We start from the raw sequence: 72,089 nt of genomic DNA, 5'->3' as shown, positions 1-72,089 counted from the left end.
TCTCTTGACCAGCCTTACGGAGATATGAGGTTGGAGTGCCCTTTTATCACTTTGAAATTTACAAGCAAATAAAAGTCTAAAGAAAAACTTACGCAAATTCTTTAGTATATTTTATTATTTGCAATTCAACTTTTGTAAGTTTGAGGTGATCTGATTGCCAAAATGTTTCAAAATTAAAATCAATAAAATTTGATCGCAAAGCATTCACATCAACCAAAAGTGCAATAAATTTTCTACAATTAAAGAGAGTTCAACAGAATAGGCAAGTTACACTGCAACTTGAGCGTAATAGTTAATACCAACTATTGCAACGATAACAGCTAGTGATGGTTTTGCACATTTTTTTTCCAAGTGTTTTAATTGCTATCAAGTTTTACCGATTTTAACCTCGAAACATCCTGTCAAGCAGACCACCTCAAACATCAACAACAATTGAAACTGATAAAATGTACCGATAGCTTCTGAAAAAATCTACATATTTTGTATAAGCTCATCTTTAAAGGATGTGGTCTCACATAGTATAACTAGTGTACCACCTCGCCTGGCGTGACTTGATATGCAACTAAGTGTGTGATTCTCTCGATCATGAAGTATGATGTTTGCTTAGCTTAATGGAGGCAGAGGCTGTGTGTTTTTGAAAAGTCTCTGTTGCACAAACGGTGCCTTGGTGATATAAATAATGGGTCCAGTTACCGAGAGCAATTTGAGATTTTGACTGTTCGGCGTTTTTGAAAATTGGACCCCAACCAGGCGTTCGCATGTCAGGCATTATTGTCCATTAGCACTACTCTCAAGCGTGTCAGTAGCCATAATAACCAATAGCCGTATGGAAATTGATTCTCAGAAAGTGTGTATAGGGTGCTGCATCCATCCAACTAAATTAGCTAAAAGGTAGTAAACTACCAAAAAGGAGGATTATCTGATAATCACTTTTTGATTAGTTTAAAGATGAAATAACTATATCAAGGGGTCTGCAATCTAAAATACACCAGAACTTACCGAGTACAGACAAAGGTAAAATAGATGCCTGTCTTAATTTAATCAAACAAGCTACAAGTACACATAAATTTGGCAAACGATGAGCCTATTTCAATACTGCACTAGCAAGGAAATATGGCAAGTAGTAGAAACAGAAAAGACTGTTATCGATTTCACATTCTGCCTCTTTTAGAAAGTTTACCATTAGATTGTTGCTTTTATGAAACATTTTTTTAACTCACACAATAATTACAGATTTCTGTCTTTTCATTTGGTTTTTACTCTTAATTTTTTCATACTTTTTTAGTTTTTCTGTTAGCACGTAATAAAAACCATCATTTCGTTGATGAATACATATTTATTATTGATTACTATATTATTATATTATATATTATAGAATATGTACTATATATTATATAATATATATTACATATATATTATATCATTATTATTTATTATTATATTGATTATTTTATTTATTGATTATAAAGGATGAATAAACTATTAATAAATTTATAACATAGTCTATACAAATATTTAATAGTACAAAGAAACTGCTAATTCTTGAGCAACCGTTGGTCTTTCTATTTCAGCTCGGCTATTCCCCTGGTCATCATAATCTGCACTTTTATACCATTTCCATTTATGGCTGCGGCAAGACTTATTTATGACAAACTGAGGAAAAAAGAAAAAGAAGACAAAATAGAGACTGAGGATGATATTGAAGGAATATCTAAGGTTTGTTGTTGAGCTCTGATCTTCCAACCGAACTATACTTAATGAATTAGCACCAACTGAATGCTGATCATATAGTAAAGACAGTGCTTGATAGGTATATATTGTACATTTGTAGTGTACATATATGTGTATAATTATAGTACCGCTGTAGCACATATAGATTACATAGTCAATGTAAGTGAATTGTCTATATAATGAACATCTAAGGCCTAGTTACATGGTTGTAAATTAAGTACTGTACATCCCTGCATATAAGACACTCTAGAAAAACAGCCCTAAGCAGTGAATTGTTATGTTGTATTTTTAGAAGTAAACGTAATTTTTTTAACTGTGTCAGCGGTAATATTAGCACAAATTAACTGCACGTAAAGTTAAATATGATGAACATAAGCACGCAAGCGTATGACCAACCATAAACTGTTGTTGCTGTCAAAGCGTAACATTATCAACAAAGCACTGCTTTGTGTTTGTGTGTGCTGTAGCGTAATGTAGCGTAATGTCATTTCGTCAGAGTATAAGACGACCTCGTAGTTTGGTACTTTTTTATTAGTTTTAAATTCGCCTTATACACAAAGATATGCTGTCACCCAAAACAAAGCAAATGCCAGCTACTAATGGTGCCAACATATTTTTTGTTCTTAGCTGGGAAACCGGACGGCGAAAAAACTGGAAAAACTGATGGTCTTTCTTTGGGTGGTTGTTGGTGAAATTTGAGTATGACTTTTGATCTGCTATTGCTTTTTGTAGGAAAAGAAAGGCATTGACAACCCTGTTCCAGTACAAGAAGAGAAGTTCTGAAAGTGCGAGGCAAAGAAGACAAAATATACAGCTACATGTAGAGTGTGAACTCTTTTGCCACAGGAAAGGCATCTCAAGTGCTCAGGCAGATTACATTTTGATATTGCATGGTATTTTAAACTGAATATGGCTAAGCCAGACATGATATTTAAGTTAATTTTATTATCACTCAATCCCAAAAAGATTTTTTTTGGGGCAAAAGTAAAATTAGAAGATTTAGAGGGATAAATAACTTGCCTTACACAAAAAAATTTGGTTTTACCCAGAAGTAACGCATAGGCAACTTTATTACTAGTAATGAGAGCACAACCCCGAACAACTTTTTTCAGTTTCATTTTCGTTAAGTGATAATTTATTGTTGTTTTTGTTTTAACCTTTTTCAATGCATTTGTTGTTCTATACTTAAATAATTTTTAGAACTTGATCATCATAGAGAGTTAAAAAACACAGAAAATCCACTCAATTGCATATGATGCAGCATTAATAGTAAAGGTTTTACGTTTATGTTTATTTTTATCTTTTTGTAGCAAGTGCGAACCGTGTCAGTTTGATACACAACAAATGGCCCTATAGAAATAATGCGGGTTATTAAATTTAATGTAATAAATTATTCATTTTGTCAACCACCTTTGTACAAAAACTGTTTACATGTGGTTTTCATATGCGTCAGTTTGCATTCAAATAAATATTGTTTTAATATTTTAAGTTGAATTTCTGTGCAAATTAAATCTACAAAAAGTGTTGTTGCACAAAAAAGTCTAACGCCAAAATAGATTTGTCAAATTTAACTTACAGTTTGACTCAAACCGCTGCATGATTGTCATTGTAACAAAGATGGTAATGCATGTATGTTTATGGCTGTGTCCAAGTGACAACGATTGTTTGCTAAAGAACTACAACATAAATTACTATCTTGAAAACAATCAATTATGTGAGCAACAAAACTCTCTCTAAAACCATTACACAACAAAGACAAGACAACGAAAAAAGTTACAACTGCAGACAAAAAACAATTGCCCTTTGGAAGGAAAATACAGAGCCAAAATGTGATATACCAAGCAACAGTGAACAACCATACAAACAACCACATAGCGACCTACATATGACTTTGCTCAACAGAATTTAAAACTAGGTACAGCAATCATAAAGCCTCGTTTAACCACAAAAACAAACAACACCACACAGAACTGAGCAAGCACATTTGGAAGTTAAAAGACAGCAACTCAACATACAACATAACATGGAAAATATTAGCTCAAGCACAACCATATAAAAACAAAACGATACAAACTATGTTTACTAGAAAAAATACTTCATAATAATTATGCAAACCACATTTAGGCACATTGAATAAAAGAAATGAATTGACTTCTAATTGCAGACATGTTAGGAGTCATCTTCTCGGTTACACTTAGCACTAAATCACATTATTAACATAGCGAGCCCATTTCTGGCATTTCGGCACATTCAGTAAAGCTTTTCATTTTAGTACAACCGCGTCTGATGAGTGCATCACCCGAAACAAATTTGTAGCGCAATAACTAAAAGTTTACTTTTTTCTTAATATTTTTTTCAAATATTTCATACTCCCCTAATTATCTTTTAGGTTTTTAGTGTATAGTTTTCTTTTTATATGCTTTTGCATCTGCTTTTAGTTATTATATATATTATATATATATATATATATACTATATATATATATATCAAGCAGCTGGGCCAATAATTTTTTCAACTAACAGTAACTAACTAAGAAGCGTTTTTCTGGTCACTATGTAAAGAAACCAGCTGTGCCTTTTGGCGTTGATCCGGTATTAAAAATCAGCTTATAAACAATGAGAAGTGATTGGAGTTGCCTACCACTTGCTTACTTGCTCACGTACCACTATTAGCCTGGCACATTGACAATGAAAAATTCCAGTAAGCTGGTTAATGTGCGCTAGGCTTCTAATGACGGTACGCCCCTCATGACGTAGTGCAAGCATTGTCCAGGTACGCTATTATAATAACAACTATAATAGCTGAAGGAACACACATACATCACACATACTTAGAGAAATTATATATATATATGTATATATGTATATGCATCCTAAGCAGTTGACAAACATTTCAGAATGGTAAATTAAAAAGTCATAAATTATAAACATTTGGTTGTGTTCATAAATAAAAATGATTTAGGGGTTGCAGTTCCCAGTCACCAAAATCGTTCATCAATCATATGACACAAGCAGCCAATATCTAGGTTGTGTATGAAAATATGAAGCTAAGTTGTAACACAAAACCAAATTTAATTTTATTTAGACTGCTAAAACAAGTTTCTTTAATGATATTAAAATATAGCATGGAGTCTATAGCCTATTCCAGCTGGGTTCAGAGGCACACAGTTTTTCTTGATTTACTGGATCTGCTTGTTACTTCAGTTTACCTTTTTTTGTTATTGTTGATGGCTGATTTTCGATTAGTAAATATCCAGAATAAAGTAAAAATGCCCACAAAATTAGTCCTGATTATAAGCTAAATCGAACACTTTGAGAAATCAGCTCATAATAATTATTTCAAAATCAATCTGGTAAAACAATTATCAAAAATAAAAACAACCGATATTATAAACATTGTTATAAAGCATGGAGCCCAAAAATGCCGTAGGAAAAAAGATTGAATGAGTGTTTGACTTCACTAGTGTTTTTTGCAAAACACCTTCAATTGGTATCATGTGCCAACTTTTTTATTTGGTTCTAGGACTGTGTTAGCCTTGAGATAGTTTATCTAGGCAATCACTAGATTAGTATAATCTAAATTGGAAAGATTTTTCTTGAAACTTACTTGTTGTATCAAACTGAAATAAGTTTTGACAGCTGATACCATAGCCTAATCAATTATTGATTGTACCACTATGTTCTGCTTCATTTTCCATATATTTTACCACATTGTCTGCTCAAAGTTGTCGTAAGAGCTGAAGCAATCCTATCTAATAATAGGGTATCAGTTTACGTAAAATCCAAATTTGACCAGCAGTGCATATCTCTTTATTTTGCTGATACTTTAGCCAAGTCTAGATTGCAAAAGCGTATATCACAGTTTCATATATACAAAGGCATTTAAGTATTTCCAGCAACTGCTTCAATTTCCAAACATTTCAAGAAAGTGACCCGCTGAACTTCAAAGTCGGTACTCATTGGGTTGCTCTTTGTACGTTTTAGTTATCTTCTACAGAAGGTAACAGTTCCTACTCTTCATTGATCTCTTTATTCTTCCTTTCTATCTTTAATCCTTTTCTCTTCAACCTTCTATTCATCTAAAATCATGCGTGCAAGTCAAAAAGGTAGCAGGCTCCGTTAAAGTCTACAAAATGCATATAGCCTAAAATAGCATTGTTTTTGTGTGACAACCTTTCTCTCCACATATTTTAAATAAGGAAGTGTTCCAATGCTGACATGGACACCACCTTTAAGTAATATGTGCAAAGTTATTCATTTTTTCTAGCATGACTAAATCTGAACCTGCCAGGGTATGTGAACTTTATACAACCTGGTCTCTTTATAAAAAGATTAACTGCACTTGCATAGATGTGGGTCAAACAGCCAAGATTTTTAATAAGTTTTTTAATGACTAAATAAATTGTTTATTTAATTGTATAACCAAAAGTTGAATTTACATAAATTTTAAAATTTATTAAAACATTTGGATATCTCCAAAATAGAGTAATAATTTCACCCAAAAAGAATCAAAAATAGATAAAAATTTGAAAGCCAAAGCTATTGCTGAATCTGATTTTATTCAAATTTTTACAAATAAAAATTTGTATCGTCGGTTTTTAGAGAAGTTTGCCAGCACATTCGAGATCTTCAAAACGCTATCACAACTATTTTTTATATTTTATTAGTCTCAGTCATTGCCTTATTATAGTTATCTTAGGCAAATAATGAGCAAAAAATGTATTTTTCGGGCTTGAATCGTTGTATTTTGGTTTTTCAGTCTAGCTCAAATTTGACACCCTCTGCAATCAGCACTAATGTACTGATGTAGCATTTCTATTGTTTCAGCCAATACTGGTTTAGGTAGAGACATAGATAGAGGGAGACATCTTCTAGCTAACGGGCCACTATTATCACTATGTTGCTGTAAGATTATATGTTGCTCAACTAATTGCTGTATATGAAGACAGGGAAGGCTCCGTTTCATTTATATTTTTAGACTAATATGTAGTTTGCTGAATTACATTTAAACCTAATGACTTCCTACTGATGGCATTGCTTCAGAATTTTATATAGCCTGTGTCCCAATGACTCCAATTATGCTGTGAATGCAATAAGTCTACAAATACAAGTCAATAGAATTGAAGTTGATAAAAAATAAGTTTTCGAAATTAGCTAAAGCTCATTAGTACACAAATTGAGTTTCTATTTTTAAATCATGCTCTTAAGAATGCTTGATTCATGGACAGCTGGGACAAGCAACTTTATACATAAATTAGTCCTACAAATAACAGTAGAAACACTTTTATTTGTTGATTTGTGACAAAGCAACTTTTAGAGTTGCCTTTATCTATCAGCCTAATTACTGTGAATTACATAATGTTACAGCATAAAGATACTTCAGATGAAATACAGCACAAAACTGACAACTTCACTTTTTATGGTCATAAAATAATTGAACATAATTATGATAATTTGCGTGAGCTGTCCTTAAAATATTGAGCAAGATTTTGCTAATAGTATTGCAATTTTTTAACATTCAGCTTTGTTATTTTTAATATAATTTGATATTACTATGTATTTAAGCAATGACTAGTACTCGACCTGCATTTTCCAGAAAGTTTGCTTAGAAATTAGTTTTGACGATAGTGCAACTGTAATAATTTCGCTACAAAATTATTTTTTTGTTTCAATGAAGCTTTTATACAAATGTCAAATTAAAAATAGGGTTTTGTTAATGTAGCACAAGAAGCACAAAGCTTTTCACAGAGTAAAAATGAGGGGCGGCTCTTAGCTATAGCAATAATGTGTCAGGCTGACAAATGACAGTTGTGATAACGCATTTGCGCCACACAATTGTCCATAAAATGTGTAGACTTTGATGCTATCGAATATACACAGTATAATTTGTTATAGTTTTTATGTAGTCCTGCACTCCTATTTCATGTAATTAGTGTATTTGTTATATCATAGCCAAATCTGTTGTGATAATGTTTACAGTTTTGATTAGTATGACAGTTCTGTTTGACCAGTTCATAAGTTATATAATACAATGGACAGATTTTCGCCAATTTCAGAAGTTCATTCCATGAAGTTTAGATACCTGAGAAACTTGTAGTATTAAATTTGTGTAAATCTTTCTAAGAATAAACCCCGACTTGAACCGTCAGTATAAAAGTAATGGCTATTTCGAGGCAATAACAGACAAAATAGAAAATTTAAAACTATAAAAACTCTTAATTAAACGTATTTAGTTTCTAAAAAGTACCAAGTATCTCACCATAATCAGCTTGAGATGACTTTCTATGCAATCATGAGAGCGTTTAGTACTACTGAGCCATGTTTATGAAAAGGCTACTTTGCTCACTCATAATGAGATTGTTATCACACTTCCTCAGTAGGTTAGCTTATGATATTATCTAGGAGTTGGATAGTTTTGGTTGTTTCCCGTATCCTTTTGAAGAACGCTTACAGAATGGCCATTCACAGATTCCACAAATAAATAAATCACTTGAAAACACAAAGAATAACAAATAGCTTATTAGTTGGTGGTCAGTATCAATAATTTATGACTGTTTAATACTTTAGCGCTGCAAACACTTATTGCATTTTAACCATTATCCTTGGGAATAGATGGAAAATCACATGATATATACCATTAATCATTCAAAAGACTACGGAAAATTCGGTAAGCCAACAATCTATATACATTAATAACTCTCAGTGTATGTCTGTCATCAGTCATTTACGTGTCCAGTTAAAGCTATAAAGTTTTTGGGAGTGAACAATACACTTTGTACTGGATTTAAACTTGGAGTCTTCAGGTCTGCAAACCAGTGAGCTAATCCACTACACTATTCTTCTACAATAATCCAGCTAATCCACTACACTATTGTATGGAATAAAAGCAAACATATTTATGCGTGTTTTTGTTGCAAAAGTACTTGCATGCTTAAATTGTATGATTGCGCGAGAGATCATTATGCGTAACGTAATGAAAACTTACACAAAGATTTTTGTGTATCAATACCTCTGCCAGGAAGTATTGATACACAAATAATTAAAAGAAGGGCACAGCTTTTATGATAATGAGTGAGTAGCTTTACAAGCTTTATTTACTCAACTTTATTGGGTAATTACTTTATTATCCACCCAACGCTGAGCATTCCTCTAGTCTATGCTAAAATAAGAACTTTGTCTGCCTGAGAAGACACAGTTCTGAGATAAAGAGGCTGAGATAATGGATTGCCGTAAGCATGACTTGACAAGGGACATCCAGCTTAATGGACCAACACTTGAATACCTCCATTATTCAACCAGCTTTTGACACCACAGAATCATTACATAGACAGTTATTATCCATGCATTATCGGCACACAAGTGTTGGATCTCTCACTGGACACCAGACTGTCAGGGTACTAGTAAAACTGACAACACTATTCAAGGTGAATAAATGTTGTCATTAACATTTATAATTTAGTTTAAGGTCTGTCTGATGAGTCTACCTCAGTTACACGAAACAAAATTTCTAAACATTTCCTAAAATCTAATCTTACTTGCTATCTTTATAAAACTAAATATGGCAAAACTAACCAAAATATAAAGACCAAAGTGAAACCAAAGATATAATTACATTTTTTTAAAGGGTTTGCATTTTTTATATCAAAATTCAAGTTGTTTTTGTATTGGTTTTTAGCAATCATAGAGCAACAAGTTCAAAAAAAATATTCGTGTCTCTAAAGGAAGACTTGTTTCAACATGAAAATAAACACTGCTCCAAAAAAGGCTAATACATCCTGATTGAGCAAAACATAATCATGTAAAATATTTTTTGGTGAAGGCAATAGGCAGGAAAGTTCTGTTGTAGCTAGTGGAAAGCATGTTTTATACAATAGAAAAGAGCACTAAACCTCACCCTTACCTCAGTACAGAACATTTATATGAATATTTTTACATTAATGTAAAAATCATAGGCATTGACAGAGACAAAACAGCCTCACAATATAAGCCTACATGTATGATACTAAACAGGCAGACACAAAACTCTTGGTCTTTACAGTAGGTTACTATAAATAAGAAGTGACACATTCTTAGACAAATACTTCAGTACAAGGGAGAGTACTTGTACTTGTCACTGGAGTACTAGGTTAAGGCAGCTGTAATAAGAAAGCTACAAAAGCTAATTATATTTATGAAATAACTTTCACAAAGCGCTCTCACATATTTGAGTGTATATTTGGGTATGAAGGAATCTTAAACACCTGCATGTTGAAAAGATCATGGACTAGCCAGACAGCTTTGATAGAATAAAATTTCAAGGTTAAATCCTTGTGATTATATACTCAATATATAAGCTATTTGTTGTCTGGTTAACATATAAAGGTATTAGCGTATGTAGCTGCATCTGTGCGTTGAAATATTTTAAATTCAGCAAGTATCAGGCTTTTAGTAGGACTGTAGTCACTATTTATTTTGTCTAATACAAGGCCACGTTTGGCTACAGTAGGAACACTTTAGTTCTGAAAATTTTAAGCTATAATTAAATAGTTGATGCAAAAGACTTGACATGTAAGTGTATGATGATGCTGAACTAAACAGTTTTCGGTTTGTACAAGCTGCATGACAGTTGCATGCTAGTTTTTTTGTTTTGTCAAATGCAATGCTAGTGAGAATAAACATAAGAAAGGTTAACAAGTCGAGCAAGTATGTGAGTAGGACAGTAGCAGTTCTACATCAATGATAATAACACTGAATACAAACCAAAATCTATGGAGCTGTGGTTGATGAGTGTTAAAAGGTTTTAAAATGAGAAAATCTGATAGTTTTAAACTGAAAATTATCAAACAAAATGACTAAAAAATAAAAATAATAATAACATAAAATAAAATTATTAACAAACAATTTTAACAATTATCATGCAAAACCTTCATTGTAAAGCATGGAACTTAGTGATGAAATCTATCATAGGAGATTTGTTGTTGTTTGCTGCTGCTGTTGTTTATTGTCATTCCAGACAAAACAGAAAATTGGTATACAATACATGCTAGATTGTGTCTTGCTTCCTTCTAAATATACTTGTTGAAGCATAAGGGCCAAGCAATGCATGGTCAGTATCTAGTGCATCACGATAGCCAGCCAGGCACACATCCATAATTACTGTAGAAGAGTTTACCTGATAAAGAAACTCTGCCAAAACGATGATATTAAAGGTATACTAAAGTGTATTTTCATTACTGTAAATGCTTAACTTTGTAGTGGAAAACTGGTTTTTGAAATTTTGATGACCAGTATAATTGTAATGTTAAGTGGCGTCATGTATTGTTTTTTATGTTGATATTATGCTATGGTATTTACCTTGCTATTATTCTACACTTTCAAAGTAATCTTTTCTGATCTTGTACTTCTTGAGTAATGTTGTTTGCAGTTCAAACTGAGGATTTGAACCGCTACAGCAGTGAGTTTTTAAAGATCTCCTGCGCACAAAACTTATACCTACAAATATTTCCGCAGTGCTTCTGTGCAGAGCTAACACATGGTGATTTTTTCTTGTTCATTTAGCCAAACGCATATTTGTTGTATGAACTAAGTTTAAAGATACTTGGTTTTTGTTCCTAAGCACTTCGATTTACTGGTTGTTTTTTTTGTGGTAAGCTTAATTTTCATGCCTCCTACTAGTAATAGCGCTATATGCTATCAGTCAGGTAGCAATGCAAAAATATGTGATTAATTTCAACTCCATCATGGCATGATCACAATTTGTCACAACACAATTCATTTTCATTATGATCCCACATTCTTGTTTTAGGTTTTTAGAAGCCGTAAACAGCATATGAAGCATATAAAAAGCAGAATAGAATGCTTTATTTGTGCCTGGAAACTATCCAAAAAATGCATCAATCATCAGCGATCTTTAGTTTAGCGCTAGCCATGAAGTCTTCAGCTGCCAGAAACTTGTCTTCTGTCGCAAACGTGCTCTCATTCAAGAACCCAATTTTTGTCACGAATTTCCTTTCAAACATAAGTGACCTTGCAGTCATGAACACCTTTGGTTCTAATAACACAATGGCATAATCGAGGATTCTACTTTTCATACTTTCGTAGGCGGTCTAAATATTCCTAATACACCGTAGAAACGCAAATTGCAGAGGCATAGAAAGCAATAATAATCACGCACATTCGGGACACCTTTAGTAGTCAAACTGAGAAGGCTACCTACTTACATAATATGTGTTACTAGCTGGCAATATGCTATTGCCGACTCTACTCTCGACTCTACTCTCGGATGGCTTCTTTCAAAATTGCTATTTATTGCAGCATGCCTCTCAGTCAATAGAGAAAATGCTTAGCAACAAACAATACACTACAAGAATACTTTTGATTGATATACTTCAGCTAGCTATCGGTTATGTAACACAGAATAAAAGCAGGCTATAATCATTCATAGCATGAATAAGCTTAATAGCAATGTTTGAGAATGATTATGATGAAGCATAGCGTATGAATGGAGTAGTTGATGGAGGAGAACATAGCTACAAAAGGTAGCCTTTAACAACACATGATCATAGCAAGAATCTTTGTTGCATAACTTAGTAAATATTTTCATGCTATGTCTAATTAGGATTCACCTTAAAGGTTTTACATGTCAAATATGAGCTTGCACGGGAATTTTAGTAAATTTTATCAGAAGCTATTAGTATTTTTCTACTATGTTGAATTGTTTTTGATGTTTGAGGTGATCTGACGGCCAGGAGCCAGTCTTTCTTTATCATCTACATTTAAAGAAGAATTAGAGCAGACTCAATGTAGTGCATCAAGAATCAATTACGGTGACATCTGCCATGGGGACAGACTAGCTTTGCTTTCACTACCACTGTTGAACAGATTTATTTTTGGTGTGAATGCAAATCATTTTAAACGATTTAGGAATAATTCTGACTATCTGCTAAATTAAAAAACTGTTTTGAACAATCTCAGGAGGTATTTCCGAGTAACAGGCACGCGTTCTGTTTACCGCCTTGAGATAACTTACTGAGAATAGATCAAAGAGTTTTCTCTAGTTTTTAATGAAATTTTTTAACAAACGCAACATCTATACATAATCAAGTGAGTTAAGACAACTATTTTAGTATGGCAAACTATATAAATATTATATTATTTGTGTAGATAAACAAATAAAATAGCTGTTACCTCTTTACTCAAAGATAATTAAAATTAAAATGAAAAAAGTTTGATTATGGTTAAAATGCTCAGCAGAAAAAGACCTGAAAAATGAAGTTACTAATTGCTACCGTTTCTATAGTCGAGGCCAGCTATTGCGTTTAAAGCGCAGCGTTACACATCTCTTTTTTGTACGATCTCGTTGCGCTGTTAGCTTGATCTGAGAATCATGTTTTCTCAATTTTACTCTTGAAACATCTTGATAGTCAGACCACCTCAAACATACTCAATTCATATTGCAGCATGCCTCAGCCAGTAGATGAAATACATAGCAACAAAGAACATGCTTCAAGAATTGTGTCTTACTTTTCATTGATATACTTTAGCTAGCTATATGTTATGTAATACCCGAGAAACTGGCTATAACATTTGTAAATGGGAATAAGCTAAATAACTAGGCTCTCAAAGTATTATCATGGCGTAGCGAACATGAATGGAGTATTTGATAGAGTAGAACGTAGGGATAAAAAACTAGATTTCAAAGGCTGGTTCACACCATATTGCAGGATTTCAGCGTTGATGCCGCAACACTACAGCGATCGTCGATGATAACCATGTTCAAACTATCACAAACCTATCTGCGCTTGCACTAGGAAATACTCCGCGGCATAGTGTTCCCATTTCCCTTTTAAAATTTTTGCGAAGGAGCTTCTCTGTTTTCTCGTGCTGGAATCGAATCCAGTTATGCATTGGCTATCATAAATGGACAGGAATAAATCATGCCATCCGTGATTGTGAATTACCATCGCCAAAATGGTTAAATTTTGAAAAGCAGTCGTTGTTGCTTGGCAAAATATCGAGAAAGTTTGACAGCAACAAACTTTCCAGATGAGTCCTGCGATGCATTGTTGATGCCATTAGTTCACAGTTCACATAATTGACGATGGACGCTGAAAGAAAAACGCTGACTAACGTCAATATATTGGGAACCAAATTTAATAACATCTGATAAGAGCGGGAATCTGTATATTATGTAACTTTGCAATTATTTTCAAGCCATGCCACCTGGTAGCGGCTTGTTGTGGTTACAAATACATTGAAAATTTATGTCCTTTTATATGAACTTGCACAGACTATCAGTAGCCTTGGTTAGAATCAATTACAGGAACAATAGCAATTAGTGATGCAATTCCGCACATATGTTTCTTCTGAGAGTTTTGATCGCAATCAAGCTTTGTTGATTTTAATCTTGAAATATCCTGGCAGTCAAATCCTCTCGTACACAAAAGAAATTGCGAATAATAGAAAAATAACAATACCTATGATCTGATAAAGTCAACTAAAATTTTATGGAAGTTCACTTTTAAACATGCTAAATGATTTTTGTACACGTAAAACTGCTTTATTCAAACTCTTTGTACAACCTTTGTGGCTAGTATGTTATTATGCTATCCCGTACTATTATAGTTGCCTTACCTTGATCTCAACTAACAAACTAAAAGAGAATCGGCATTTTTGTAGCATATTTACTATAATAATACACTTTCTCAGTATACTATTAGTGTAACTACTAGTTAGTAGCATTTTTGTGCTGTTATACTAAATTTAATAGTCAGAATTAGCAACGCAAAGTATTCTATTTGATTTTGCTCGCAACAGACGGAATTCTTCAACACGTGACATACTAAACAACATGATAAAAAACATACAAAAAATAATTTGTTAAGTTCTGTTGCTGCTAGCAATAGTTACAGAATTTATGAGTGTTAGTTGCCAGGAGGAAGTCTCTTTTTTAATTGATTTCACGCAATTAATGATTTTTTCAGATCTTTTTCAATACATAAAAAAGAGTTGTTGTTGCTAACTTTAGCTTGCTAAGCATTCTGTTATTGGAAAAGTTTTACTAAAGAAAATCTGCTCTTTTGTTTGAATTGTAAACAAAATATTTTAGACACTTTTTAGAATAATGATTCGCTCAACATCTCTACTATCTTCCGTGTAGTTATAGAGCAGTTTCTTATACCATAAGTTTCTGGTTACCAGAAAATTCAATCGTCAGAACTTTTGTTTGTTCGCATTTACTCCATTCCTTCTAAGAAACATATCAAAAACATATCAAACATATCTTGTTTGCACATTGCAAGGTTGTTTGCACACTTTTTTGCGCTGTTTTTGCCTTTATACATAACTGTAGCATACACATCATGATATGGTTCCGATTCTGATTGTATTAGTATAAGCCTACTCAATGTTAATAATATAAATAAATTGTTAAAAATCTCAATTGCAAGCTGTAGTGCTGCAGTGTAAGCAAATGGCTCATCACAGCCATCTGTCCTGGTAGTTTAAAAAACTATGCCCTAGCACACAATTATCAAGATCCGTGGCAGACAATTATGTCTGTATCTATATCTGAATCTAAATATATATTAGTAAATCCGAATTTGTTATATTATATGGGTGTCTGTTGTCTATCTAATGCATAAGAACTATGCGTTTCTGCAGTTTGATCAAACTTCTTGAATATAATTATGCTCTGCACCTTTCACCAAATCACCAAGGTCACCAAATAACCAAGGTCACCAAATAACCAACGTCACCAAATTACCAAGGTCACCGAACCCTCAAGGTCACCAAAACACCAAGGTCACCAAAGCATCAAGGTCACTAAAGCACCAAGGTCACTAAAACATTTGGGTCCAAAACTCCTTCTGGTTCTTGAGAATCTGTTTTTTACACACTCATCTACATGCTATCTGACTGGCATTAGAAAATCCTATTCAGCTCCGAGCAAATTAGTCGTGTCAAAAACAACTCAGTTCTGTTTATTTTTCATTCTGGAGTATTGCGTGTGTTCATATGTGATTGCATCTTCATAGTGCACTGATGAACAAGATTATCATGTAATCGATGAACCTTTAATTTAATAAGCTAAACAAGTAACTAGTACCATACCACTGTACAGATACATGCACATGTTCCAATATCAATCCTTGAAGTAAAAATACCTAATCTCTAATTACACAATGTATTTATGTAAGTAAAAACTTGAAAAACAACCAGCAAAATTAGTGAAACAGCATTCTAAATATATAGTGGTCATTTTTAATAATGATATGATGCCTGATGGTACTGCTACTCATCTTCCTGGCTGTTCAATGTTTCTTTACTAGGTTTCAAGCTTCTATGAGCACTTTAACCAATGGTTACTTTGGAAGCTTAGTATGCCATTGTCAATTGGCCAATGGCAGCTTGAGATTACAATTCGGAGCTATAAGAAGCTTAGCTTCAAAATGCGGTGGGGCACATGGACGTTCTCCTGACTCAAAATGGTTCAGCTTATCATTATAACACTTTGCTTTACTGAACTATTTGTGGTATGTGGTAAGGAACTAGTAGTCACGCCTAAGAAAACCAAAAACGAACGTATTAGGAGTGCTGCTGAGCAAATAAACCTTTATACACTGGCAGAAAATAGGCAGGGAACAATGGATCTCAAGTTCCTCAATTGTGCTGTTAATGAAACTGAAGTGAATCTAAGGCTAATCTTGACAGAAGGTACGTTGGTTTATTACACGATGACTTTCTGGGAAGTAGTACAGCATAACAGTTGACGAGTTGTTAAAACTTCTGTGCTGCACTAAAAATAGTGGTCATTCGTACTTGGTTTACGGGGATTATCATGAAATGTTGTAAATTCTTCTCAAGCACTGTATGTGCTATTACTTTAGTTGGTTGCGTGTAATGAATGCGGTTTTAAAAATTTACAATATAGGTAACGTTTTCTTCAATGAAATACGTTCAAAGATTATAAAAGCCGAAAGGTCACTTGTTATCATTTGTCAACTTTGGACATCATAGTGAACATAGCGTAATTTTCATTAAAACCTTCATAACATGTTTTTCATCTATTGAGTTGCTTTTCAATTTGATTTGTATTATTTATGTTTCATTTTTTTCCATAAATCCAACTCTTTCTCAAAATTAAAGCTTTCGGATTGAAAGTCTGTGCCACTATACTAAAAATGTTGCGCGTAAGATGTTTACGTTGTTGAATATTTTGGAAAATATTATATGAATAATTTGTCTCATTGCTGCATGTTTGATATTTAATGAATTTAACTTGATGATATAGCACAGAAGATAAACAAAAAAAGATTGAAAGCTATCACTATGATTCAGCTAATTAATGACTAAAATAAAAAAGGATTACCCTGAGTATTCCAAGTGACACCTAGCACTCAGTTATAAGGCTTTTGGATTGGAATACTGAGAGGTAATTCACTTGTTTAGTTTGTTGATATGAGTGGTCACAATAAGACAGATTAGAATTTTTACAGAAAATTTTATCTAAAATTGGCTTTATTTGAGATTTGTTCACGAGACTCTCAAATTCATCATTACTAAAAAGTGACTTTTGAATCAAAGCTAAACTATGAGAAATAATGGGTGTGATAAAGATGTCAAAGCCTTTTATTTTTGTGTTAATGTAACTGATATAACAATATACTGGTCACTACGAAGTTTCAACAAGCAAAATTTGGCTAGCTGGGTTGATGTTTTAACAAACTGAGCCGTTCAGCTCCTTTACCCAAAGCCTCTCCTTTTTTTTGAAAAAAGATCTCTTTGCATGAAACTAGAACTCATGATTTTTAGCTGATGAAACTAACATTCTAACCAACTGAGTTAATCATCTACCTTTCCAAGGCTATGAATGGTTGGGTCGATGTTTATTCTTCACGCTTTATGAAAATATCAAGCAGAGAGGCCAACTTTGGTCAATAACATAGACATAGGTGGTTTTATTTCAGTTTTGTTCAAAAGAGAGAAGGGTGCAAGAGCCGATTTGAAATTTATTCTGATTCTGCTTACACACATTTTGGTTTTGGCTTTGTACTATTTTTGTCTGTACTCTAAACATGTTGATTATATTTAATTTCCTGATCTTTGTTTGCTCAAAAGATTAAATAAATTACTTATAATTTACAAATGCAGGATTGGCACTGCTGACAGGTAAGCATGAAATCTGATTTTATATTAAAAGTAATTATTATTTTTCAGGCTCTGAAAGGAACCTCGAGTATCCTGAGACTATTGAAGCGGTCCCATGTAGAGAGAATTCAACGGAAGCTGGTGTAAATGAAACGCTAGCCGCGACAATGTTAGGGTTCGTTACTATTAGATTCACAGATGATGAAACCATGGAACATTATTTAGACTACTCTGTTGGAGTCACCCGCCCTCCGTTTCAAATTACTGATCAGGTAGAGAACATAATCTCTCTTATAATAAGAGCTGCACTCATCCGGTTGTCTAATTTTCTGTTCAAAGCTGCAGGTGAAAATGGGAAAGAATACTACATTATACTGTATTCGAACTCTTAAATCAGAAAGCGGTGAAAATGTTAAGCTATATTCGGATTGGATCATATAGAAATGCGATCTTTTGGATGCGCTATTAAAAGGGTAATTTTCTAGCTGGTAAAATCAGGCAGTTTTATAAGTCAACTTTTTCTTTAATTCTGTTTTTAATGTTGAAATTGAGTTTATTTTTCTACTATGGTGTTTCATCATTAGCAACTATTATAAGCTTTATATCATTAAACTTAAATTCACAACATCTTTAGTGAATTTTATCAGAAACTTGATATTTTTCATTTTTTGCAGTTGTTTTAAATGTTTAAGTTGATCTGACTGCCAGGATTGTTTAGGATTACAATCGACAAAACTTGGTTACGGTTGAATCGCTCAGAAAAACTATGGCCGAAATGACGTCACTAGCTGTGATAGTTGATATCGGCCATTGCAATAAAATTGCACCATTACGTGCCTCTATTCTGTCAGTCTCTCTGCAATTATAGACATTATAATTACACTTTTATTTGATCTGAACAATTTCTGATATCAAGATTCTTTCTGATAAAATCTAGTAAAGTTTCATTCAAGCTCCTCTTTAAACTACTTAGAAGCACTAGCTGAAACTTACATTACTTAGCAATTTCTACATGAATACAGGGTTAAAGTAAATTTGTGTTTGTCTTGCAGGTATATGGTATTGGTATAATGGTGCTGACCGCCGTTGCCACCTTCACGTTTGGTCTTTCCCTAGAAATGGGCAAGGTCAAGGGATATCTTAAAAAGCCAGTTGCTCCCGCGATTGGAATAGTCTGCCAATTTGTTCTCATGCCCATGGTAGGTCAGCGTGATAATACATTTCAAAATGCATGGTAGCAACAGAAGAAGAAATATATTTTGTTTGGATTGGCCTGAACCACTATTTTAGGAACCGACTTGAGCCAACAGAATAATTATCTAATAATATCTTCATTCTTTTCATCGTTATAATTCACAATTTATTACTTCCCTTAACATGTTTCAAAGGGGAAATATAAAGTAGTCTCAAAGTTTAAAACGAATGATAGGATTCATGTATCATCATGCCTTGTTCTTATCAACAAAACGACTATTGGTATGCTTTTTTTGATCAATTGCCATGACGCAGTCACCTGCAGCATGGTAAATTTTTACAGTATATAACAAGATGTTAGATTTTATGGCAATCTTCTGTCTAAAATTCAAAAACCTTGATTAAAAACATTGAAAGAATTTGGAAGAACTAGTGGTGAATGTACAGGGGAAATGGGTTTTAATTAAATAAGATATAAGATTTTACATTGAGAGCTAACTTAGCCTCCACTCCATAACCTGGATGTCCCACCTAAAGGCCGGTTGACACTATATTGCCATATATCGACACTGATGCTACAATAATTCGGTGATTGTCAATGATAACAATGTTCGCACTATCACAAACCCATCTGCACTTGCAGCAGCAATTACCCCCTGGCGTAGTGTTCTCATTTTTATTTTCAACTTTCCATGAAGAAACCTCGAGTGCATTTCTGTGTGCTAGACTCATATACTACCCTCGCGGCAACTACTATGAACAGAAAAAAAATCACACTATTGGCGACCATGAATTAATATCGCCATGAATTAATATATCAAGTTTGAAAGCTGCAAACCTTTCTGATGTACTGGCGTTGCTTTTTCAATGCTACCAGCTTACGATTCAGAAAGAAAAACGTCGTCATACGACGATATAGTGAGAAACATCCTTTTAATGAACAGTTAACTAGCCTTGATAACTTGGTTGCTTCATCCATTGCCTTCATAACCTTGATGCCTCATCTAATAATCTTGTTAATTTTGTAGACAGGTTTTTTAATCACACTGGCTATGACCGATGCTCATCCAGCCTTGAAGTTAGGCATTTTTGCCTCAGCTACTGCTCCAGGTGGAGGCCTCTCCAACATGTTCATCTATGTACTTGATGGAGATGTCGACCTGAGCATTACCATGACATTCATAAGCACATGCGCAGCACTAGGTAAAAATATAGTTGAATATGTTAGAAATATATAAATGATCATTTAAATCACTGATTGTGAATTTTTGTAGAGCAAAATTCCTGAATTTAAACTTTCCTTCAGCAAATTGAATTTTTAGGCTCTTCTATAAGCTTTGTTGTAAAACAGAGTTATTGTCAAGTTTTTCAAGGTTCTGAAAAAGCACTATGCATTTGATTTTTTTTATTATATTGCAGGCTTTTTACCAGTTTGGATGTACACTCTTGGACAGTATATTCTCAAAGACTCTGGCATTTCGCTGCCATTTATTGGCATAGTTCAGACACTTGCTCTTCTTGTTGTGCCTCTCACTATTGGCGTCCTGATCAACAGATTCCTTCCAAAAGTTGCAAAGATTTTGCTCTATTCTCAGAAAGCCATCGTTCTTCTTACCATGTTTTTCATCATGATATATGGTAAGATTAAAGCTTTTTTCTTTTGTTTGGTTGTGTTGTGAAAATCACCTTTAGTTTTAATAAAAAAATACTGATTTTTTCAGTCCTTATAAAGTTACGATAAACTTAAAGCTAATTGCAGCTGCAATCACCTAATTATAGTGTAATGAATGCTAAAACTGCTTTTTAGAAAGCTTTATTTTATTTCTATGAAAAAAAGCTTCTTCAGCTACAATTTATTTGGAAGCAGACAAGTATCTCATTTGTTTGATTAATTTATAAAAGTGACTGCAATATAAAAATATGCTTTTTACTTTTTTAAAAGGTTTTTGCTGTAATGTTATTGCATCTTAGTCAGGAGCACAATTAACTGAATATGACATTCAGGAAAAAAAACCTCAGCAGTATTTAAAAGGTTTTCACTATATTTCAAATGATACTTCACATTTAAGTTTATCATCTAATAAAATTGCGGAAAAATTGACTTTAGATAATTTTCAAATAATTACTTTATAAAAGTGTATTAAATTTGTTGTTTTTTGATTCTATCAGAAGATTTCCGTTAAGAACCAATGATTGACAAAGAAGACTATAAGCATTAATTGTCATCTTTTCTCTTATTTTGAGATTAGCCACATTTAATGTCAACGCAACTGTTCGATTACAGTACCAAAACTCGCAGTTAGCGTAAAATGTTGTTCTAAAGCATGATATAGAGTTTGTTGAGAAAATAGTTATTTGATATTTACTTAGGAATGAATTTTCCACCAGCAGTGCAGAGGTGAAACCGAAATAACACGGGTCAGGGGTTAAATAGTTTATGTATGTATATATGTTTACGATTTTTGTAGATGGTAAACGGTCCTGATGAAACATTGCCTTGTTTTATAAACAAGTTTATAAAATATAACCCTTGTAATAAGTATTTAATCTAAAAAGACTTTGGAAATGCGCTTATATATTTTTATAGATGTATGATAAATAATTTTATCATCCTAAGTTTAACACCAATTAATAAAACCTTTAAAATAATTTTTAAGTCAGGAATTGAAGACATCAATTATAAATAAATGAGAGTTTCTGGAGATATCAGCAAAAACGAAGACAACGCCCTCCAGTGGCACTAAAATGACTAACTCATATTTAAGTGGCCTTGTTCAAAGAGACAACTGCCATTTGTGGTAATTGGTTGACAAATCTGGATATTACCATTGCGCCAGTCTATGACCAGGAGTTTAAAAGTAATTTACCTGAATGAAGGTGTTTGCTTTTTTTGAAAAAGGTGTATAAGTCTGGTTTGATACTTTGTAGGTACTTGGGTGAATGGCTACGCGTATCGTATGATCTTCACTGATGTGAGACTTTGTCTCGCATGCTTCTTCTTACCCTACGTTGGTAAGTCAAAAACGAACTGAATGCTTTTAAAATTTGCGTAGAATTTGATGCTCGTTACGATTGCCATATTTTCAAATTTATCATGGATGCTCACTGAAAGCTTCTCAATAAACAGTCTGTTATACTATTGAGCAAAGCTATTTTAGCTCAATATAGAGCAAAAAGTTATACTTTTGCGCTAAAGACTGCATAACTCTGAAATTAAAATTGCTGATGCTTTTTTCACTTTTAAGGTGGAATGCTTGGATTTTGCCTAGCTTTAATTTTCAAGCAAGGAAGGCAACTCTCTCTAACGATCGCTATTGAAACAGCAGTGCAGAACCTTAATGTCGCCATCATTCTGCTGAGAGAATCTTTACAGCAGCCATGGGCTGACATCAGGTAAGAATATGTCTATTCTTTTTAACATGATTTATCTTATTTCGTCAACTTCATTTTTATTGTACATTTAGTTCATTTTATGATTGAAATTTATTGCGTAATTATTACAACAATGATTGCGGCTTTAAAAATACATAAAACTTCCAAGCATCACCAAACTTCTACTAAATAAAAAATGGAGATGCAATTACCGTCACGATCACATCCTGTTTTCATTACAGCTCCGCTATTCCTATAGTGATTATAATGTGCACATTCATCCCATTTCCTTTCATGGCGGCTGCCCGGCTGATCCATGACAGAGTAAACAAAAAAGTAGACAAGGAAGACAACATAGAACAAGTAGAAGTAACAAAAGTTACACATCGGGTTAGTCATTAAATATTGTAGAGTCTGTACTATTGCGACCTAATAATTTTGACTTAATGGCTCAGCAACTGTGAATTTCTCTAATGCTGATTTAATCATTTTTGGAACGAGCCGTCATTAGCGAACCATAAAAAGCACCATAAATTGACCTTGTGCTGAATGAAATGACAAAACTCAGTCCTTGAGCGTTGAACTGTTGCCAAAGTTACTCTACTAAAATTTGCTGCTTGCTATATGGTTGACATGGGTTTACAGGAGTCGAGCTGTTTAAATGCCTTTTTCAGGAAAAGATCGGCATTGACAATCCTGTGCCAGTGCATGACGAAAAGTTCTAGCAGAAAAGATTTGAAGGAGGAAGTAGAGAATAAAACAAGAGCCCTTTCAGAAAGCCGCCTCAGCATCATCTGACTGACATAGGCTCGAAGAAACTAGAGTGAAATGATTTTTAGTTGGAAAATATTTTACAACGAAGGTAGCTCTTTTATGAAAGGAAGCTTTTTCATTTCAAAATTTGTTCTTTCCCAAAGTTGATTTGGCTGGTTGGTTAACTTTCGTAAAATTATTTTTTGTTCATTTGAATACCTTTTTGTCTTAAAAAGTATCATTTTTTCAGTTTGCCAGAGCTTGCTTATAAATTTTATTTATGTCTTTGTAATTCTCTGACAGCGCAGGTGACTTTGTCTTTGTAAGTCACCTGGTGGCTTACAAAGTCACCTGGTGGCTTGACAGCGCAGGTGGTTTTTAGTCTCTGGCTGGGCTTAATTTTTTTTCTTATCAAGATATTTTAGTTTAAATTGTGAAGAAATAATGTCAAGTTTTACAATTTCAATTTTTACTAGATTTTTTTATATTGACTTTATTAATAACAAGCAATAAAGCATCAGTCATATGGTTTAACAGAATTAAATTTGCTCTTATGTTTCTAAGGAGCCACAAGAAAAAGTGTGAATGTTGTGCTTCTATCGCTACCTTCTTTGCAACAACAGTTGAAAACGCAATGCATCAGCAAATTGGTCGAAGTAGTTTGTTCAGAAAAATAACTTTGATTGCTTTTGGGGAACTGAAAATTACAAATACATTTAATATTTGAGTAATTTTTATTCATAACTTAGCTACATAGAAATTTATGTCTTTTGTTTAAACAAATTCAAGTTATAAACCTAAATTAAGCGTGACTGATAAATAAAACAAAAAAATATTGCATTATATGCCAACCAACCTAGGATAAAATCAAGCCTGACCTACATGTACAAATTAATTTTTGGTAATTTCTTTTCAAATTGAAGACGAACTGGGAGTTTGTTTCTTGGAATTTATTGTATGTAGGCTGTGGCATATAGTGTAAATACTGAGCTTGCAGTTTTAATAAGTATATTAATATCCAAAGCTCCATTTCAGAAATAAAGTTATTGCACGACCACAGCCTGTAGCAGGAATGACAATCATAAATGGTAGCCGAGCCAGACAGTATTATAACCATGCAAAAACTAGTATGTACGTGTATATATATTGTTATTGGTGCAGATGTATGCATAAGATTGTACAGTGTTGGAACAACAAAGGTAATATGTGAGATGCAGACTTCAAAAAGTACAATTTAAAATATCAATATACGCCTTCCAATTATTCTTTGGCAATTACCAGAAATCAAAACAACAGCTGATGGTACTAAGACATGGTCTTCATCTGCTTTTACAAATGATCAAAATGTATATACATGTAGCTGCTGAAAATGCCATTGAATAATTTGGAATGTCCCATCTGCAAACCGTCGCTTGACATTGGCTAATAATTTTAGCTGATCATTTGTAGCTAACAGAAGATACATTTTGTTGCCATTACAAGTATCTGCTTGTGAAAACCTGTTTGGCTTGTGTCAAACAGAAAACAAAAATGTAAAAAAATATTTATACATTTTTCTGAAGACTAAAAAATGTTCTTTAAGAATATTAATTGTGCTGAAAGAAACCGCCAAATTCTTTTATAAGATAGAGAAGTAGAATATGAACATACGAGAAAAGTAATAAAAATACAAGCTGTTTTTATAATATGTATTTTTAAGCAATTACCCTGATCCCTGCCAAATTGTGCAGTTCCCCACTTAAGTTGTTACATTTGCTGAAAATGACAGCAAAAAAGCGAGGATTAAGTAAGTTACTGCAGCTCAAATTGGACTCACTGAAACAAGAGACACTGAACTAAGGAAAAATGCACTTGTCATCAGGAACTGCTACGATCCTGTAAAGGACATCCTTTCTGCCTGCATCTGCATTCTTAAACTACTATCGACATATTAATTTGTGGTTTTTGCAGCTAATGACCATTTCATCACCTGCAATGTATGTGATATGTTTGAAGTAAAAATAACACTGTCTATCCATCGTTTTGTTGACAGCATCACCCTGTTTGCACATGCACTTGTCCTCAAAAAAGCCGCCATTTCTGTGGAGAACGATCATCATTCTCTTGATTAATAGTATTTTTCGGTGTTGTTTCGATACTAAAATAAAAGAATTGCAGACAAAATCATTGTGTAAAATAATTAATTGCAGAGGTTTTATGTTTTTAACAATAAAAGTTGTCCATTAAGATGGCAGGCAACGATAGAAAAACGTTACGAAAAAACGAAAGATATAGAACGATGTAGTCGATTGATAAAAGCTCATTTAAACTGTTCTTACGATTAATCAAATTTCATTTGAGGTACTTACAGCAACGCTAAATTTTATGTATTTGGAAATCAATTGCTTTAGACAATTTTAAATGCCCCACTTTTTTCTCCGCTGACATAAATATCATTCTGATATGACACATTACCAGCAAAATTTTAAAGCTTTGTCAAGGCATTTATTTGACGTGTAGCCATGGCTTTACACCTGAGGACATCCTGAAATATGAAAGAGTAATTCAGTCGTTTGGATTACAATTTAGGTTACGTTTTCATGTTCCAATAAGTAGAGCACAATGGCCATTTATTTCATGGCCTGACAACCTAATCTATTATAACAACGGAATATATTTTTCATAATTTGGACCGCAAACTAGAACGACAGTTCTGTTCGTTGTGGCCATAGTTCGCTACCATTATGACACCTATAGATTTGATTAGGTCAAAAACTATTGTAATTTTGCGATTGCGAGCACATATCTCTTGGGCAGTTATGGTCTGACAGCAGGTTAGAATATTTTCAAGTGTTTTATAAGATGTATCTGATCCTGTATTTTGTAGACTTCATGCTCATTATATAGTCTTATTGTTGAATAAGACTAAAAAATCACATATAGAGCACAAAACTATTTTCTCATGTCGAAGAATATTTAGCCATTTCTAAAATTAAAATTAAAATTGTTGATCTTTTTTTACTGATAAGTTGGATTGATCAGAGTTTGCCTAACATTAATTTTCAAACAAGGAAGACAACACTCTCTAACAATTGGCATTGAAACTGCAGTGCAGAACTTCAATGTCACTATTATTCTGCTGAAAGATTTCTTTCAGCAGTCATGGGCTGACATCAGCTTTGAATATTTTCAATTGTTTTGCAGGATTTATTTGATCCTGTATTTTGTAGACTTCATGCTCATTGTATAGTCTTATCATTGAATAAGACTAAAAAACAATTATTGAGCAAAAAACTTTTTTCTTATGTTTCGGAATATTTAGTCCTCTCTAAACTTATATTAAAACTGTTGACGTTTTTTCACTATTATGGTGGATTGCTTGCGCTTTTCCTTAATTTATACCCTTCAACAATGAAAGGCAGCTTTTTTAACAATTGGAGTTGAAACTGCACTGTAGAACCTCATTGTCATTATTATTCTGTGCCAAGAGAATCTCTTCACCAACCACGAGCCGACATCTGGTTAAAATATTTTCTTAAGCTTTAATTTTTTATAAGTTTATCTGAAAATGTATTTTTCAGATTTCACGCTTATTATAAAGTAAATTGTTATAGAGTGTTTTTAAAAATTTTGAATGCGTATTTTACTAACCGACTTTTAATTTATTACGATGTAGATACTTTCACAAAACACATTCTACTTTTTACCGTCACCGAACTTTTACTGACCAAGTAAAGGTTATTCAACCACGGTAACAGCCATATATACTGTTATTCTAACAGCTCTGATGTTACTGTCACAGTTATCATGTCTAATGTTATCTCATTATCCTTCATAACATCTGCTCGTCTTAGCCATGGCGATAAGTACAAAAATGTGTTGTCACCAATTTTATTCCCGATCCATAGAAAATTCTAGCAAACATGGTGTAATAGAGAAATGAGTTAACCTGATGCAACCTTACAAGAACAATGTCTTAGTCATCACAGAATACTGTTTTGTATGCATAGTTTGAAATTTTTTAAATGTTCAATAAAAACAAATGATATTAATTGACTTTGAGTTTAGTTTTTGTCTCATAGATTATATGTAGTTAATATATAAAGTTGTAAAATCTTTTCTTCATAACTTGAATACCTTTTATGGTGATCATGAACAAAAACTTGGGCCCGGATACATGGTGTTTGGAGGTTTTAAGTGCTTCACCAATGATGATTTTATATAATCACAGCTTTCATACTATTTTAAAAAGCTAATGATCATACAACAATAAAAAACAACATTTTACTTCTGATATTTTACCCACAATTCCGTTTAAAATTACTTCAGAGACAATTATTTCTAACTCTGAACTAAATGTTAAGCATTCTGTAAGACAATGGAGTAAAATTCAAAATATTTGAACAATTTGGAGTTGTAATAACTTGCTATAAAAGAGAAGCAAATTTTGCATAAGTTTCATAGTTTCAGTATTATTCAAAATGCCAGCAGATCTTATGGAGGCTCAGTGAGGTGTGATAATCTTTTTCCATGAACAAGGAAAAGGTTTTAAAGCAATAGCAAAGGAGTTTAGAGCTGCTGTATCAACTGTGCGCTATACTATCAAGCAGTTCCAAGAGAGAGGGGACCTGAAGGAACGGGATGGCGGAGGACGTCTACGTCTAACAACTGTACTGGTGCATACATGTAAAGCAAACAGATTCATGGGTAGTGTTCCGCTCAGTGCCGAATTGAAGCAATCAACTGGTGCTCAGATCTCATCTCTCACAATAAGAATGACAATCATAAAATATGGTTTCAGGGCAGGAAACCAAAAAGAAAACTGTTTGTTAACAAATGACAAAGGAGAAAATGATTGGAATGGGCAAAATATTACAAGAATTGAACCATGGAACAGTGGTCAAAAGTCATATTAGGTGAGGAATCCAACTTTACCACCCAAAATCACTGTGGCCAAATCTATGTAAAAAGACTCGAAGGTGAGGCTTACAGACCGGAGTGTTTCCTGCCTACCGTGAAGCACTCCACCTCTGTCATGAACGGGGGGCACTTTTTCATGAAACTTCCTGAACGTCTTCATGCGTAAGAAGAACGCATGAATGCTGCAAAATACCTGGAAGTGCTGGAGGGCAAGCTTCTGAAATCAGCTAAAGATCTTTATGGTTCAAACAACAAGAAATGGATTTGCCAACAGAACATTGCTCCCTGCCACACCGCTAAAATTTTGAAAGATTGGTTTGCATGCAATGAACTCCAGCTGCTTGACTGGCCTGCTTAATCACCAGATATCAATCCAATTGAAAACTTATGGCATCAGATAAATTTCATAGTATCAAAGAACAAGCCAAGCAGCAAAGTCAATCTCATGAAACAAATATCAATGCATGGCTTAGAGTTGTAGAACGTGATCGTCTCCAAACTCTGGTAGAGAGCATGCCCTAATGTTTTAACGCAGTAACAACATTGTTGTGAGACGTAGACGTCCACCGCCATCTCGTTCCTTCAGGTCCCCTCTCCATTTCTCCATTAGGAATTAAGTCTATGTTCTGAAAAAGCACCCGAAGAAAATGATCTATTATAATGATCAGCAAATACATGTGTACGTCCTGTATTATTTTTTTTGAGTTCTACAGTACAACAACTGTAGAACTCTTCTACAGTCAGAAGAGTTCTACTAAGAAACGGACTCAAAGGTTGCAAACCACGCAAAAAGCCGTTTCTCACCAAAGTTCACAGAAAGAGGCGTTTAGAATGGGCATAAGAGCACCAACATTGGACAGTTGAGCAATGATCTAAGGTCATTTTTAGTGATGAATCAAACTTTAAAGCACAAAATCATGCTGGTCAGAGTAATGTTAGAAGAAGAACTGGTGAAGAGTACAAACCCGAGTGCCTTCTGCCTACCGTCAAGCATCCAACTTCAGTGATGATTTGGGGATGCTTCTCCATGAAAGGACCAGGTCGGTTAGAAGTTTGCGAGGGAAGAATGAATGCTGAAAAGTATTTAAAAGTTCTGGATAAAAGAATGCTACCCTCAGCAAAAGATTTCTATGGGGCTGACAGCAATGAATGAATTTTCCAGCATGACAAGGCGCCTTGTCACACAGTGAAAAAAGTTAAGGATTGGTGCCAAACTAAGAATGTTCGATTGCTTCCCTGGTTAGCCCAGTCACCAGACATAAACCCCATTGAGAACTTTTGGCACCAAATTGGCATCATTATAGCAAGAAACAAGCCAACCACCAAAGTAAAACTGATTGAAGAGTTAATCAACGCTTGGCATCGAGTAATCACTCACGACCGCTTGGCGCGATTGGTGGAGAGCATGCCGAAAAGGTGTAAGGAAGTTATTAAAGCTAAGGCATGCCTACCAAGTACTAACAGCATCCCAAACTAACCACAACGGCCCTTTTCAGGGCCACCAACTTATGCAGAGTTTGTTCACAGCAATTTATATCAAAATGAATAAGTTAAAACTGCAGCAATGTTAGTACGCTAGTTGACAAAACTATTCTGATTTTCAGTATTTGTGCTACTAAGCTGCCCAAGCCTGAATTTTAAGTGTTAAACTACCTCAAATAAGTTTTTTATAGCATATCTGAATAGAGGAGACTCTTAGCTTCATTTTGATATATAAAAAGTTAAATTTGAACACGTTGGCTGGCAGCTACTACAAAATATTTTTTGAAAGCGCTCAAAATTCGAGGGCGGTCCGTTTATTTTTCACACCACTGTATATATTGTAAAATTTTTCAGCAGTTGTGATTTGATTAGCTTAGCAAGGGTAAATTTGTTTTAGTGTTATTTTGCCTATTTTGATTTTTACAGAAAAATATGTATTAGCAATTTTCTTCTAATTGAGTATTTATTACAATCGTTTACTATCGCTGTCATTGCAGCTTTTCTAATTTAACAGTAATTATAATGAGGATATGCACTTCTTTAAGATGACTTTTTGCATTTTTATTACAACATAGAAGAGCTAGACCTAAAAAATTTGTGTATGTGTTCTATGTATGTGACCTCATAGCACTACCTGAAAATTAATTGTTAAACTATGTTGATACAAACAGTGCAACAACTATATACTGTTATTATGGAAATTATGATAGCTTAATAATAATTACAATGATTATACTCATCCCTTATACATTCATAGATACTCAGAAACTCACTTTGACAGGATGAGTAGAAAAGTATATGAACAAGATGAAGTAGAGACCGTCGAATTAATTCAACATTCACCTGAGGTTTGTCTTTAGATATTGTTAGAATTGGGATTATTAAGATTATTGAAATTTGAGCAGTTTAAATTAATTGTTCACTAATGCTAGTTTTTCCATAGTTTCTACCATCACTGCTGGCTTTGATTGGTATTTTATTTTTTGCTTTTTCACTGTTACTATGTCACTGTGACTATATTGCTATGTCACTGTTTCACTTTATTATGATTATGGTTCTTGTATTATGTCCTTTTCCCTTTAGATCTTTTAGTATTTTTTATTATGTCAGCTTAAACTATACCTGTTGACATCATCATTTGGATTTAATTGTTGTGTCTAAGCAAACCTTAAAATGTTGAAAGATCAAAATACTTACTCCAAAAAAGCGAATAAAAAAAACTAAATAGAAAGAACGATTTAACAGCATCTAGCAGATATGCTTAGAATTGTTTTCATTGAAATTTATAAGAATTACTCCCACACAGCGCCATTTGGATAAACCATCAACTGCACCTTCAAGTATGGAACAGCTTACAGTTTAAAGTTTTATTTTCTATTCTGATAAATTCTCAAGTTGTTACATGATGATAGCGTGTCTATATCTTCAGACAATGAATGGAGTGATTGACTAACAGCAACTACATGCTACAACTAGCAAACTCTCAGAATACCTGAAACAAATTACCCCAAGTTTTGGTTATTTAAAAAAAATTCAAAGTGTAATTTAAAAACATTTTTTTGAAAAAATTAAAATTTTTTTTTTTTAATTTTAAAAAAATTTAAAAGAACCTTTTATCTGTACATCAGTGTTTAAACTTCTTTGTAGGAGTCAGGTAGACAATATTTTCTGTAATTTATTTTTAGCATAAATTAGCATATCTGGTCATTATTAATTGGTAGAACATCAGCCCCTAGGCTTGTTTCAAAGCAACTGAACTCAATTCTAAAAGCTATGGGCAATCTTTAAAACTTAGAACAACTATAGGTATATTATAGTTATACCTACAGTATATAGGTATACTATGATTCATCTCCTTTGACGTCTGTGACTTTTACCGTTCAATAACACAGGAACTACTAACTAATGCAACATTTTTTGCCCGCCAATATACTACCATTACTGACAATGAAGAACACATAATCATTCACACAAAAAACGCATACTTGACATATAGACAAGAACCTCGGAGAAAAAAGACAATGCTAGCATGTTCTACGTGACTATAGGAAGCTATGACAGAGCTGAGACTTGTGAACTTGTACGGATTTACTTACTTTCTTTACTTCCAGACAAACTCAAACGCAACACTGGACTTTATCGTGACGACGGACTTGCAATCTGCAACGGCAGCATTAAAAACATGAAGAAACAAATATGCAAAACCTTCAAACAGAACCAACTGAAAATCACTATTGAAGCTAACCAAAAAATCATCAATTTCTTAGATGTAACCCTAGACCTAAACAGTGGTACACACAGCCCATACACTAAACCCAACAACAACATACAATATGTTCATGCCCAAAGTAACCACCCCCCTAACATTATTAACTAACATCATCTCTGCCAACGAACATATATTTGAGCAATCAAAAACACCATACCAACAAGCACTCAATGACAGTAACTACAAGATCAAACTAAAATACAAACCAGAAACCACAACTAAAAAATGTAACAGGCAACGAAAAGTAATACGGTACAACCCACTATATAACAGCGGTGTACAGAATAACATTGGCAAAAACTCTTGTAAATTGTAAACAAATGCTTTGACAAAAAAAACCCGCTAGGCAAAATATTCAACAAGAACACAGTAAAAATCAGCCATTCCACAATGCATAACATGAAAAGTAAAATTGATGCACACAACAAAAAAAATCCTTGGAAAAAGCAATGAAACCCCAGTAAATGACAAAATATGTAACTGCCGAGTCAAAAGTGAATGCCCACTTAATGAAAACTGCCCACAAAAAGTGTGATATACCAAGTCAAAGTGACAAGACTAGACAACAACACTACTGAATCATACATAGGACTTTGTGAAACTGACTTTAAAACACGATATAGTAACCACAAAACTAGTATCAAAAACATCACAAAGCGAAACGCAACTGAACTAAGCAAACACATTTGGAAACTGAAAGACCAAGACATTGACTACAAACTAGGCTGGACTGTACTAAAACAAACAAAATCCTACAACAACTCAAGCAAAAGGTGCAACCTTTGTTTGACAAAAAAATACTACATCATTAATTTACCTGACTTAGCAACACATAATAAAACATCTGAATTAGTCTCAACCTGCCGTCATTCCAGAAGTTATCTTCTCTCTCATTTTGTAGCTACTAACCAACAGCCAATCAGAAGAAGAAGAAATTAGACAATAAGAACAAAGGGAGGGCAAAGTAGCCAATAAGATCATGGAATGAAGAGATTAGTCACCATCTTGTTTATTTCAACACAGCCTGATGAATGAGCAAGTCATGAAACTGACAGTAGCTGAGAAAAAAGATAGGTATTGCTTTTATATAATTTATTAGTATATAGCTGCTCCGATATATTGTTGAGCACTCTTATTTTAGTAATACTAGTTCATAATTCTTAGGAATCTATAGTTTAGGAATACTATATAGGTATAACTATAGGTTAAAGCAGAACAAATCTTTCAAAATACAAATGCTATTTCTTGTATTTACACTATGCAAAAACAGCGACACGAAGACACAAATGGAATACTTAATATCGCCGTAGTTAGTTTTGAAGAGGCTGAAATATTTGAGTTGATAGGAACACGCATATTATCATTAATGCTAATGGATCTGAAACAGACAACTGGGTTAAACCGTGATGTGAGGCTGGCAGTATGTAAAAAGAAATCATGCCAAACTGGAAACAAAAAAATATACCAAGTATTTAAAAACAATGACCTGAAAATCAAAACTTACCCTAGCAAGAAAATCATTAATTTCTAAAAGTAACACTTAACCTTAGCAATTGAACATATTCACAAAACTTAACAACATGATACTCTATGTCAACAACCTCCCCACCCATCAACCAACCATGACAAATCCTCTTCCTAGTAACATTAACAAAGACATAAAAAGTTGTCATTTTCCAATAAGAAGTTTGTAAGGACCCAAACTGTGCCAAGATGCAATAAATGCAAGTTGATACACACCATCATACAACCACAGCTTGCAAAACAAACTTAATACAAAATCATACAAAAAAATAAGCATTCAATTTTTTAAATTAACTTATATTTCAACTGTCTAGACCAATATAAACAAAAAAATATTTTTAATCGTAGAGAATGGCATAAACACAAATTGCAAGTTAACCACATCATTTAATTAGAACACAGTAACACCCAAAACTCGACACAATTTAGACAGCCACAAAAACAGCCACAAAGTCAGACAATTGCAGAACACAAACCAAAATGCAAAATGTAAATACAGAAAAAAACTGAATGTTCCTTCAACGGCAACTGCTTGTGATAAGGGGTAACGTACCAAGTAAACCTAACCCGACAAGATAAAAACAGTGTGGAATCATACATAAGTCTATGTAAAACTGAATTCATGGCTCGATACAAAAACTATAAAACTTCTCCCAATAACATTAATAAAGATAACACAAATAAACAGGTACATTATAGTTACTTATCATATACATATAGCAACTGAATCAATAATATCAATTATTCAATAAGATGGGTCGCCTTGAAACAAAGCAAATCATAAAAAAACTAGACTAAAAATATAATTTGGTATTAATTGAATGGCTATTCCTCACTACCAAGCCAAAATTAGTTTTTCTCAAATAAAAAATTCGAATTAACAACCACTTCTATTTTAAGAATAATTTTCTCTTTCATTTTAACCCTGTGGTGTCTGATGTGCCATATTTGGCACACCAATTTGGAACCAAGGCTAAACCAATCAGCAATGTGAATTGGGCCTTTATTCCTTGTTGCATAGCTGAGTGGGTCTTCTTTGTTATGGCGCTAAATTTTATAATGAGTGGTTACCATACTAATGCTCTCTTCTTAGTTCTTGAAGTTGGTCATTTTCTCAAAATAATTGTACCTGTGAGCTCTCTGATATTCTTCTCTTCCATTCACCAGAAATAGTATACTTTCATTTTCTTTAAATACTGGCAAGAAAATAAAATCAGTCAACCAGATGACTCAGTTTAAAAAAGAAAAGTTGCCATCTGCACCATTATGCTAGTACAGCCTGAGGAATGCAAACACATAAAACTGAAAGTAGATAAAACAAAGATAAGTCGACATTTACCTTTATTATAAGTTGTTACAAGCTCTATCAACTTGCTGTGCGCTTTTTTCTAGTCAATTGAGAAGCCAATTCTGAGTTTCAAAACCAGTGCAACAAATTTGACCAACCAAACATCCTTTAGGGAAAACCGTCAATATAAATACTGTTAAACTTAGCTACAACCGCGTGCCCGATATTACATTTGTAATACTCGGACAAGGTAAGAAAACTTTTCAAGCAAATGAAAACGGCCGGAGTGGTTGCAACTGTTGAATAAAAATTTCTTGCAAGTGTGGAGTGTATTACAAAAATTATCACACTGCAGGCAAGCGTTATACCAAAGGATGAGACAGACCGAAGAGTATTTAAAAACCCCATACGGAAACCACTAAAGATATTTCAATACTGCCTGCAACAAAACAGCCCAGAGCTGAGCAAATGTATTTGGTCTCTAGAGATAAGCTTAAATAGTAGTTGTTGAAAAAAGCCATGGTTTACTTTACCACCAGCCACAATACCAGCGATGTACTAGTGAGATGTATTGCACTATATAAATAAGAGTTACCCTCCCTAAACCATTGTAACGAGATCGTAACTACATGTAGACAATTTGAGAGATACATTCTCAGCAAAGCATATTATCACGGCAATTTTTTAATTTTTCAGTGCCTGCATTAGCTGAGGACATCTAACATTTAATGTACTCTTTCTAGTTGAAGAGCTGTGATCTAGTGAAATGAACAAACCTGATGACTGATAATGGACTCAATTTATACAAATTTTTGTCCATGAAGAAAACACTTTGCAATGAGTGTGGTTCACTTTATACACTGTTCTACTTCATCTACAGCTTGCAACTAAAGATTTGCTACTTCAAATAGCAAATATGTATAAGTTAGATGTATGCTGGTCCAATAGCTAAGGGGTAATAAGCTTTGACATGAGCTTTAAAATAATCTACATTGTTATATACAAAGGTGATCTACATCAAATTAACTAAAGGCAGATCACCGCGGACAGCCTAAAACAATTTTCTGGCTAACCAAGTTATTAAAAACGCTATGAATGAAGTTAGGGATGATGTGTTTGATTTATTTTCAAACAACCATCTATATATGAACTGTAATTAATGGAAACGAAGCTTGTGATTTCTTTATGAAATTGCTGGATATAAATAACTGTTTCTATCACTAATTGTCACAAACTCATCTCAATAAGTGGTTTAAGGAGTTCTGTTTAGTAGTCATCACTTAATTAGATTTCAATTAGTTTAATGATGAAAGATTGAAAGTTAATTTTGTCGCCTGCTTATAAAAGCTTTCTATAACATAGGCTTTCAACTGCAAAAGATGATGATAAAACAGTCAGTGACTGATTGTGTCAAACGTAAACAAGTAATGCCTCATAATGCTTATTTCATTCAGTCATTATTTTATACTCTTTTCAGCATTTCATTGAATAGATTTGTATTAGAGTGTTCTTTGTCTATTTATACTGTATTGCTTGACAAGTGTGAAGCAGTACCAAGCAACCAATCACAGAAATTACAAGAACAACCAGTTACATCATTTGGAAAATTATACATGTGCGCAAAAAACTATTACATGTGCTTATTCAGAAAATTGTATTCAAAAAAATTGTATGCAGAACCCATTTGCAAGTGCTTTGTCAAAGCTGCCTTTTGCAACAGTCATATAATATCGACTTCTAAAGCCTAATTTAAAGCTGCCAATATAACTAATTATTACTGATGAACATCAACTTAGTGGTGCAACCAGTAATAAAAACCAGTGTTAAGGTGTCTTTAGCAAGCAACCATATGCTCTAAGTAAAATAGTTAAAACAATAGTTTGGTAACTTAAGTTGGGTCATTATCTATCACGAGGAAATTATATGTTATATATAAAAGCCTTATACGAAAAACTTGGATAATTTCTAGATTTAGTCATAAGATAACATGCTACTGAAGGCTAAACTAAAAGTTGAACTAAAACAGCCTTCAAGTCCTGTTTGTTAAATTCTAAATTCAGTTTCACAAAAGTACATGTATTCAATTTCTGAATACATGTACTTAAAACCAAAACCAAAACTTTTTTGTAAAACAGATGAAATAAGATACAATTTTGATGCATGTTGACAAATGCAGGTTTTACATGCTAAAAATTCAATATACCTCATCAATCAATGTTGCTGATGAACAATAGAAATGAAGCAATACTACATTTATCATGCAATTTTGGAAAATTACCAGTGCGAATAAAACAAAAAGTATTTGTTTAAAAAATATTAGTGGTATATAGACTGAATAAAAGTTTGCTCATTGAATTAAATCTACAAAACATTTTGAATACTTGAAAAATTTATTTCCAAACTTTTATTGAACAAAAAACAAGGAACACACTCAAAACGGCTGAGACTTGTAACTTTGGGTCTAACCAACAAGGTGATAAACAAAATAACAAAATAATTGCATAAGTCTTGCAGACAAAATGTAGAGTTTTTTGGAAACTCTTGATATTGAGTTCACTCAGGATTTTAAGAGAGACGATTTCACTGGTTAAGTGTGCGGTTCACAATCTTTATTTTTACCGTGAAACCTGAAATAACATTTCAGTACCATTTCTATACCAACTTGCAAAGCACAATAATTATGAATGCAATAAAGTATGAAAAGTTACAGTACGATAGCAAGTGAAAGTGCTGAACATCAAATGAAAAGTGACAAGAAACAACATAACATGGTATTATAAAATAGCATATGCAACTAACCTGTAATCTCTAATAGATAATCCTTTAGTAATTGTCAATTTAATAATTAAGAATAATTATTCAAATCTGGCTGCCTTCTACAGAAGTTAGAAAACGTCACGCTATGAGTTGAGCAAAACCTTAGCTTATGACTCAACGCCGGCAACTATCATTGGTCATCACATATTAGGCCAATTTGACTTGGCCTCAACTCCAGGAATGGCAAACTAATAAAACTTTCTTACACAAAACATTATGAGAGGCGTCAGCAATCTCAACATCATATTTAACACAATAAACACTGAAAATCAAATAGAACAAAACAATATAGTAGGTTTCAACCTTTCACATCATTGAAACGGTGGTGATAACGAGCAATTGTATGAAAGTTTAGAAATAAAAAAAGAAGTCATCAAAGACTGGCTATTAAAAAAATTAACTAAAATTAAGTTGTTTAGTCTCAGTAGGCCTACTGGTTTATACTAGCAAATAAAGCAACTAACTAGGCTAGTAAAAAGTATAAAAATGTGTAAAAAGTCCCAAAGTTTTACAGACTCGTAGATAGAAAGCATTTTTACCTTGCCAATATGGATAAGGTAGAAGTACAGATCGTTTAACTAAGTTTTTTTGATGCAGCTAGTTGTGAGCTCAGAAAGTCTATACACATAGAAAGTGTAAGCATAAGCGTATACATGCTATACATCAGTGTTTAGAATACCTCATGAATGAAGTGAACATAAAGTATATACTAAACACTAAACAGTAAAGGTAAACAGTATTTTGTAATATAGATTTGAGCTAAAGCGGCATAGTTTGCCATAATTAACTGGTAGAACAGTACACTGATTTTTATTTTAATAACAAAAAACTTTTCTTTAGCAATAAATATGCACTTGAGGACAAACATATATACATCAGAGGCGCCAAACTCACCATCCAAAAGTTGAAGTTATTTTCTATTTTACATACCACACAGTTTAGAGCAACTTCACATACATATCGGTGCAAACTATTACAGCTTAAGTTATAAAAATTTAACTTGAGCACTTTTTCCTGTAGCAATGCTATAAGTAATGGCCTATAAAACCAACTTAACTGCTGCCCTGTCATAGAGTGGCATACACACAAGAATATCAGCTTAAAAGCTTCTAAATAACTATATTGCTTCTATTAGCTGAATTTTAATCACCAAAGTTGTAAAAGGTTGCTGGTCTAAAATTAATCCTTTAGCTTTTTGTGATTGAATAGTTCATACAGCTGCATTCTTTTCAGTTTAACATCTGCATAGCTAATATGAGAAATGACAAATTCGAACAAAGAAATCATGTTGCAAAATGATTGACTGATTTCTAATACTAGCTTTTTTGTCAGGCAACTCTCCTAAAGAACAAACAATCAACTTGTCCTTAAAATCGACACTTTTGTTGGAGTTTGTCTCTAATTGGTATGTTTGCACCAAATAAAATGTGAAGATAACTGTAAGGGTTGAAAATATCATTTGTGTTTTTATTACTCTCTTTAAAAGTAACATTAATCTCTATCCAACTGTTAATTTGCATTTTCAAGTTTTTACCAATAGCTGGAAAGGACCGCTTGAAAGTTACAACTAAAAGAGTTGCGGCGGCTGAAAATTTAAAAATTTTCATTTTATCATTCCTAATTGTGAGTCAACTGAATAAACCAGTACTACTAACATAAAAAATAAGCTCTAGAAATGCAATATGATTCACAAGACTGACTATTTACTGTTGTAGAAATTAACTGAAAATGTTTGTGATGTAACAGTTAATGACAAGCCTATAATAACTTTAACACAACGTTTTGATCAAAAAATCAGATTTGTAGGACTGAGCAGCAACAAGTATTTAATTATTAGTCAGATATGGTTTGATATGCATCTACTCTGAGTTACTATCATGTTTGCTTCTAGATTTCAACAAGATATATAAAGTGTTTTGTCTGAGTAGAATGTTACATTAAATATAGATCAAGTTGTTACAACCTCAAGTTTTTACAGGTTTCTGAAACTACAGAAACAAAGGTTTTTTTTGGTTACAAATCATATATCTTTTGTTATTAATATTTTCTATATAAAATTTAATTTTAACAAATATTAATTCTTTTTACAAAGTTTTTTATGGTTAAAGGTGTATTAGATTGAAAGTGATACTGCTTGAGTAATGATCATTTTACGCATGTTATGTATCTATTGATACTAGAATAAATTGGCAGCGCTACTAAAGCACTATGCTCACAATAGAGCTAGAATGCAAATTATATTAAAATTATATAATTTTAGCCCAGCTTTGCCAAACACTTTTACTTAACGTTGCAAAATAATTTTTCATGAGAGTGTTTAGAGTTATTTGATTATAAGCACTAAAAAATGTGTGAAACCAATATTTTTATCAATGAACGGATTTTAGTCTGGTTTTACTGAAATATGGTTTTTCTTTTCACAATGCCTATTAATGCCACAATGTGGTAAAACTGTGAATGATTGCTCAATAACAAGGGTAGCTGTACGGTAGAGTTGGTCTTGATAGTCATGCATTGTGGCTTTCAAGCTCAAAACAATAAGTTGCGTGACATTTGAGGCAAGGCATAAAAACAATGAATAATTGTACAAAAACAGAAGAAAGAAATATGAACAAAGGAAAATAAAAAAGCTGTATGGCAAAATCGCTTGAACTCTCACAAAAAATCTTCAAGATGTTTTAATGACGAGTTTTGACTTTTTTGTAGTTATCAAAAACTATATAAATTTCGTATCAAAGTTACATAGGCAGTTTTTGCTACAGAGAGTTTAAAAAGATTGACGTGTATCATTCTATCTCATCCTTCAGAGGCAAGAGTAAGTCATGCTTATTTTCTGTCATTGAAATATAGTTATGGCTTTCTACAATACTTATATCTAGCCTGTGAGGCAGGCATTTTATTGCACATGATATTGGGAGAGTAATACTGGGAGAGTAAAATCAAAATTTGCTGCTACAAAAGAAGGTCTAGTAAAATGCATCTCTAGAAAACATCGATTTTGTAACTAAAAATTAGATCTAAAAATTTTAGTTTAGTTTTTTTGCAGGTAGATAACTTATAATACTCCAATTTAAAATTAAATGATCTGACTAATATCATAAACTGACTGGTTTATCTGATTTTTTATTAGTAGGATTTTCTGTAGGTAGGCTGTTTAGTATATATACACTAGAAAAAAGAAAAATAATATGTAAGCACAATGATAAAACGGAAAGCACATATATGTAATTTAATGTATTATTTCATTAAGTTTTATGTTTAGTTTTTTTTAAATGTAAATCATTAGGCGTTACAAAAAAGTAAGTTTTTTTTTGGAAAAAAGTATTATTCAAAGTTTAACCTGTTTTCAAATAATTGATCTTATTTCATTGCGTCATTATATTATTGTAATTAAAAATAGAGATAATGCTGGCTATCAGAATATTAGTGAACATGTGACGTGTAAATACAGAAACATATACTTTGTGTTAATTCATTGCTTGCATTTGTTTATGTTTTAGTGTTTCTATTTTTTATTGCAAAGTTGGCTTTGCTGCTTTCACTTGATAATGAAGAACCTGAATTGAGGTAAGTTTACATTGATTTATGTTTGGCATAAAAAGGCTTTTATATAGAAGTTTAAAGTGAGAAACTCAAATTTTAAAAGTTGTTGATTTCAAAGCATTTGAGTACGATTTCAATAAAGTACTTCAGTAGCAGTTTTAATTCGTGGATCATATGATATAGTGCAATATTTGATATGAATTTCTTTAATAAATCTTCATCTCATGATTTCAAATATTGCTTAAACCAAAGCTACCTTACATGTAAGCTTGGTACATAAAACATCAGAACATTGCATATATCTGGACAGCCTAAAGATATATCAGTAAAGAATAATTTCAGGTAAAGAAATTTATTTTGACGACTTTATAAAGTTTGTAGTTTAAAAAAAAGAATGATGAAAAAAATCAATCAATCAATGCATTCCTATAATAGTTTTAGCTAATCCCTTTATTTACTTTATAAGTTATTACTTAATTATTATTACTTAATTATTATTACTGTTTATTACTTATTATTTAAACAACGTTCTAAAATGTTGAACCAAAGACAAAAAACTCAAATTATTACACATAGATATCACTAGATATCTATTATTTGTATAATATATATATATATATATATAAGTATGCTGATAAAGAAGAATGTTGCAGTTCACCAGAAGCAAAGTGCTCATTATTAAAATAAGGCATTTTTATAAAAGTTATTAGGGACTGTAAATTTTAGAAACTATCTACTACTTAAAGTTTTATGGTTGTTACCATTCAATTGTATTAACTGCTTATTTAGCCTTCCAAATCATATAAATAGATACTAGAGATACTAACTCTCACTTTGCTCTGAAGAGGAAACAACCAATAATTATTACCTATTGTAAAACCAGATAGTAAGATATAACACAAAAAGGTATAAGCATAGCGTTAGAGCATTTATGTCACAATTAAAATGAGTCAATGCATGCTTAAACAACAGATGCCACTCTTTGCTGTAATTCAAAATTATCCCTTAAAAACACAAAAAATACAAAATATTATACAGATGTTCCAACTAGGACATTTGGGCTGAGCTAACACAAAGAGTTTTTTGTGATAAAGGTGATATGGTCAAATAAGTGTTTCTTATGTAATGCTTGAAGAGCAAGCTAAACAGTCATGTGAAATCTACAAAAAATTATACTATATTAAATACTAGAAATTCCACTGTCATACAGCCCACGACCAAATTGATGTTGGAAAAAATTAAAGGGTACTGATGGATGAGAAATGCAATAATAGCAGTCAAATGACACTGCAGTGCAATAGGATAACTGCAATGGTTGCTGTAATGTACTGGGTGTGGGTGTTATTATATACAACAAACAGCAATAATGAAAGAAAAGATTATATGTTTATATCTTTCCCCCTGCAATAGGAGAAATGCAATATTGGTCAATATTAGAAATAAAATGCGTTGATATTATTAGAATAACCAATATTATTAATCTAGTAATAATATAAAACCAATGAACAATTTTGTTTACATTTCAAAACGTCATAGCTAACAATATCAACAAGTGATATTTATATAGATTTTTTTGAAAATCTATTTAAAAAAGTGTTTGGTCATGACAAACAGCAATAATGAAAGGAAAAGAGTATATGCTTATATCTCTCCCCCTGCAATAGGAAAAATGCAATATTAGAAGTAAAATGCACTGATATTATTACAATAACCAATAATATTAATATAGTAATACAGTAATAATAAAAAACCAATGAACAATTTTGTTTACATTTAAAAACGTCATAGCTAACAATATCAAAAAGTATCAAAAAGAATATCCAAACTTAGTAATAGTAATACAGTAATAATAGAAAACCAATGCACAATTTCGTTTACATTTTAAAACGTCATAATGAACAATATCAAGAAGTATCAAGAAGAATATCCAAACTTATAATTAAATATAACAATCTCATAAAAATCGTTAGAAAAAAATACCATCGTCATTTCCTTTACTTACACTGTGTTGGGCATCAATTAGAATACCAAAGTACTCAAATGTGTCTGAAATGTCAGTTAATTTGAAATCGGCAAAAATGAAACGATTTCAGTACTCCTACGTTAATTACCGAAACCTTCGGCAATTCGACAATGCTATAGACTGGTGAAAAGTGCACGTTATTTTTTCGTGAAATGCGCACGACTTAATCGTTCTATTCTTTGTCGCTCGGCATTTCAACTTCCCGTCTTAACTTTTATAAAAGTGAGGCTTGGCAAATTTTAATAACGATTTTCGTCCAAATCAATCTGTCTATTTGTGTATAGTCCGATCAGATGGGTAAGTTTTAAGATAATAATGATGGTTAACAAAGACTCGGTAACATATTAAAATAGGTTTGTATGTGTTTTGTATTGTTATTATACTTTAACGACTCTACAAAACGATGGTTAAATTTGTTGATGATATTTTGATACAAGGGTTCGTCTCAGTGTTTATGAATAATTTTCGGGAGTTGTGTGCACATGTGCATATATCATAAATCTCCCAACCAATCGCTTCGCTCTGTTTTTTCGTGGGATTATCTTTAGTTCGATGTTTTTGTTGACCTAGAACATGCCTAAAATCTTGACTCACCCAGAAATTTAAAATGCTAAAGGGTTTCGACGTAATTTTATTAAGATTGCATTGCCAATATGGAAAAAGGATATAGTTATGTGTGAAGAACTCTATATATAAACTATGTTTTAGTTACTGTTGAAGAAATTTTGCTAGAAATTGTGGAGATAAAGATTTTGCTGTGAAATCTAGTGACAAAAATGTTATGTAAGCGCTCATGCGTTATACATTTTATCAAGTTGATAGTTTGCAGCCGATATTGCTACTGAAGTAGCTAAGAAAAGTGTAAATGGTTGAATCTCTGAATTGTTGAATAAGTAAACAACAATAATCTGGTGAACTTGTGCATGTGAATGGTTAAAAAGAACAATCGCAAATAAAAACTGCGAAGCTTGAAGTAGTAAGATTTTGCGCCATGTCTTCTAGCATAAGCTTGCTGGAAGCTACAAGCTAATCAGTAAAAATCAGCTTGTTATAACTCTTTATGGTAGCTCAAAATGCTTTGCAGAATGAAAAGAGAACTGAATGGCATGATCAACAGTTTTCCGTTAAGAAAGCTTGATCAAGTGAATAATGCTTTGATGGAAACTGCACAATCTTATGTGAGTTCAATTTTTTATTATGTTAGGTTAACGCGTCTAATAGTAAGCTTGTTTTTATACTGATATATTGTTTTGTTAAAGTAATTGCTTTGTTTGATATGAGCTGTTATATTATGTTGTCACTCTATAACTTCACTCATTTATTAAGCCAAAGCTATCTCGAATGTAAGCTAGATATGCATAATAGCCAAACACTGTATATATCTAAACCGCCCAAAAAAGTGTCATTGTCAATAAATACAGTTGAGCTAACGTTAATTAGACTATATTAAAATGTTAACTTCATAAAAAGGATGAACAAATAAATCAATACATCTTGGAATAAAAAAGGTAGGCCAAAAATTCAAGCTACATACATGTATATAAATCTTGAAGTATACACTTGCAGGTGAGTCTTGTTGTGCATATATCTGTGTAAACTGTGAGGTATTTCACAGACTGAATGATGAGTCTTAGCAGGTTGCTAATTGAGTAGATAAAGTGTTTTAATTGTTTCTGCATTACAATAAATTATAGTTACACAGAACATCATTCATTCGTAAAAATAAACAAATTGCATTTATTAAATTACAACGTGTTCAGTTTGTTGCATGCAGATTGAAGGTGCTGATCTTAGCTTGGCTCTTCCAGATCTGAATACCAAACCATTTGGTATTTGCTTCACTTCAGATGTCATTGACCACTTAGTAAGTGAAATACATTAGCACATCGTATGTGTAAATAACTGCAAAATAGGCAACGCTAACTGATGCACATCTGTATAAAAACGTTCACCTCTGGGCTAGACCATATTTTGTTGTACACTGTCGATGTGTCTTTTTATATGTAAACATTTTTTTCTGATTGGTGCATGTGGTTTATTGCAAGCCTATAGCACAGGGGTCAGGAACCTATCTTAACCTGACCTATGGCTCTCGAGCCATGTGTGCATACCTGCCAACTCTTATGCATTGGGCGTGAGACTCACGCAATCACCCCAAAGAAAAAATGAAAATGCGTGAGAAATGCATGAGATTTTTGCCTCAATTTCCACAATTTTATATATACTATCATTAATAAATCTATTGCCCCAAAACCAAATCTCACGCATTGCCTCACTCTTGGGTTGGCAGGTCTGCATGTGTGGCTCCTTTGATGATTACATCTGGCTCTTTGATAATTCAGTGGAAAAAAATCTATAATTTTGCTGTTAATCTAATTAACATAATACAGTAAAAGCTCCTATAACATATATCTTCTATAACCTAAATTCCAGATAATGTAAATAATTTATGTGAAGTTTTACTTCCTACTATGCAAAAAATTCCATATAACGTAAAGCCTCAAGTTAGGCAAGTTCTTAATTTCGATTTGAAACATAATCTATCTCGCCGCACTTGTGAAAAAAAAAACGATGTACTCGTAGCGTCATATCTATTACATATACAACTTCTATGACATTTTAGTTAGTCGTGATAGATCGTCCGATGTGTCGACAAAACAGAGAATAGGTAGCTGCGCAATTGCTAATAAATACTTAAAGGCGATTGATTGGTGCAGGTGTTACAGAATCTGTCTACCAATCTGAATGTCGTGAGTTGGAGTATCATTGAAAGTTCTCTTTTATGCTAACCTTAATCCTAGATAACAGATAGACAACCAACAGGTAGTACCGCTATTTGTAAGACATTTTGTTGTTTGGTTTTCTTGTGACATATAAAATATTGTCATTAGTTTTACTTTGCAGAGTAGACTTTACTGTTTTGAAAAAATAACCAAATCATTGTCAATGAACGTCGAATTTGTTTTGTTTGAATGTTGAACAAAGTGATTTGTTAGGTAATACAAAATAAACAAACAAAATAAATATATTTTTCTTATACTCTAAAATTGCCCAAACATACTAAATTTGTTAGGCTTTTTTTTTCCATTTTATGTTTTTGAGATTCAAAATATACATATGGCTATCCTATATCTAAATTTTGAAACATTTGGGTTTTTGGCTCATTTAGTCAAAAAGGTTTCTGACCCTTGCTATAGTATCCATATATATATACTTTTCACAATTGGTCTTATGTGTATTCATGTATTTGTGTATTCGTTGTTTTGATTGTCCAGCTATAGCTATCATTTTAGCATTGCACCAACACGTTACGAAGTCTGGGTTATGGAATATTTTGGGACCTATGTATATGCAGCACAATGCTTCTTCGTTTTTATTTTTAGGGCTAATTTGTTCAGCTCTATGACAACGACAACAATTTAACTACAAATTCAAAATTTGGCGATTTGTGTACTGATAATATATATTATTAAGATATATCAGTTGCTCACCATGGTGATCAACTGATATCTTTTTGATCAGTTTATCTCTTTTATCCCTTTTATCTCTTTTAGCAGCCTTTTTTTCATTGCGGAAAAAAGTTTCACAAACATAAAATCATTTAATGATAAAATTTCAGCTAAAAGACATAATTATTGATAAATTTCGCTCACATGCTCCTATAAAACACGATGCTTTCTTCCAAACCTGTATCAACAAACATGTCTCTCATAATAAATAATTTGCGACTGTTTTTGTGCTTTTTATTTGGCCATAACGATTTTTATTTTGTTTTTGAATTTTATATAAATTGTATCATTACCAAATAATATGTTTAGTAGTTTACATACTTGCTATTTATTTCACATCTACATTTAGTTCTCTACTTATTTATTTCAGCTGCTCAGAATACACTTTCCAGCTACACTATGTTTTCTTGATCCTCATTTGATACAAACAAAATTTTTTTTAAATTTATTTCTGGCTTTTACGTTATTTCTTTTATTTCTACTTAAAAGAATTTGTTTATAGGAGTTTTTTAAAATTTGTTATTTACCTTCAATTTTAATAGCAATATAATATATTAACAAATGCAATTTTGTTTCCTCAACGGACGGATATTGAGTTGTTACACGTGTTTCACGAAAGTTCCTATCAGTGCTCGCTTTGTGTATTAACTTACACATCTCTCAACTCAAACCCAAACAATTAGTAATTCATGATTAATTTCACATTTTACAGCAAAAAATTGTAAAATTACATTAAGATTATCTTTAAGATTGTTTGTAAGATTTACTGGACTATCGTGTAAGATTCAGTATATCGTGTAAGATTCAGTGTATCCTGTAAGTATCAGTTGTTTCTCACTCTCTTATGTTTTTATTTATATATATATAGATTTATGTTATTTTATTATATTTATAAATTTGTTATAACTTTTAAAGTTTATAAGATAAGATTGTAAACTTTGTTTCATTATTGTTATTATTTCACCCTGCATTTTTTAAAGATAATTCGAATATTGTGTTTTAAGTTTAAACATTATTCATTTTCCTATCACATTTTACAACGAATATCTGTAAGATTATTTGTAAGATTTACTGTACTATCATGTACGATTACAAGTATCAGTTTTTCCTCACTCTGTTATATTTACATTTATACGTATATCAACACTAGCTGTACTATCCAGCGTGTCCCAAGTAATAACAAAGTCTTTGGTCAGAAAATTTAAAATAACATTTAACAACATTTGCCATTCTAACTTTTAAACTTTGTATCATGAGAAAAATGTTTTGTGCAGACCAAATAAATATAAAAAACATAAAATGACTATAAAAGTGATTAGATGTAAATGTGAAATAATTGGCAAGTAAAAGCTAAATTAAGCTGGTTTTTTATGATTACAATAAAAGATGATTCGGTAATAATACAATTAATATGAACCGAGAAAACAAAATAAAAATCTTGCGTATGTTGAATTGATAATAGCAACTCTTGCAAAGCAGTGCGTAGGTGGGTGTGGGTGTGTGTGGGTGGGTGTGTGTGGGTGTGGGTATGTGTGGGTGTTGTGGGTGTGGGTTGTGGGTGCGGATGTGAGTGTGAGTGTGGGTGCAGGTGTGGGTGTGGGTGTGTGTAAAAAAGGTTATTGTTCAATCAGAATCTATCCATTAATACTGTTTGCATGATATGCAGTTTGAAAGTTAGCATGAAAAATGCTGTTATATGTTGGATACAAATTTATTTTATGACCAAAGTTTTTTTTATTATCCGGGCAAAGCCGGCTAGCACAGCTAGTAATAGTATGAAGCTAAATAGATGCACATACATAGGTTGCATCGTTATCAGTAGTATAAAAAGTGTCTGACTGCTAAATTATCATGTAAGAACTTTGTTTACTTTATGTTATTAAACAATATACAACTCGCTTTTATACTTCAAGTTGATAAATATGTTACTTCTGTTCAGTAAAAGAAATTTTTTTTAGCTTGCTTGCGTGTGTACCAGGTTGACGTATATATTGGTTTTTAGATGTAGTCTTTTACGTAGATGTAAATCTGTGAGTAATTAAAACCATACTATATGGTAATCCTTTTTCACAAAATGTTTGCATTGCTGTCTTCGGAGTTTAAAAGGCTTCATAGATTTTAGAAGTTTCCACATGACTTCTAATAATTTACTTTAGCGGATGATTTCTGTTCTAAAAATAGATGTGAAAAGCATGTAAAATTGTCAGAATTATACATTTTAAAACTTTCTTTTCCTGCTTGAAATGATGAATATATTGCTTATGTACATCAAGACCATAAATTAATGTTGTGTCTTAACTTACATATACAAATTTACTTAGTAGTCAGGTAAGTCATTAAATTTGGTTTCTTGCAAGTTTCACAAAATCTACACTATTTGGTGTTGAACTAAAAGGTTCTAAACAAATTATCATTGTTTACTAAGTGTTGGCATTACTTTCTTTAAAGTTTAAATAAATCTGTAAACTTTTAGTTTGTCTTTAATGAATGATAACAGCAAGCAACTCATGGTCTAAACCTAATGTGACAAAAGTATGAAGTTGTCAAATTAATAAAGATCTGTTTTAACATTCAGTTGCTTAGAAAAATGTTTTTTTTTTGGACTCTACCAGTTGTTTAGCTTGACCATTAGATTAGAGCAATATAATAGTCATATAGTATGTTTCATGTTTGAATGGAACATATTTAATCTGTTAATCATTCGTTATTGGCATCAATGTACTGTTTGAACCTACAATTATAGTTACTCTATAAATGATAAACAAGCCACTATTTCTGTGTATAAATTTTCTTTCCAAAATTTATTTTTGCCATGATCTGTTGAAAGATATACACTTCCATATTTGTAACTTGACATATCTTAAATCTGTTACTGATATAAACTTACATGAATGTGAAAATAAACATAATCAATGTGGGTTTTGCATTTTACATTGAAATAGGAATTATTTGCTCATTGTAAAACAGAAGGCTATCAGAAAATAGTTGCATCTTACAAACTAAGTATTATGTAAAATGCAGATGCCTCAAACATGTCTTAATGCTTTGTCATAGATAAATAAATATATTACCGTAATGTAGTAATATATTATAGTAATGTTTCGGCATCTCTTTATAATAGATTCATCATTTTTGAAGTAAAGTTAAAAATACATTCATAGCTCTTTCTTGTGACAAATTGTTTATATATTCTTTATTTTTCCTTGAAAAAACTTACTGTTTGTTACTAGAAGTCTCCAATGGATGCATTTCATGAATATTACTGCATTGTGGACAACTGTCCAAATACTACATGTGGACAAGACATTACAAAAAGGCAACTTCTTGGTTCAATCAATAACCTTACCCTTCAAAGGAATGACACTACCAATTCTCATACCAACTGTACTGGTAGATATGCGGTAAGTGTGGTCAATCTTCATCATATCATCTGAGAAAGAAATCCGTTATTTTTATGTATTTTATAGCACTTATTTTTGATGTACCATACATATTGAAACTGTATCTTAATTCTATGTTAGTTGATAGTCTCATTGGCAAAGCCTTTTGATAACAAATCTGTAATATTTGAAAATGTTTTCAGTTCAAAATATTTTAGCTACTGGTTAACATAATTGTTTTCTGCATTTCCTTGTTCTATATTTCTGCATAAAATTTTCAATGATATACTTTTAAAGCACTTTGAGGCCTTCTAATGCTATTTTACTGTTGATAGCATTACCAAATCATAAGCTTTGTAATTAGATCAAATTATCAACATATGATGTATAACAACTAACGTTATCTCCATCAGATTTACGGTAGACGAATCTTATGATACTGACATGCGTTATACAGACAACCGCTATACAGCATCAATTATCTATTATATTGATATATATTATACCAATACCCGTTATAATGGTATTCATCACTTTGATAACCTTTATACTAATATTCATATTTCACACTTATATAATTTCATTTTTGGGAAACTTTTTTTGTTTTTATTTTAGCCACCAGAAGAGTATTACCATCACCTGGACCCTATGATTGACATCTTCAGACCACTCCAAAAATTCATGTTTTGTTTTAAGAAATTTTTGAAAGTCATTAATGCTTAGTTGATCCATGGATGTAAAAGATGAGCCAGATACATGTAAATGCTTGGCACATTTTAAAATGTTTTTATTACTGAAATTTTTCTACAAATATTTCACTCCTCTCTGAGCCGCTTGAAGATGTTTTTATATTTTGTTATTAAAATTAGTGATAGGAAATACTTATTATGACTTTCAAATATTCATATAATGTTTTAAGTTATAAAAGGCAGTCATTTTAGAATACTCTACAGCAAGCTAAAAATGACTGATTTACAATATTTAGTTCAAATAAATGCTTATTTCCAAATTTTCATTAGAACTGAAAAAAAACAGAAAAATTCCCTTTTAATATCTTATTAAAATATAATTATAACTGTTATATAAGAAAAAATAGTTTTTTCCAAAAACCTTTCAGCATGTCTTATAATATGAAAATTTATAAAACCACAAAATTTGTTAGATACCACACGTTACCAGACCATCTTCTAAGCGTTGTCAAGGCATGTTTAGCCATGGTTTTACATAACCTGATGCGTAATAAAACAGATATAAGGTCCCTTAGGTTATAATTTTGGTAGCTGTATTTTCATTTGTCATTGTCTTGATTAAATTAGTAATTTATCTCATAAAATGACTTGAAAAGTTTATTCATGGACAATATAACCTAAAATATTTGAGGCAAAAACTGTTATTGCAACATTTCCTATTCTTATTTCTACAGAAAACATATCAAGCCTCTTTTGAAAGACTGACTTTTATATAGAAAGTTTTTATTATGTGTGTGTGTCTGTGTGTGTCTGTGTGTGTCTGTGTGTGCGTGTGCGTGCGTGTGTTTGCGTGTGCGTGCGTGTGTGTGTGTGTGTCACACTCAATGACGTAATTTTATTACATCATAAAATCTTTAAAATTCTAAATATTTAGCATAAATTAACGAAGGTGTTAGAACAGCAAATCATATTATTTTATCAAATGGTTTTGCAAAACAGCACATTGTTTTCATCAGCAAAATAATTATATTATACAAGTAGGCCATAATGGTTGCAAAAATAGAAGTCAATCAAAAGCCTGCATGGTTATCTTCATGGTTATGTAACCAACTACATATAAACCTGAATGTAGATCTTTTTACACTAAGAAAGTTGTACCAAGAACAAGAGTGAGCTATGCAGACAGTTTCGGTGAATAGCATGCTGTAGAGGGGTTTTGGGCCATTTTGCAGTTGATGACCTTCGTGCTCAATAACCCCAGAATTTACACTATTTTTAGGGTGGTGAAAAATTTAAAATTGGTAATGGAAAAACTAAAACAATACAATTCGACAAAGAAAAACAGTGAATATATAAAAAATAAAAATAAAAATTAACAATAAAAATAGTGAAAAAATGACAATTATTAAAAAAAATAAATTAAAATATGGGATATATGAGATGGATATCATTGAGTGCAGTATAAGTCAAACATTTTTATAACATACTACTCCAGCCAAATACTTATTTGAAGTAAAACTCATAATAAACTAGCCGGATGCCCGCCATTGCACGAACAATAAAACAAGTTTTTATTCAAACAATTTACATTTAATCAACATATGCAACATCAAGATTTACCATTCTAACTTTTAAATCAATGTGTTCATTTATTTCTGTAAACTGTGTTATCTATGTTTACTGTGTTTATTTCTGTGTAACTTACAATGTACTGGCTACAATGTACTACCACAAATCTAAACTGATTGCAATAGTCTTGTTGGCTATATATGAGCTTACACGTTTTCCTTCATTCATGGGCATGTACCTTTTTCTGGTATGGCTTCACGGATATTTATTCTAATATGACTTAACACATAAAGCTAACTGCAGTGTTTAACGTAAAGCAATCAAAAATTGGCATGTATTCCAAGAGCCAGATTTATACTGTGGTGTAGCAAAATCAACAATGCAGTGTATTGTATAAATAGATGTTTGCAGAACTGGAGGTTGTGAGTTCAAATCCCAATTGCAGCGGATTTCTCATTCTTAAAACTTCATCGTTATAGCTGATCAAGCGGAAGTACAGACATAAGCATAGACAAATGAATAAATACGCAAACACTGACATTTCTATATATAGATGAGCAGCACGTATAGCGAGAGAGTACATGGTACAAAATTTAAAGCAACCATAGAACCAAAATACAAACTTGCTAATGTAAAACAAACTACTCCATACAGCATAGTATCAGTCAAACCTAAACCACTTAAATATGATTCATACATTGTGACAGTTTGTAATGAAAATACTAACAAAGAATTAAAAGTTTTTATGCTAAGATATATAGCTGATCAAACTATACCTAGCAAAAGATTCGTATGCAACAGCTTGCAACAAAAATCCAAAGACAGCAGACACACTTAGCACTCCATTTTGTGGGCTAATAACAATATACAATGTCTATATATGTTTCTCAAAGTATGTATGTTGGTACGTATTTTGACTATAAACCTTATAATATTGATATTGAAATCACGCGCCGCAACGGATTTGAAATAACGGCGATTTCTGGACAATTTTCTACTCCGGATGCTCTATCACTGAGCTAGAACACCATAGTGGTTAAAATGTTTCAATATAACGGATACACAATTCGCGTGCTAATTATTTTAGCCTTCAGCGTCGATGAGTTACGATGCTTCTGTTCAGAACTATTTTGGTACCAAAGTATATGCAACATGATGCTTATTTGTTTTTTTCGTCAGGGCTAATTTATTCTGCTCCATGATATCGATGATAATTAATCTATAACTTAATATTTGGGAAATTATGAACTGATTATATACGGTAATAAAATATATACGTCGCTGAACTTGCCTCGGCGAGTTATCTGTATTCATTATACGGTATATCCCTTGTCCGTTGAAATAAAAACATCTTGGAATGATATAACTAATGTTGAAAGTTTATGGTTTACTAAAATACATACTAAAACTTCTTTCAAGTATGTGTTTAGTAAACTAAATTTGTTCAAGTGAGATTCAGCACTTATGTAATACGCTTGTCTTGAAAATAAAAACTCTGCACGCAATACATTGTAATGTTATATTATCTGGACACGCAGACCATAGCCACTAAATTTACTAAAATCATTACAGGTACCTATAGTTACTAAGGTAAACATAGTATTTTGGCACTATTTTAATGATGATGATTAGTACCTATAGTCTACGAAATTAGCCTACATGTCAATTTTTGCATGCCAACACTGAAACAAAGTGAAATCATATAGTTCTTATATCAAATAATTTTGGATTGTAATCGCAGCATCAAGTAATGCTGTAAACGCGTGCTAATTACATGTATTTTAGCCTTGGGTTTTTCACCAAAGATTTTGAGATTTGGTCGTCTTGGAGCTCGAATATAAATTCGGTTCTTGACCAAACTGAAGCATGCGCATTGCAATTAATAAAGCTCCGGAAATGCATGAAATCCTTCGCTAGCAAATGGAGAAGCATTTTACGATGCATAAATTCTTTAAAAAAAAGATGAACGACAGGCGACATCTCCTCTACCAAAGAACTTTGTTAGGGAGATAAACCTTCCGGTCGAATTACCCTAAATTGTTTTGGAGGAGGTTTCTCTTTTAAAGATGTGAAGTAAACGTGCCATTGCTGTTTACATATTATTTTTTCTACGATTATTGATGTAACTGATCTGTTGCATTTTTAGCTGTTTCAGTATCAATTTTTGCATTTTTACTATTGTATCTTAACCTTTAATGTTTGAGATGTTTTAAGAACCAAACGTACAAAATATTTACTTTTGTTTCCTATTTCTATCATCATAAATAGAAAACCTTTTATTAAAATTAAACACGATCTATATCTACCCGTTTTTATTTATGGTATGCTGTTTACAGTACAGATGATAGTGTAAAATGTTTACCGAAATTGTTTTCTTGCCTTGGAATGGATTGCATAATTTACATAACATTATTTTAATGGTGAATTGTTTCGAATTTCGAACAACTCGGTTTTCGAACCACCTTCTTACACGCTGCTGAAAGTAAGGAAATCTTAAATTTACAGTGGTGTAAACACATTTATAGTTGTTATGTTTATTTTTAATTTAGTTGTCCTGCACAAAACCTCTTCTTCAGGATAGAAAGTTTGAAATTTAAAAATGTTTAAAAAGTTTTGAAAACCTTTACAGTTTTTATTTTCTCTTTTCATTTATTTCAATTACACAAAACACTTTTTTCTTGATATATAGTTTGAATGGTAAGTGGCAAATTTTGTTATATGTTAAATAAAAATAAATTATGCTTAATTACACTAAATTATAATTATATAAAAAAATTTTACTTTTTCATTACCTCATTAATTAAATTTTTTTTATTGTAATCATAGCTAAACAAACCATTTCTTTCATAATATGAAATTTAAAAGTTTTAATGGTTTGAAAAAAGCTTGAAAACCTTTACAGTAGTTTTATTTTCCCTTTTCAATCATTTTAACTGCTTAAAAATATTTTCTCATGATATGAAGTTTAAAAATTAAAATAGTAAATGTTAAATAAAAATAAATATTTTGTCAAAAGACTTTTATTACCCGGGCCACACTGGGCTTTCAACTAGTTAATCAATTAAAAAATAAATGATAAAGTTACCATCATTGCTTGAATTTATATTAATGAATCTTATTGAACAGGTTTTACTGATTTACTTTTTATCATGAGAATTCCCTTTTGTATAAATGACAAGATCTTGAACTAAAACTAGGAGAAAAGCAATATCATAAAATGAGACCAAGAAATTATCAACCATATCTTATAGTTTTTTTGTAAATTGAGCCTATATATATCGGCAATACTTATTTCAATAGGTGGAAGAGAACTTCATTTACCACTAGAACTTGGAGATCAAAGTGTAACAGTATTGAGATAGATTGCTAAAAATGAGGCATAAATAATTATAAATACATGATACGATCTGAGTTATTACATGTTTTACACAAGGAAATCAAAGCAAATCCCTTAGTTACAAACAAATTTACCCTAGGACACTTATATTTTGCTAGTATTTAGTTTCATGAGTAGCATACAGATTAAAACTTTGCTGCAACCCAATTTCGCGGCTCTGATGAGTGCCGCAATATATATAGTGATAATATAGTGATGTGAAAATAAATGTAGTGGAACAAACATATAAACAGATTCCTCAGGTCCAGTTCACTAGTAAGAAAACATTTTCAATTCAGGAATAGTTTGTATTTGTGAACCGCAAGTATAAATGTGTGGGCAAGATCAACAATGCAATTTGATCATTTGTTGCCATTTGTTTCTTGGACTATCAATGAACAAAGCTGTTTAATTTTGCATTTTTGCTCGTTCATTATGATAGTTTAGTTTCACTCATGAAAGTTTTGCAAAAGGATGACTCCGCAAAAACAAAAAAGTTCTACGAAGCGAATATATAAGTGCCCTAATAAAACCTAAAATAAAAAGAGGTGGAGATGTTCATGAAGATATAAAACTAATGTACACTGGTGGATCTGTGGAGGCTGGTATCGCCTACATAATGTTAGCGAAGGTTTTACAATTTTTAAATTATAAAACTCCACGTTTCATTTACAGCTTTCATAATTTCAATTTTACTTGCATTTGAAATACTTGTACCTTTACTAGAAGCCAAGTTTTTTATTCTTGCTTCTCCAATTAACCTATACAATTTTATTTATTGTTCATGATATCATTAAACTCATTTTTATTTATAACACCATTGTTTATAGTAGCAGAAGCTCTCAAAAGTAAAGAATTGTATACAAAGTCTACTTCATTAGCGATAAAAGAGTATTTTGACTTTTTTTAGATACTGTATCGGTTTAGTCATAGAGATGGTACCACTGGCGCAAACTGCTCCTAAATTGCCTAAGGGTATAGCCGGTAACATACCAACCAATGATCTTGCTAAAACTGCACCGGCTGTGGACTTTCTCAGAGATATTATACTACATATCATTGCTACGCCTTTACAAACGCTAACAGCCTTTATGTGTTTTTATATAAATAACTTCTATTGTTTACTATCTTTTGCAATTCTCTTCGTAACAAAGGTATTTCATTCGTTTTAAAGACGAGTGGATCTGACAGTACCAATCCCTCAAGACTAGGATATAATTAATTTATTGCTTCTGTCATTTATCTATTAACAAAAATGTCAACATTGAGAGGACTTCAAAACTTCTTTATTGGTTATATGCTCACATCCACTTGCAACTTTCTCACAGTTTACATAGAGTTTCTTCTTTATAGGTTAGTACATACATTACCAGTAAAAAACATTTATTATGTTTTCCTATGTCTATGGACTCAAATATGTATTGAGTTCATATAATATATTTTATCATCAATGTCTGACACAGTATTTTTTTGTTATTGTCTTGGTAGTAATACAATTATTAGTTTTCATACTACCAAGACTTTAGAACCTATAAATTTAGAATGACAAAGATTCAATAGCCCATGCAGCAGTAAAATATACCTGAAGCGAATGGCTCCCTAAAGAGAACAATAACTCGAGTGAGTAAGCAATAAAAAATACACTATCAAGGATTTCTAAAAATTGGAAGCCTCATTCGGAAATTGGAAGTAGAAAATGACTGTTTACGTTATTATTTCTCCTAGTTGTGATACTATAGCAGTGATTCTGGAGGCAAGTTCTTCAACTGAAGCATGAGAAACGTCTTAGCTACAATGAATAAAACACTTGACTAGAACAATTGTGTCCTGGCCAACACTCGATAAGAACATCACAGAGACTTAACAGCAATGCGATACTTGCACAGGACAGCAGATACATGTAGACTAAATCTTTTGCCAGTAAATGCTTGAATAATACTTGAGATACCGCAGAGTTGTGCCAACATGGATTATGCAATCGAATGCGTGGGAACTAACTGGTTCTTGTTGATAGATGCTTGCATCCAGAGCCTTTGCATTGCTCCCACAGAATTTATTTTACTAAAAGATATTAATAACATTCTAGGAACTGACTTTGCACACTTTGAATATCATCATACTGTCGTCTTGAACTAGTGCACCAGTTTCACATGAAATGAGTTTACGCAACCATGTTAAGAATGAGGAGTTCTACATTTTAATGGGGCGCCATGTCATCTTAGTAAGAATGAAGCTGCTGATCAATTAATTTAATTATTCAAGCCATATCAGGAAAAGTCCCCTCTACCACTCAAAGAAAGTTCGCAGTAGTTTTTGGCACAATACAGACAAACACTTTTATTTTATGGATTTAATTTAATGAACTGCTAACTGTGCATCAAATACATACCACGAGAGATATTCTTCTTCTCCACCGGCATATCCAGCAAAATAAACCAGGTAGAAGCACTAACTACATGTATAAGAAACCTATGTTAATACCAAATTGAAACACCATGCTTTACACTCCACCGTGGAGCCATAACAGGCCAAAAGCCAATATGAATAAAAGTGGTGGTACTTCAGATTCTAGGGAATATAGCAGCCAACCTCAAGAATAAACTTAGAAAACCTGTCTGTAAACCACATTCGGACCATAATATAGAAACCCAGAAAATGAGGAACTCCCAGTTGACCATTTCATAGTATTCAATGACTCGCAGACAGCTACACTGTTAGCAACTACATGTATGATGCAACAAATAAGACAATTATACCCACAGAAAACCTTTGACGCTCAAAATGATAATAAAATTAAACCGTATAAATCAGTCATAAGATATTGCTGACGAACACTCTGGTCTGGCAAGCAAGTGTTGCATGACTAGTTTTCTATTAATAATGAAAATACCACATTAACTTACAAGTTATTTTTTATTTGCTACATATTCTATGCTTGACACAAGCTTTTAGTCATACTGTGTATATAATAAGGATCTTATCTAGGAAACGCCTAGACTTTTGTTTTTGTGCAATAAGCCAGAAAGGTTAACACGAAGCATAAATGACGTTATTGTTCAAGCGGCTTCTGAATTTATAAAGAAAACTTGTTAAGTTTTTACATGTACATGTCTACATGCAATATAGGTTAGACGTTTCTAAAAATAAAATAAGTTGCAGTCCACCAAAATAAATGATAAAACATATGAATGAGACGTTTCAAGTATAAAACTTTTGTCATCTTTCAATTCCGCGCTTTTCTTATTTATGAAGGTAGATTAGTTTGTGCAGACGACACAAGTAATGGCATTGTTTGACTTGTAAGGTGGGCAAGGAACTCCTTTATCGCAAACAACTCCATTGAAAAAAATTCCTGAACCATTGTCATCAGCACTCTCTCCATCTCTATATTCTGGCTCAGCATCAATGCACTCAAATGTTGTCTTCCCATTATCATCAGAAAATCCTGACATCAAATACCCTAAAATACATATAATAACCCTTTTGAAATATTTCTATGCTTTCTACTTACGGCAGTAAATGTTATACATTTGATCAGTATAAAGTTGCTATTATATAAAAACTTCTAACTTGGTAAACAAATTTTGAGGAATTTGTTACACAAACAATTTGGAAAATTTACATGTTTTGATGAAAAGGTAGTTATTAACACTAGCCTTATGCCTTTGTAAATTTGCTACATTACTACAGCAAAAATCATTAGGCAATTTAAAATTTAACCATGTTATAAAATGTCACTCATTTAAGTTGGTCAGCAAGGAGGCGAATGTATGTTATCTTGTAAACTTCATTTATTTAGCCAATTAGACTATGAATTATGATGTAAATGCCAAAGAATGGCCAATGTGTGAACGGAAGACAAAATGACTTTTGTTGGCTACACTTTTAATAAAGTCCCCCTATCCAGTCGCCACACTACTTCATTTTTAACATTGCTTCAATAAATTTTGCCAGACCATTTTGATCAAACAAGACTGACAAGCTACTAACATCAATTAAAGTTTGGGGCAAGCAATCTTACAAGCATCAAGCATTTAACCATCATGAAGTATGACTATAGTATGATAGACAGTGAGATGAAAGATTCCATGGTCATGTGATGAAGTAATAATAACCATTGACACAACACGTACGTGTAAGTAAAATAAAAGTACTAATTATGAAAGGATTTGGTAATTTTTTCTCAAGATGTGACTGATAAAATTATTGACAAATTTTAATTGCCAACTGAAACTTAAAATTACTAAAAGCTAAAAATCTGCATTAGAAAGTTAATTTTCCAACTATTTGCTTGAATTCTCACATTTTTGTTCCTTTCCTGAGACTACAATAGCAATCAATCAGCAAAACACCTTTTAAATAACTGAATCACCTATGTGTAACATACCTTCGTATTCAAATGTCCACTCATTGTCAGGGCAGTTTCTTTTACCAGGAATCATGATTACAGATGATCTGGTTTTAGCTTGGCAGACAGCACATGGAGCATTTTGGTCATGAGCAAAACTTCTGAATATACCAAAGTTGTATGTCTGATATTCTGTACCCGCTATTATGCTTATGTTGGTGTTAATTGTGTTATGACTGTTATGTTCAGCATCATATGCCATGCACTGATAGTTTGCTCCACCTCCTTTAATTATCCGCCTAGATCCTCCTGTAAAGCCTAAAAATTGGCACAAGGATGTTATAGCTATCCCATAATTAAAGTCTAGCAGGATGTTATAGACACATTATAATGCATCCTGCATTATGCAAAGAGGAAAACTCTGTCTATCTGCCTGGAATTTTGATTGTGATTGACTTCCATGTTACTCTTCTCATTTTTAAGGCAAATTTCTATTATCAGTGTTACCATCAAATGGCAAATGTTTATGCTTGACAGGCCTGTTCTGTTTTTCAATTAGATTTTGCAATTTACAGTGCCACTTTGCAGTGCAAAAACCATGTATTTAAAAATATTTCTTTGATGTTTGTAGATTAACGCTATTTTCTCTCGTAGTACCACTTCAAAAACCTATGTGCACATAGCTGCAAAGAAGTATATATATACACGAGGATGAATAGCGATGTCTAACCTTTGGCACAATCATAAACATTTGACATCAAGTGATTATGTAGAGAAACAGTTATATAAGGAACTGAGGAATGTGTCTTCAAACTTCAATTTATGTAGTATAAAAGAAAAAGATTTTCAATGTAAATGACTGCATTTAACTGAACTAAAAACAGCTGAACCGGAAATTGTAATGAATGCTTAAGATAAGCATAATAAATTGAAATAGGATGCAGGATTTTTGCCAGCATTTACAAATAGCCTTTTATTTTCCATTACCATTAATACAAAATACATGTAGGTCCTTTTTCACTATTGGCTATTCAACCTCCCAAAAGATTCCATGCCAAGTTTTGGTGCTTATTTTAAACGTAATGCAATCAAAACCATTTACTGTGCCTGGATCGAAAATTTTGCAGTGCTCAGAGTTATCCTTACATTAAATTAACCCAATCCATCATCAGATTTTTTTCTCAGATTAATTTTAACCCATAATTATAAGCCAACTTGTATTACAAAAAAGAGTTTGCTATATAATTTTTATAGAGATATTGGCAGTTGACAAAAAGCTAGTTCATATTAATAACTTAGGGTCACAAAAAAGTGTTCTATATTTTATTTGTGCATTTTTCTTAAGTATCATGGCAACACAAAGCTGGAAACCTCAATGAAACAAAACAATCATCCTCTAACTTTTTGCCCATCAACTTATAAAACCTTCATTGGAAATTAACTTCAAGGAAACCTGCACTTTCCTGATAACCAGTTGTAGTAATTTCTCTGTTTCCCTACATCACTTATGATTAACTTATCTCAAACACAGCCTCAAAACAAGCTCAGGCAAAATGCATGTGCTTATGAAATTATTGACAGTGAAAGGCAATTCAGTTGCAAAGTTTTTGAGATTCATTTGTTTAAAATAGTGCTAAAGTGCAATTTTCTCTATACAGCTGCTATTTTAATTCAACTATTATGCCACAATTCAGTAAAATCTGTAAACAAATCTTCATGTTGGTTGAATCTTTTAAAAATGAGCCCTACAAAGTTTGTGTAACACTCAGAAGTGGTCATCAAATAAATTAAAATTTATTATCTCAGAATATTAGCAAGTTTTGAGGCAAATAGTTGCTACTGTAAGCATCCATAATAGGAGTTTTCACTTTTATTTATTTTAATATACTCTCTAAAATAAATACCTACTTGCTTCTTTGAACTCTGAAAGGCTAAAAAAAAGAACGATGCTGTCAGCTAAGAAAATTTTAATTTTCATGCTTTCGATAAAAATCAAACAACTATTAATTCGAAAGCAAAAAAGGTTTAAATACTTGTGTGAAAACTTAAATACTGTGTATGACATAAAGATCCAGGCTCTATAGAATAGTCACTTCTAACCATTTTTTCAAAATTTAAGACACTGTCAAGAAGGTTTCCTAAAAATTATTCAAGAGCGTAAATGGTTTTGACTATCTTTTAGAGATTTTTTCTAGACTTTTTGTGTACTCATGAAATAAGGTTTATTTAGTTGAAGTGCAAAAACACTCTGAATAATTTCAGCAGTAACAGTACCAATTTAGAACAGCAATCTGATTATTTAATAATATTATAGTACACCAACTGAGTTGACAGCTTCTAATACTCCTCTAACAATTCATATGTGTAGTGGTCTATGATATTTCAAGAGCACCTCCGACATGTTACCTCAACATTTTTTGCATGTATAATACTCCCGGATGAGAGTTAAGGTGTGTGGCTACGGCTTGTTGTAAGAAAAACAAAATTCAAAGGCTGAAGTTATTTTAAAATGTCAAATGTTCATTTCACAAAATATTTTGTGGTTATGGGAATAAGGCACCATATTGCATAACTTTATTTGTTGGTATGTAGTATTCATCATTGCTTATTTTACTGTTTTAATTTATTCGCATTACAAAAACATATCACAGAATACTACTGTAATTAGGTTTGTTGGTGTTAAAATAGTCACATGTTCCACAAATTCCAAAGTTGGAGTTACCCCTAGCTCAAAGACCTATTACTAAGTTTGATGTTGCTTCACCATGAATAGGGTCTCAATAAAAGCATGTTTTAAAATAAATGCTACATGTATTTGTCCATGTCCATGAGTCGACAGATTCAGCAGTGATAAGTCTAACAAGTTGAAAAAGTGAGATACTAGAATTCCAGCTAACCCTAGTATATTTTAATACAGACATGTTTTGATGTACCAGCTGAATGCTGTCCAGGACCCAAGTCGTATTTCAATTTATATATATATATATATATATCAAATAAAGTTTTCTTACATATCGTAACCAAATAAAAATTTGTAAGTTTTATCATAGAAAAAACTCAATGAAAAAAAAACAATTTTTTTTAGAAATTCCAGTTTTTCATCTAAAATTGCAATGTAAAAACTAGCCTACTTATCTAGTGGCTATGGTCTGCAATAAAATGTAACATTATTATGTGCAGTACTGTATGCAGTTCTTGTTTTCCAGAAAAATGGTAGTGGCTAGCACTGGTGTGAGAGGGAGTCGGTGCACCATTTTTGACACACTGTGCTTTTGTGACACTATATAACACATCATTAAATTTTAATTAAATAAGCTTATCTTACAATACACACTTGTAATAAATTGTAAATCTTATGCTAAACTTATTCTAACTTGGTTTTTGATTTTGGTTTTTACGTGTCTCCTTTATCTGGCTTTGTTCTTGAAGCCTCTCTCTTACCTTAACTTTCAGAGACTTTTAAAACACTTCTTCACACTAATCCAATAGAAAAGACCAAGTTATGCTGTGCTCAAAAGTGGCATCTCGCGTACTTGGCAACTTAGCTGCTGCATAAAGACCTATCTTGTTTCCTCATATCTCAAATTTATCTTAAATTTAGCTCAAATTTCAAGGAGAAAATTTGCAGGGCAGTCACTCGTTGTCTAAAACTTTTTGTACGTTGTAAAGCTTGTAGGTTGATGTCTGACTGTACAAGCATGTTGGATGTTTTCCAAATCATTTTGGCCATATTTTATGTAGCTGTAGCAGATATTATTTTTCTTTTATTTACATGTATATACTACTTACTATATATATAATACATACTATATATATATATATACTATATACTCATACGATATACATGGATATTATATACTATATATACTACATACTATACACATACTGCATACTATAAATATGCTATATACTATATATATACTACATACTATATATATACTACATACTATATATATATATATACTAAATATTATAAATACATGTATATTACATACTATATATATACTACATGCTATATATACATGTATGTTACATACTATATATATTCTACCTACTATATATATACTTAATACTATATATACATGTATTTTACATACTATATATACCTACAGTGTATATATTACATACTATATATATACCAAATACTATATATACCAAATACTATATATACATGCATATTACATACTATATATATGCTAAATACTATATATACATGTATGTTACATAATATATATATTTTACCTGCTATATATATACTTAATACTATATATACATGTATATTACATACTATATATACTACATACTATATATATACTACACACTATATTTATAATACATATTATATATGTACTACTTACTATATATATACTACATACTATATATATACTATATACTATATATACTACACACTATATATAATACATACTATAAATACTACATTCTATCTATATACTAAACACTATATTTAATACATACTATAAATACTACATTCTATCTATATGCTACATGCTATATATAATATATACATGAATAAATCTCAATGTTTGTCTGTATATGTGTGTAGTTTGTTATGTCCAGCTATAGCTATAGCTGGAATTATGCAATTCTGTTTTAGTAAGCTAAATTCATATGAGTTAGACTCAACCTATATGCTACATGTCTGTTTTGAAAGTAAGACCCCGCACACAGTACGTTACTTTTTCTGGCAGATCATAAGAACAGAATGCACTAAAGTTATTGTAGGTAACTATAGTTACTAAGGTTAACATATAATTTGATGCTATTTTTTATGATGATGATTTTTACCAGGCAGTGATTGCATTAAATAATTATTATGGGTTAATATACCACTCTATACGTCTATACAATATTTCTGCCTCATGATGCCAAAACTGAAGCGAAAAAAATCCTATAATTGTATACCAAATATTTTATTGTAATAGTAGCAAAACAAACTAAATTTAGCCATTACTTGTTAATGATTTCATATTTATTTTTGATACTTTTACAGTTTTATTTTTCCTCCTAAATTATTTCAACAAAAACACTTCTTTCATGACATGAAATTTCAAAGTTACAGCTGTTTGAAGTTTTAAAACGTTTACAATTGTTTTATTTTTCTCTCTCGATTCATTTGAACTGCACAAAAGCAATTTTCGCATTACGTGAGGTTTAAAAGTTAAAATTGCATAGATAGTTGAATAAAAAAACATTTTAAAGACTTTCTTTATTACCCGAGAAACGCCAAGCATTCATGCATTATATATATATTATATACATCTAATATATATATATATATATATAAGATATATAAGTAAGTAGCAGTGAAATTTGAACAGAATTCCGCTGAGCAACCAAAATTATGTTTGTTTTTGTGTAAAATCATAGCAAATATTATTTATAATTTTGTAAATTAAAGATTGTAATTTTCCAGCAGCCTCTACATTCATTAAAAGGCAATGTTAGTCAAAGCTGCACATCAATTACTAGTTTGCAGATAAAATCAGTAATAATATAATTTACAGAATTGCGTAAAACAAATGGTGCTCTACAAAGAAATACTTTACAAAGCGTAGTAATAACAGGTTTGAAGTAAACAAATAATGTTGGATAAAAAACCTCTACCTTCACCTAACCAGCACTCTATAACTGCGTCATCCAGGTTGCAAAACAAATATTAGTGTGTTACAATACAATAAGCCAACCACAAAAGATGTTTGTGTCTATAATAATTGTTTCTGATATCCTTCTGACTAATATTAAGTATATTGACTAAATGATTCTTAATGTTGCCACTGAAGTGCATGTATTTTATACGCCTTCTTTGATGAGATATATTTTGTAGCAATTACGTGTGTCAGTATACATTGCTCAAAGCTACTAAAATACAAAGTCAGCATTTGTTCCCTTGCACAACGTATACATGCCTCCAATGATGTTTTGCTAAAATATGATGGTATAATTTTAATCATGTATGAGTTCTTTATTCATTGTCCTCTTTACTCTAGCTCCACATTTTGTCTTTAACCTTTTTGATTTGAATATAAAATATTACCCGCTGATGCTACCACTAGCCAAGTTGGGCTCAACAAGACTGCAAACAAGTTTAAAAGTTTGAGGTAACTTACCTGTAAAGCTGCTTACTTAAAAGCAAAACTATTTTCATGACAATAAAGATTGTTAATAAAACTGTTTTAAAACTAAAGTTATTTGTTCATTGAATCAGTATTTACCCCACAAAAGAATTCAGTTTATACAAAGTATACCTTTGTAAACTAGCACTGCATCAGATCCGCACGTAGTTCGTCCCCATCTAGTGTAAACTGCACCACCAGCTGCATCTCCAGGATCTCCTTTAGGACCAGGTTCACCCGCTCTCCCTTCATTACCTTGTGCACCAGAATTTCCAGCAGCACCTACACAAGTAGACCTACTACATATTTTGGTACACAGCCGGATTAATTTAACTAATAACCGATTTGCATGATTCAAAACAATGCAAAAGTTACACCTGATTCAAGGTGTACAAGAAAAACCAAAATTTGTCTTTTTCATGCAAAAATATTTGCTTATTTATTCAATGAACTTTCTCTATGAGAATCCAAGCAGAAAGAGACCTTTAGCACAATTTTTTCATAATAACAATAACGGTTATCAATCATACACATTATTGAAAGTTTAGTAATTACATTAAACTGCATTGACCATGTGACCTCCAAAGCATGGGAAATGTGAGCCTGTGAGTTTTGTTCCTGTAATGTTTTAATGCGCTAGAGGCATTCACAATGTTTGCAGCTATGCAATGACATCCTGCTATTTTCCAACCATTGATTAGTTTAATAAAGTATGCAAAACTGAATATTTTGATTTGTTACTAGGCTTCTGAAACATTCAATCATAATTATATTAAAGCGATTTATTCAGAAAGGTTGCACACTGCTATGATGCCTTAGTTAAAATAATTGTAACACATGGTTTGCATTGCATTATATAAGCTTATTACATGTAGATGGTCTTTCTTTGATAACATTTACTAAAGTACGGCTGAATGTCTAATCTTGTTGCCTTTTTATAAATTAGCTAAGATGTCAAAACTAAAAATAGCAGAATATTGCCAAACTTATTAGATAGTGTTACCTTTTTCTCCATCTCTTCCATCTCTGCCTGGTAATCCATCGGCTCCATCTCTACCTGGCAATCCATCCGCTCCATCTCTACCATCTGCTCCATCTCTTCCATTTTCTCCATCTCGCCCGTCCCTGCCAGCTACTCCTGGAGGTCCGGGAAGATCAGGTGGCCCAACTACATTTAGACACACATCAGACATGATTTTGGTGAAATCAATTTCATTACTCGATTGCCTGTATATAAAAACTTCAAATGAAAGTTTTCAATATTTATCCAAACAGACTTATTGCTGCTTAGTTTTCAACTAGAAGACTTTCAAAATGATTTCTTTAATTTTTTCACTTTTACTGACATTTAAATTATTATTTTATTTACCTTACATTTACAAAACATCTATCATTTTTGAAATGAGTAGCTGTGGCAAAAATCAATTTTGTCATCTAAAAGAAATGGTTTTTCAAAGTGTTTTACAAAATGTTATAAGTAACAATCATTGGTAAAGAAATAAACAAAATTTGTCATTTATCACAGTGTACATAAGTATTCAGTCAATGTCTCCTCTAGTCCCCTGACAGTCTTGTGTGCTCTGTGAGAGATCATCATGTGTAATAAGTATCTGCAAAATTATTCCGTATTTTAAGCTTATGGAAAAGGGTCAAAGGTCAAAGTTGGTAGTGCGTCCAGCCGCAAATTTCAATATTTGTGTATGATATCTGTATGATGCGTTCTTATTTGTGGAAACATTATCTATCAGTTTATTAAATGTCTGCTAATATATTGACTGCTGAAAAACAATGCTTATTAAACATTATTCTAGTTAGTGCGACATTGTTCTTTCTGAGTTGACTAGATATATGTAATAATGCCTTTATCCAATCATTTAGCAATTTTTGTTTGTAAAGTCATTTCTTAATCTTAGAAATATGAAAGAATCTATCTGCTTTGATTATAAGTATATATATATATATATAATATATATATATATAATATATATACTTATAATCAATGCTGATAGATTCTTTCATATTTCTAAGAGTGAGAAATGACTTTACAAACAAAGATATATATATATATATATATAATATATATATAATATATATTATATATATAATATATTATATATATTATATATATAATATATATATTATATATATATTATATTATATATATAATATATATATTATATATATAATATATATATTATATATTATATATATTATATGTATAATATATATATTATATACACAATATATATAATATATATATTATATATAATATATATATTATATATAATATATATATAATATATATTATATATATAATCTATATATAATATATATATTTAACTAATAAAACTAATAAAACTGAGGCTTTAGATATTTTAAAGAAAGAGTATCATAACAGTAAAATCTAAAGCAGTTTTGAAAACTATTTTTTATGTTGTGGTATCTGGCTTTACCCAAAAAAGCAGAAGGCCAAAACAGTTACTCAAGCTGGAAACCATCTGTCTGTAAATATAGCTAAAAATACTTGCTTCTTCAAAAGAAATAATGATGTAGATAGTATGTCAGTACATGCTGATCAATTACTTTTAGAGTCAGCGACAAACTGTTGCGGGATATGGTACCTACTAGTCTGTAACTATAGCTAACAGTATTTGTGGCTCAAAGGGAAAGGATAGTGTAGATATTGTTTCAGTACAGACTGATCAATTACTTTAAGAGGCAGCGTCAAAGTGGTAAATAAGATGGTAGCTACTAGTCTGTAACTATAGCTAACAGTATTTGTGAATCAAAGGGAAAGGATAGTGTAGATATTATTATGGCATCAATTAATCAAGTATAGTGTGTAGTTTAAATGGCCCTCTTATTGTTAGGTGGCTTTTTATCAGTCTCAGCATATCAAGCATATATTTATACATAATATGTATAAATATATGCTTGATATGCTGCAAAACATTACAAAATCAAGGCTTGTCTGTATGTTAGTGTATCGGTTTGTTTGTCCAGCCATAGCGGTTAAAATCAAGCAATAAAAATTTGATTAACAGAAGACTTGATCTCAGAACTTTCGTTCACAAGGCAACAAGATAACCCATTAATGTACACCGAATGTAATAGCTTTATTAGACGATATGAGATACTATCTGGGTTAAAATACACATTGCGACTCTGCATTATAGAGGAACATCAATAAAGCTTGCTCTCATGGCTCTTACCAATAAGTTTAGTGATACAAATATTAGTGTACACAAATTAGCCATTGGCAACTACATTACCAGTCACTGTTTATATGCTGTTTTTTTGATATCCATGCAAAGCCGAGCATTCAGTTAGTGTTTATATATATATATATATATATATATATACTCAAAATATGTAGGATGGGAGGCCCCCTAATAAGAGGCCTTCGTATATATATAAATTATCTAAAATGTGTATAGCAAATTGATAATAGGAGGCGGAACATTTTTGCCTCTTATCGAGGATATATTTTTAAATTCGTTAGAGGTAGTTTTGAACTTGGAGTTGTCTCCTCAAGGATATGTGTCCAAAATTGATGAATTCATAGGTAAAATTTTTACACACTTAAGAGTTAAGTCTCCTTACCCCAAATTTTGCAATAAAATGCACAACTGATGGCTGCCAGCTGAGCTTTTATAGGCAGGTTTTTATCAGGCATGAAATCAAAGTGTTATGTGATGTGAATAATAAACAAACCAATTATGAATTGAATTAGCAAGAAGTTATTTTTTGAATATAAACCTTTAAAACTGATGGTTTGATTTCGATGATTGTGGTCTATCTTTTGAACTTATGTGTAAATTGGCTACTTTTCCTCAATATAAAAAACTCATAGCATTTTATTTATTGTACAACAAATATAGTTCGCAAATGTGGATGTTGGCTGACTGGTTATTGTCATGGCAAGAAGGGACTGAATGGTAGGTACTAAAACAGCTGTTTTACCTAACATTTTTATCCAAAAAGTTGTAAATGCATTAAAACCAATTAAAATAGTTTGTATTTTATTACTTCACAACAGTGCTAAAAATAAATAGCAAACAGCAACACATTTATGCAAACATAGTATGATCATGCAGAACTACGCTAAAAAATCATCTCTTGATATTAATGTTAAGAAATCAACAACATATTGATACTTAATTACAAAAACGATATAATACCAAATAAATTTAAAAGATATATTCTACAAAAGTAGAGACATTATTATTCAAACACATACAAAGTATTCACAATGTGTTTTTATTATTTGTTATGATTCATCAGTGTCAGTTTATAAAACAAAATATTATTATGGTTTATTTCGTATTGTAAAATGACACTATTAAACTATACAGTTATATATCCATGTACATATACATATGTACATGCATATAGTTTTAGTGCGCATGTAACAATCGTAGGATATGGAATGTTCAAAAATAGATAGAATGTTAATTTTGACTTCTCCCCTGGTATTCTAAATCACTGCAAGATAATTTAGATAAAAATAGCAAATTTGATGCTTCTATGGAAGAAATCGTATTTACAGGGGAGATAAATCCTAAAATGTCATTTTCGCCAGATCTCTCATAGAAGTGGAAATGACAGCTACGGCACTTTTTCAGCTTTGAATTATCCATACAATAATTAGTCTAAATCACTGCAGAAATTTCCACTGAAAAACAGTGCCAATGGAAACGCAAGATAAACTGTCTTGGCCCACGGCCTATACGGCATCAAAGTGTTAATTGACTTCATAACAAGTGTTTGGAAAACCATGAACAGGCCATTAGGCAAGCCACTAAATGAAAAGCTTACACTGTTCTGGCTACATTATTACAAACATACTGTAAGAATCGCTTGCAGCTAGTTTTCTGATGAAGGCAGCAAAAATTCAGTTATTTTATCTTAGTTCATTGGCTATCATTACAACAATGCATCAATAGTTACAAAGAACATTTTTTTGCTTCTACTAGCACTTTATATTTGTATATTTGTATTAAATAAAACGTTGATGTTTGTCAATAAAATGCTACCTCACCAAGCGGAGAGTGGTTAAGCGAATTACTTCATCTAATGAAGAACAGGTTCAGGCTTTCCTTTTTTTACCGGTTTTAATAGGCAAACATCAAACAGAGCAGACAGTAGTCAATAATTTCTATAGTACGCAACAATTTTGTCTGTGCCTCTGAAGCTAGGGGCAGAGATTAAAAAAACTATTTTTATTGGTTTGGCTACTGGTGGCATACAGCTTAAGAGTCGACTACCCTAACACATGCAATAATGAGCTGTCTTCTTTAAGGGTATAATAATTGTGGATGTAATTATTCTCTGCACTTTATCAACACGCATGACCATCCCTCAAAGTACAGCGGACTGCCATGGGTATTAGTAATAACAATACAATGATAATTGTAAAGTATGAAAGCCGCAGTCTGAAAAAATACATATTACATACATATACATATTTTAAATAAACTGATAACTAACAATGAATAAGACATGTAAGATAGATTTTAGAAAAAAAAAACTAGAAGGTGCTATGCTAGATAATGAACACCAAGACTAATGAATGAACTATAACAAATGAAAACAAGCAATCAGACAGTAGGGGACACATAAGTGGATGACAAAAAGAGGCCTTAAGAAAGAGGCAGGGTGTCTAATAACAGCAGCGCAAGACTAAGCACTGCAAACTAATTCCAGGAATGGTAACTAAGTGCAGGTTGTGTAAGACAAAGGGTGAAACAGACATATTGTAAACAAGTGCTCAAAGATTGCACAAACTGAATACAATCTCTGACTTGATCAAGTGGCCTCAGCAGATTACTGGAGTATCTGTAAGAAGCATAACATACCACACACAGCATAATAGTATAATCATAGGGTAGAGCCAGTGTCTGAGAATGACAAAGTGAAAGGTTTAGTACTGATAAAAAAAGAAACAACAGATTGTCAGATTAGTTGTATAACCATCATATGTGATGCCAGAGTAAAAAGAAGAAGGAAATATATAAAGGAGATGTACAAAGTGCAAGATTTGAGCATCGAAGGCTGTAGAA

At 32.0% G+C, this 72,089-nt stretch overlaps 3 protein-coding genes across 3 annotated transcripts in view; 2 read left to right on the top strand and 1 right to left on the bottom strand.

Annotated features, from left to right (window-relative positions):
- The window catches only part of LOC137399766 (sodium-dependent organic anion transporter-like), a 9,802-nt gene extending 6,583 nt beyond the window's left edge, over positions 1–3,219 (top strand). Inside the window, exons 7-9 of the mRNA XM_068085985.1 lie at positions 1–29; positions 1,572–1,716; positions 2,464–3,219. The exon at positions 1–29 is cut by the window's left edge and continues 119 nt beyond it. Of these exons, the coding sequence (XP_067942086.1) occupies positions 1–29; positions 1,572–1,716; positions 2,464–2,514 (225 nt within the window). The 3' untranslated portion in view covers positions 2,515–3,219. The remainder of the gene's footprint in view (positions 30–1,571; positions 1,717–2,463) is intronic.
- Positions 3,220–16,354: 13,135 nt separating this feature from the next.
- Positions 16,355–23,149, top strand: LOC137400953 (sodium-dependent organic anion transporter-like). Its single transcript, XM_068087290.1, has 9 exons — positions 16,355–16,424; positions 17,928–18,130; positions 18,911–19,057; positions 20,081–20,255; positions 20,472–20,690; positions 21,981–22,064; positions 22,298–22,445; positions 22,667–22,814; positions 23,099–23,149. Exons 1-9 carry the CDS (start codon positions 16,355–16,357, stop codon positions 23,147–23,149), a joined length of 1,245 nt encoding a protein of 414 aa, XP_067943391.1.
- Positions 23,150–58,802: 35,653 nt separating this feature from the next.
- On the bottom strand, positions 58,803–67,220 carry LOC137400952 (short-chain collagen C4-like). Its single transcript, XM_068087289.1, has 4 exons — positions 67,031–67,220; positions 66,160–66,309; positions 59,933–60,211; positions 58,803–59,005 (listed from the first exon to the last, which is right to left on the bottom strand). Exons 1-4 carry the CDS (start codon positions 67,218–67,220, stop codon positions 58,803–58,805), a joined length of 822 nt encoding a protein of 273 aa, XP_067943390.1.
- Positions 67,221–72,089: the final 4,869 nt, after the last annotated feature.

The sequence above is a fragment of the Watersipora subatra genome, chromosome 7, assembly GCF_963576615.1.
Source record: "Watersipora subatra chromosome 7, tzWatSuba1.1, whole genome shotgun sequence".
Lineage (NCBI taxonomy): Eukaryota > Metazoa > Bryozoa > Gymnolaemata > Cheilostomatida > Watersiporidae > Watersipora > Watersipora subatra.
The sequence above is the reverse complement of the archived record's forward strand: the minus strand, read 5'-3'. Positions and strand labels throughout refer to the sequence as shown.

Coding starts and splice junctions, on each gene's coding strand:
- LOC137400953 (XM_068087290.1), top strand. CDS start 16,355: ATGGATCTCAAGTTCCTCAATTGTGCTGTTAATGAAACTGAAGTGAAT. Junction 19,058..20,080: donor AATTTGTTCTCATGCCCATG/GTAGGTCAGCGT, acceptor TTAATTTTGTAG/ACAGGTTTTTTAATCACACT. Junction 20,256..20,471: donor AAGCACATGCGCAGCACTAG/GTAAAAATATAG, acceptor ATTATATTGCAG/GCTTTTTACCAGTTTGGATG.
- LOC137400952 (XM_068087289.1), bottom strand. CDS start 67,220: ATGTCTGATGTGTGTCTAAATGTAGTTGGGCCACCTGATCTTCCCGGA. Junction 66,310..67,030: donor TGGAAGAGATGGAGAAAAAG/GTAACACTATCT, acceptor CTACTTGTGTAG/GTGCTGCTGGAAATTCTGGT. Junction 59,006..59,932: donor GTGGACATTTGAATACGAAG/GTATGTTACACA, acceptor TATGTATTTTAG/GGTATTTGATGTCAGGATTT.